Consider the following 72,089-nt stretch of genomic DNA (forward strand, 5'->3'; position numbering starts at 1 on the left):
CCGCTCCAAATGTGACCAAGTGAGGTCCAGGATAATGACACACTGCGCATGCGCAGCTCCGTGTGAGCGCGTTGTACCTTACAGTGCAGGTGATAGAGGGCATTCCAAATCTCGAGGAATGATGGGTATAACCGCGGCCATCTTAAAGCGGACAGTGGTGCTGATTATACATTTGTTCTGATAATATAGAGATAAATGTATATGAATTAACGGAAAAGCGGAGTCCCACACATTGTAATAATTATAGCGGAGTCCCATGCATAGTAACAAATAGAGCCGGAACAACTGCCGCAGTTAGATATTAACTCCGTGATACCCCAAAAATGTTCTGATCCAAGGAATATTTTCTGTGACGAACTGTCTTGATCACATTCTCATAGATATTCCAGAGCAAATATTTTACATCGGCTGGTACAGGGAATTCCTGGGTCATTCATTACAGAATGCAGTTATTACCAGTAAGGCCTTCAGATATTGCCATTTCCAATTACCATTAAGAAGATGAATTTGAAATCATTTCAGAGCTTTATTCCATTTGGACTGTAGATTTTCCCAGTGATTTGAACACCACTACAGTGGGCAGTTAAAAATCAACCACTTTGCTGTGGCTGTGGAGAGACCTGGAGGTCATTGTGAGATTGGAATGGCAGGTTTCCTTTCTGAAAGGAAGTCAGAAGTGCTGAGTGTGAACGTGGATTTCAGACAGCAGGGAGAGAGCTTGACCAAGGGTTTAGATAGTCCTATTCGTCTGGAGTTCTTCACTAATCTGGTTATCCTGCAGTTTGAACAACATTTCAACTTCTGTTGTGCACAGGAGTTTCTGGAAATAAACATCAGTGTAAATTGGGCCATCGTGAATCTGGCCAAGGAAGCTCGAAAATTAAATCCGATTGCACATGAGAAGGAAAGCCAACATTACTGTGAGGAATATAGGAAGAACTGAAGCTGTTTTGTGAAGTGACAAGGTATTGATCAATGTAATTTCTGTAGTTTCAGGGAACCACTGAGAGCACTACTTCATACCAATTGAAGAAGCCGTTGAGGGGGAATCTAAGATGGTGGGCGATCTGAGAAGATCACACTGCAGAGCTTCGTACCGCAGCAGGAGCAGGACGGTCCTTTAACCCACCCAAACCAGGTCATCAGGATTTCTTGGAGCATTGGAAAGATTGTGGAGCCCCAAGAAACATTTAAAAATTGACTTACCTGTATTTTCAGCTGTCCAGCAATGCCTAAAAAGGGAGGAGGAGCATCTGAGGCCGAGTCTGCAGTTCAGCCTGCAGCAGCCTCGGAGCCGATTACTCTCCAGGACCTGGTGAACCAGCTCTCAAAATCTCGCGAGATGCTGGGGAAACAGATTGAAGAGAAGCTGGCTCCAGTCTCCCTCACATGCTGCAGAAGCATGAGCAGCAGCTGGGAGACCTGGAGAAAAGGATGGATGCGGTGGAGCACAGGGTCACAGTGGTGGAAGCTGATGCCAGCTCATTCAAGGAAAAGACCCAAGCCCTGAAGGTGAAGGTTCGTAATTTGTGTGACAAGTGGATGATCTTGAAAACAGGGTAAGGAGAAAAATCATTTGGATCATCGGTCTGCCTGAGGGTAAGGAAGGTGAGTGGCCTGTGGAATTTGTTGAAGATTGGCTTCTGAAATTCCTTGACTTGGAGACTGGCATGAGAGGATTGAAGATAGAGAGGGCTCACCGGGTCGCAGCACGGATGTCGGGTCTGGGTCAACGCCCTCGTCCTTTCCTGGTGCGGTTCCATCATTATTGGGATAAGGAGAGAGTCATGGAGGCTTCCAGACTCCAGGGGAAGGATCCAAAGGCCCTAATTTATGACGGGTCTAAGATCATGTTTTTTCAGGACTTTTCAGCGATGATGATCCAGAAATGAAAATCATATGATGGTGTCAAGAGAAGATTGAAGGAGTTTGGGATTCAGTACTCCCTGAGATATCCGGCAGGGCTTCGCATCACCTTAGATGGATCCATGCATCTCTTTGACACATCGGAGAAGGCAAGAGACTTTGTGGATAAACAAACCTAATTTAAACAATTGTAGCATGTATAAATATTGTTGCTTGGGTATGCGTTTATCATTCTGTAAAAGAAATGGAGGAAATCCGTTTGGAGCTTTGTTTTTCCCCTTTTTCTTTCCTCTATTGATGATAATTTGGTTCAAACTATGTCTGGTGGTGGTTAAGATGTATATTTTAAATTTCTAAGTTAGGACATACCAAAGGATGGGTGGGGTATTTATTCCCCTTTTTTTTGTAAAATAATTTTTTTTTGTTCATATTGATATACTATAGCTTGTGCTAGAGGACATCACTTTTTAGCTTGTGCTTGTGATGCGGCTCTAGCTGGGAGAAGTGAAGGTGGTTGAGATGGTTAGATGCCTATTTATGGGCAGTTCGGGATGGGTAGTTGCCCCCTTCAGGCAGGGGGTAAGTTCCCCTACTCAGCGCTATTGGCACTCTATATGTTGGTTTGTTTTCTGGTTTTGTTGTTTTTTTATTTTTAATAATCTTGTATGTTTGTTAAATGTAGTGGTTTTAATTTATGTAGTTTTTATATTTGGCGGACCATATGACATGAAGGCTCAGCAATTTGTGGTTTGGGTTCCTCCTCTCTGGAATTTAAATGTAATTGCAGAAGATTATGGCTAATGATTTGATTAAATGGTGTACCTGGAATATCAAGGGAAGTCACTCACCAATTAAGAGGAAGAAGGTACTCTTGAGTCTTAGAAAGGAGAAGGTGGATATTGCTTTGTTACAGGAGACACATTTGGATGACAAGGAGCATCTGAAATTACAGCAGAATGACCGAGTTTATTTTTCATCAATTAATACCAGAAGTAGGGGAGTGGCTATATTGGTTAAGAAATATCTCTCATTTAAATTGTTGGAATGTGTTAAAGACACATACGGGAGGTTTGTAATTCTTAAAGCCTTGATAAATGGGGAAGAATATGGCATTTTAAATGTTTACTGACCCCCAGCTCATCCTCTTAAATTCTTGGTCGATGCTTTTTCTAAACTGACAAGTCTCAATTCTCGGCACATCATTATAGGGGGAGATTTTAACTGCCTTATGGACCCCACAGTAGCCAGGTTGCCTAAAGGTTCCTTGACACCCTCTGCACAAACTAAACAGTTCTTGGGTTTGTGTGGGGAATTAGGGTTGGTGGACGTCTAGAGGTGTCTCCACACTACAGGTAGGGATTTCACGTTTTTCTCCAATCCGCATAGATGTCACACGAGGATTGATTTTTTTTCTGACCCCTGCGGTAACCCTGGATCTGGTGGCAGGGATTGGTGATTTCTTTAGATGCAGAGAAGGCATTTGACCGAGTTGAGTGGCTGTACCTTTTCTATACTCTTGACCAGTTTGGTCTGGGCAAAGTTTTTATAAGATGGGTAAAGGTTCTCTACAGTGTACCCCTCGCTGCTGTCATTACCAACGGGGTACGATCAAGCAATTTTAATATTTCTGGGGGCAGCCGGCAGGGCTGTCCCCTTTCACCATTACTTTTTACGTTGGTGATTGAACCGTTGGCAGAGGCCATTCGTGGGGATCTCAATATATCAGCTCCAGAAGTGGGGTCAAAATTACATAAGATCTCGCTGTATGCAGATGATGTTCTAATTTTCTTGACAAATCCAGCAGTCTCATTGCCTTGCCTGATACAATGCATTCACGCGTTTGGCGCTTTTTCAGAGTATAAGATTAATTTTGCTAAATCAGAGGCAATGCCTATGGGTGGTCTTACAAAAGAGTTGGCTCTTGAGAGTGACTATAGATTCCCATTTAGGTGGTCACAGGGGGGTTTTGCATATTTGGGCACATTCATTACTCCAGTTCTGGATTGGCTGTTCAAAGCCAATTTTACTCAATTATTTGAAAAAAATTAAACAAGATCTCCAAAGATGGGAGGCACTTCCAGTCTCATTGTTGGGTCGCATAGCGCTTATTAAGATGAATATTCTCCCTCGTTTGCTATACCTTATACGGATGCTCCCCCTGATTTTCAATAAACAAACACTCAGGAGACTGAACGGTTGGTTCAGCTCCTTTATCTAGCACCATAAACAGCCCCTCATTAAATTAGCCAAACTGCAGTTGCCTCACAGATTGGGGGGAGTAGACCTTTCGGACATTAAAATTTACCAATTAAGCTCGCTTTTGACCTACGGGAGTGATTGGGTTTGTGGGGACCCTCTTTCAATATGGCTAGATATCGAAGTCTCCCAGGCAAGGTGCCCCCTTACCAGTTTGCTGTTTTTGGACAAGGTGAGGACAGTTAGGGAATATTGCCATAACCCAATAGTCATCAATACTGTTAAAGCATGGAGGGCAATTCTGCAGAGGGAAGGTAATATTGGTAAAACATCTTTGTTTACACCTTTAGTGGGTATGCTGGGTTTTCAACTGGGTATGATAGATTCAGAATTTAAACGTTGGGCAGCTAGGGGTAATCTTGCATGGGTGATTTATTTGAGGGAGATGTAATGATGTCCTTCGATCAATTAGTACAGAAGTACAAGTTACCTAATACAAGAGACCTCTTTCATTTTTTTCAAGTTAGGGATTTTATTCAAAACAAAACCACACTTTTGACTGATCCCTACAAATCTGACATAGAAAGAGGGGTACTAAGGGCTAAGAGTACACTCCCTGTCAGTACTCTATATCACCAATTGGGGGGTGCCACCTCAGATGAGTCTGATCGACTCTGCAAGATGTGGGAAAGAGAGCTGGGTGTTGAAGTTTCTTCAGAGGCATGGGAGGATATTTGGGAGAATGCAAGGAAGATATCAATTTGCAATAGGACCCATGCTTTACAGTTGAAAATTCTCCACAGGGTCCACTGAACCCCAGACCGTTTGTCAAAATTTAAACCAGGGGTATCTTCAGTATGTCCCAAGTGCAAATCTGTACGGGTACTCTTACCCATTGTCTTTGGTCTTGTGACAGGCTTCAAACATATTGGAGCGCTGTGGTGGGTGCAGTGGAGAGGATTTTAGGTGTAGGGGTGGAGAAGGATCCTATTTCGCTCCTTTTGGGCCTACCTATTGTATTTCCTGCAGACTCACATAAGGCAAAACTTTTCAATATTCTTACATTCTGTGCAAGGAAGAATATCTTGCTGGGTTGGATATCAGAAAACCCCCCAGGCCTGTCGGGTTGGCGGAAGATTGTTATGGAGCATATTCCCCTGGATTTTCTCACCAATATGGTACACCACAAAACTGAGAATTTTTACAAGACATGGCAACCCTTTTTGAAATACCTGGACACAGATTTATCTGCCACACTAACAAGGACTTTTATATAGCCGTAATGATTGTGTTTCATGAGTCCAATATCCAGGGAGGAGGAACTGTGAATGTATGAGTGTTTCGTTTGGCTGGACTGAGTTATTACTATTTATTTGTTTGTTGTTAGGTATTTATTTATTTAGTTAAATAGCTAGTTTAGTTTTTTTTTAAATTTTATACTTCTCTATATATGTTTATACATTTGTATAGGAGAGTGGGCTGGGGAATTTTTTTATTAATTGGGTTTAGTTTTGTACTATTTTTATACTGTTTTGAATTGCATTGTTTTGCATTTGTTGTAATATTTAAAAATCTATTTTTTCTTAATAAAAATATATTATAAAAAATAAAAAAAGAAGCCATTGAAATCTGCAAAGTAAACGAAAACAAATTACATCTCCTGATTATTTCATCACATTTTCACAGTCAGGAATTCCAAATATGTGACTGTTCTTTCTCTGTAATTGGGTCAAAATCCGGAAATTCTTCCCTGACTGGAAGTGGGCTATAATGGTTCTGGAAGGAAACTCTCAGGATATTATGATTTAGCCATAAATACTTGTCAAACCAGTGACACAAATATGCTCTTAATGATGAAAAAAAGACAAAGATCATGCACCAAATCCATCTTCTAAAAAGCTATCAGCTCAAACTGCCAGATCCCAAAACTTCACCAGTACAGGAGCAGTTGCTTTCATTGCTCAGGCATTTGAGTGCAGGAAATGGGACGGCTTGGTGAACTTGTGCATGATGTTGGTGAGGCCTCTGCTGGAGTACAATCGTCCTGCTATAGGATGGTTATTATTACATTGGAGAGGTTTTAGTCAAGATTTACCAAGATGTTATCAGAAATGGAGGCTTTAAGTTATAATAATAGACTGGATAGGCTGGAACGTTTCTCAGTGGCGTGTAGGAGGTTGAGAGGTGACCTTTTCGAGGTTTATAAAATCATGAGGGGCATCGATGAGTGGAGTAGCCATGGTCTTTCCTATTACGTGTTTTTATACTTCAGCCAATTGACTGTGATACAAAATGGAATGCTCGAAACCGGAAATAAAAATAGAAATCGCTGGACAAACTCAGCAGGTCTGGCAGCATCTGTGGAAAGAAAGCAGAGTTAACATTTCAGGTTCAATGACCCTTCTTCAGAACTCTATGGTTATGACTTTCACAATTCAGCTCCAAGCTGCAGCTGAGGTAACAGTGAAAGCTCCAATTCCATATCCTGGAATCTCAGCCTGTTCTTGTTCCACCAGCTACTGCTAAATGTAAGAAGGATTTGCAAGTTGTTTCTCAAGCTTCTTGGACGAGATATGAGCACAATTTCCTTAGCTATCAATTCCGCAAGTGCGACTTGATTCAGGGACAGGGACATTTCCAATGGACCACAAAGTCTCCACTTCCCCTGGATAGTTCCAGTGAGTCAGTTTCCATTTCAACAATTTAATCCCAAATGAAAAATTATTGGTGCGACATAACATCCTCTGGCGGTGAGCGGTACTGCGGGGAACAGGGAGCTCGGGGATTTCTGAACCGCGATGTTATAGATAGTACAGGACCGCCACCGTCTGGAAGTAAGTGGTACTGCAGCCAAATATAATTCAGGGACAATCACAGCGAGTACTGTAGGCGGTTCGGCCCCAAAACTAAAATGCTGCGTATGCTAGACATCGGTGATAAAAATCATAGAAAGGTTGCAAATCTTCTGCGGACTAGACAGCATCTTTGGAGACCGAAGCAGACCTACCGGTAATATTTTGAGTCCGTTGTGAATCTTCCGGGTGAGTTCAGGAAGTTCTGAACAATCACCTGATGAAGGAGCGGCGCTTCGAAAGCTAGTGCTTCCAATTAAACCTGTTGGACTATAACCTGGTGTGAAGCCAAATGTCGAAAACCGGTCATCGCCGGGGAAATCACATGTGCTGTCCATCGCAACCACCAGATGGCGATGAGGTCCATGGAAAATATCAACAAACATTGACAGACTGATCCAGAAACAGAACATCAGTGAAATCGTGAAAAAAATCCTGAGATCGCCTTTGAGGTAATAAATGAATTTAAATACATAATGGATTAACAAAGCAAGCAGAGAAGGGCGCGGATTGGAGTGGGGAAAAGGGGTTTTGAAATCCGAAACAGAAGCAGAAATTGCTGGAAAAGCTCACAGGTTCTGCAGTGTCTGTTCTGAGGAAGGGTCACTGGACCCAAACTGTAAACTCAGATTCCTCTCCACAGATGCTACCAGAGCTGCTGAATAATTCCACAGTTCTTGTTTTTGTTTCTGATCTACATCATCCGCAGTTCTCTCGGAGTTCAAAATCCATGTCTTCTGATTAAATGGCATGAGGATTCTTGGTTGAAATGAAACTGGTGGTGACCAGAATTGTACACTGTATTCTAAATGCGGCCAATGGTTATCACTTTCTCTCTCGTATTCTTGAGATTTCCTTTCACATTTCTCTGGTGAAAACAGACACAAGCATTCTCTGTGTCTGCCAGTTCCTCGTTGCTGATAATCAATTCACCAGACAGTCACACGCAGACACACACAGACACACACACACAGACACACACACCCATACACACACACGCGAAGACACACACACACAGACACACGCAGACACACGCAGACACACACACACGCAGACACACAGACACACACACGCACACACACAGACACACAGCAACACACACACACACGCACGCACACAAGGACACACACAGCAACACACACACGCACACACACACCCATACACACACATACACAGACACACACACACACCCATACACACACACACACAGACACACACACGCAGACACATGAACACACAGACACACACACGCAGACACACGAACACACAGACACATGAACACACAGACACACACACACGCAGACACACACACAGACACACACACGCAGACACACACACAGACACACATGCACGCACACACACAGACACACACGCACGCACATACACACAGGCACACACACAGACACACACACACACACACACACACCCATACACACACACACACGCAGACACACACACAGACACAGAGACACACACACATACACGCAGACACACACACACAGACACATACACATGCAGACACACACACACAGCAACACACAGACACACACACACAGACCCACACGCACACACAGACACAAACAGCAACACACAGACACACACACACACACGCAGACACACACACACACCCATACACACACACAGACACACATGCGCACACACACACGCACACACACACCCATACACACACATACACAGACACACACACACACCCATACACACACACACGCAGACACACACACACGCAGACACATGAACACACAGACACACACACGCAGACACACGAACACACAGACACATGAACACACAGACACACACATGCAGACACACACAGACACACACACGCAGACACACACACAGACACACATGCACGCACACACACAGACACACACGCACGCACATACACACAGGCACACACACAGACACACACACACCCATACATACACACACACGCAGACACACACACAGACACAGAGACACACACACATACACGCAGACACACACACACAGACACATATACATGCAGACACACACACACAGCAACACACAGACACACACACACACAGACCCACACGCACACACAGACACAAACAGCAACACACAGACACACACACACACACGCAGACACACACACACACCCATACACACACACAGACACACATGCGCACATACACGCGCACACAGACACGCACACACGCACACACACCCATACACACACACACCCACACACAGACACACACACACGCACACACACAGACACACACATACACACGCAGACACACACACACAGACACACACACATGCAGATACACACTCACAGACACACACACGCAGACGCACACAGGCACACACATACACACACACGCAGACACACACACACACACACGCATGCACACACACACACACACACACCCATACACACACGCAGACACGCACACAGACACAGAGACACACACACACGCCCATACACACACACGCAGAGACACACACGCAGACACACACACACAGACACACACATACACACACACGCAGACATGCACACACACACCCATACACACACACGCAGACACACACGCACACACGCAGACACACACACACACAGACACACACACACACGCGCAGACACACACACACACAGACACACATGCGCACACACACGCGCACACAGACACACACACACGCACACACACCCATACACACACACATGCACACACACAGATACACACAGCAACACACAGACACACACGCACACACACACACACAGCAACACACAGACACACACGCACACACACAGCAACACACAGACACAGACACACGCACACAGACAGACACACACAGCAACACACACACACACAGACACACACGCACAGACACACAGCAACACACAGACACACACACACAGACACACGCACACAGGTACACACAGCAACACACAGACACACACACACAGCAACACACACACACACCCATACACACACATGCAGACACACACACACACGCAGACACACACGCAGACACACACACAGACACACACGCACACACACACAGACACACACGCGCACACACACACAGACACACACAGCAACACACAGACACACACACACCCATACACACACACAGACACACACGCGCACACACACACACAGACACACACAGCAACACACAGACACACACACAGACACGCACACACACACAGACACACACAGCAACACACAGACACACACACACAGAGATACACACACACACACGCAGACACACGGACACACACGCACACACAGACACACAGCAACACACAGACACACACAGACACATGCACACACACATGACACACACAGCAATACACAGACACACACACAGACACACATAGCAACACACACACACGCACACAGACACATGCAGACACACACACACAGACACACACGCACACACACAGACACACACGCACACACACACGCAGATTTAAAAGGGACATGACTGACCCACTGTGATAAAAAAAAACTTCAAAAGGAAACTTGAATCTTAGTAAAATGGCGTTTCTAGGATTAATGACACAGTCCAGTGCCCCTGTGCCCACAAGCCACTGAAGGCCTGAAGTGTACCCAAGGACCACATCTCCAATCTCCAGGGACCCCCTGGGCACTGAACCAGCCGAGGAAGAGGTTCAGACAGTCAGGACAAACACCCCCCTGCAAGGAGAATGGGGACCTCCCCTCCCCCATCCAGTGACCCAGTGTGTGGGATCTTCCCCTTCCCCCCACAGAGAGGGTCTTTATTTGAAAGATGGGATAAATCCCTCATCCTCCTGGATTGTTACTCTCTGGGAACAGATTTTCAGAGGCTCTGTGTTCAGATACGGACTGAAGTAAGGATAGAGTTTCTCAGTGAATGTCCCAGTGAAAGTGTAGATATGGCTCTTGTTCTCTGAGTTATAAAAGGACACCTTCCCTCCCTCATAATCCAGACAGACTCGGACCTTCCTCGGACTCACACTCAGCTCTAACCATTTCCATGGTTTCTCACCAGCCCAGTATTTATTCCCCTCTCTCAGCACCAGTGCCCAATACCCATTACCTGGATTCAGGAAGATTTGCCCCTTCCTGTTGATGGACTCCTTGGCCACACCCATATCCCACGCAGTCTTATTCCCCACCTCCACCTCCCAGGAATGTTTCCCTGATGTGAATCCCTCTGATCCCAGGACACTGACACAGTAATCAAATCTCTCCGGATTGTCGGGAAGCTGCTGCCGATTCCTGGTGTATCTCATGGTGCTCAGGTCCTCAGACAGGAGAAGGGCAGGATGGGCTGTATTAGGGTCCAAGGTGACTGGAGCTGGGAACAGAGGGACAACAATAAAATGTTAGTCACACTCACTGTAACTCTCACAGCCGCTTAGTGACTGGGAACATCAGCAACGATCCAGGATTAGAAATTCATCCCCAGGGAAGGAGTTAAACAGCACTTGGGATAGACCCTGCAATGAGGCTGAGGAAACCCCGTTACACAGAGAGGGTGGGACAGAGAGAGAGAAAGACAGTGTGTCACAGAGAGAGAGAGGAGAGGGGAGACAGAGAGAGGCAGTGTGTCACAAAGAGAGAAAGGGAGAGGGAGAGGGAGAGAGATGAGATGCTGTGAGGGAGAGAGAGAAAGAGGGAGAGAGGGAGAAACAGTGTGTGTGACAGAGAGAAAGAGGGAGAGAGGGAGAAACAGTGTGTGAGACAGAGAGCGAGTGAGAGAGGATGTGTGTGACAGAGAGAGGGGAACTATGTCTGGGCTAAATACGGAGAAGGAGAGAGACGGTGAATTTGACAGAGAGATGCCGAGTGTGACAGAAACAGAGATGGAAAGAAATGGTATCTCTGACAGGGGGAGAGAGAGAGAGAGAGAGACGGTGAGTGTGACAGAGAGAGAGAAAGAGACAGTCAGTGTGGCAGAGAGACACACACACTGTGTGGTTTCAGGGAGAGGTGTGTGTGATGTAAACAGAGACAGTGAGTGTGATAGAATGAGAGAGTAAGTTGGCGAGAGTATCAGAGAGAGAAACAGATGGTTTGTGTGATAGAGAGAGAGGCACAGCAGTTGTGACAGACAGAGAGAGAGGCAGAGAGTGTGACAGAGAGCGATAGAGAGAGGGATGGTGAGTGATAGAATGAGCAGGACTTTTCCACTTAATGGTAAGGTCCTGGGGAGTGTTGCTGAACAAAGAGACCTTGGAGTGCAGGTTCATAGCTCCTTGAAAGTAGAGTTGCAGGTAGATAGGATAGTGAAGGAGGTATTTGGTATGCTTTCCTTTATCGGTCAGAGCACTGAGTATCAGAGTTGGGAGGTCATATTGTGGCTGTTCAGGACATTGGTTAAGCCACTTTTAGAATATTATGTACAATTCTGGTCTCACCCCTATCGGAAGGATGTTGGGAAACTTGAATGGATGCAGAAAAGGTTTACAAGGATGTTGCCAGGTCGGAGGATTTGAGCTATAGGGAGAGGCTGAGTAGGCTGGGGCTATTATCTCTGGAGCATCAGAGGCTGATGGTGACTTTATACAGGTTTATAAAATCATGAGGGGCATGGATAGGGTTAAAGAGATAAAGTCTTTTCCCTGGGATGGGGAACCTGAGGGGCAAACCTTTTAGAACATAGAACATAGAACATAGAACAATACAGCACAGAACAGGCCCTTCGGCCCACGATGTTGTGCCGAACTTCTAACCTAGATTAAGTACCCATCCATGTACCTATCCAAATGCCGCTTAAAGGTCGCCAATGATTCCGACTCTACCACTCCCACGGGCAGCGCATTCCATGCCCCCACCACTCTCTGGGTAAAGAACCCACCCCTGACATCTCCCCTATACCTTCCACCCTTCACCTTAAATTTATGTCCCCTTGTAACACTCTATTGTACCCGGGGAAGTTTCTGACTGTCTACTCTATCTATTCCTCTGATTATCTTATAAACCTCTATCAAGTCACCCCTCATCCTTCGCCGTTCCAACGAGAAAAGGCTGAGAACTCTCAACCTATCCTCGTACGACTTCCTCTCCATTCCAGGCAACATCCTGGTAAATCTTCTCTGCACCCTCTCCAAAGCTTCCACATCTTTCCTAAAGTGAGGCGACCAGAAGATTAGATTTTTTTTAGATTACTTACAGTGTGGAAACAGGCCCTTCGGCCCAACAAGTCCACACCGACTCGCCGAAGCGCAACCCACCCATACCCCTACATTTACCCCTTTTAACCTAACACTCGGGCAATTTAGCATGGCCAATTCACCTAACCCGCACATCTTTATGACTGTGGGAGGAAACCAGAGCACCCGGAGGAAACCCACGCAGACACGGGGAGAATGTGCAAACTCCACACAGTCAGTCGCCTGAGTCGGGAATTGAACCCGGGTCTCTGGCGCTGTGAGGCAGCAGTGAGGCAGAACTGCACACAGTACTCCAACTGTGGCCTAACCAAAGTCCTGTACAGCTGCAACATCACTTCACGACTCTTGAATTCAATCCCTCTGCTAATGAACGATAATACTCCATAGGCCTTCTTACAAACTCTATCCACCTGAGTGGCAACCTTCAAAGATCTATGTACATAGACCCCAAGATCCCTCTGTTCCTCCACCTGACTAAGAACCCTACCATTAACCCTGTATTCCGCATTCTTATTTGTTCTTCCAAAATGGACAACCTCACACTTGGCAGGGTTGAACTCCATCTGCCACTCCTCAGCCCAGCTCTGCATCATATCTAAGTCCCTCTGCAGCCGACAACAGCCCTCCTCACTGTCCACAACTCCACCTATCTTCGTATCATCTGCAAATTTACTGACCCACCCTTCGACTCCCTCATCTAAGTCATTAATAAAAATTACAAACAGCAGAGGACCCAGAACTGATCCCTGCGGAACTCCACTTGTAACTGGGCTCCAGGCTGAATATTTACCATCTACCACCACTCTCTGCCTTCGACCGGTTAGCCAGTTTTCTATCCAATTGGCCAAATTTCCCTCTATCCCATGCCTCCTGACTTTCCGCATAAGCCTACCATGGGGAACCTTATCAAATGCCTTACTAAAATCCATGTACACTACATCCACTGCTCTACCCTCATCCACATGCTTGGTCACCTCCTCGAAGAATTCAATAAGACTTGTAAGGCAAGACCTACCCTTCACAAATCCGTGCTGGCTGTCCCTAATCAAGCAGTGTCTTTCCAGATACTCATAAATCCTATCCCTCAGTACCCTTTCCATTACTTTGCCTACTACAGAAGTAAGACTAACAGGCCTGTAATTCCCGGGGTTATCCCTATTCCCTTTTTTGAACAGGGGCACAACATTCGCTACTCTCCAGTCCCCTGGTACCACCCCCGTTGCCAGTGAAGACGAGAAGATCATTGCCAACGGTACTGCAATTTCCTCTCTTGCTTCCCACATAATCCTAGGATATATCCCGTCAGGCCCGGGGGACTTGTCTATCCTCAAGTTGTTCAAAATGTCCAACACATCTTCCTTTCATGCAGAAGGTGTTGTGTGTAAGGAATGAGCTGCCAGAGGAAGTGGTGGAGGCTGGTACAATTACAACATTTAAAAGGCAGATGGATGGGTATATGGTTAGGAAGGTTTTCAAGGGATATGGGCCAAGTGCTGGTAAATGGGACTAGATGAGGTGAGGATAACTGGTCGGCATGGATGAGTTGGACCGAAGGGTCTGTTTCTGTGCTGTACCTCTCTATGATTCTATGAGTGAGCGAGTGAGAGAGAGAGAGAGAGATGGTCCATTTGACAGAGAGAAAGGAAGAGAGAGACGGTGTCTGTGACAGAGTGAGAGACAATGACTGTGATAGAGTGAGAGTGAGAAAGAGAGACAGACAGAGCGAGACAGTGTGTGTCATAGAGAGAGTGAGTGAGAGAGAGAGAGAGAGAGAGAGATGATATGTGTGATAGAGAGAGAGAGATGTATATGTGTGACAGAGATAGACAGTGAATGCTGTGGTTCTGTTCGCTGAGCTGAAAGTTTTTGTTGCAAACGTTTCGTCCCCTGGCTAGGCGACATCATCAGTGCTTGGGAGCCTCCTGCGAAGCGCTTCTTTGATGTTTCCTCCGGTGTTTATAGTGGTCTGTCCCTGCCACTTCCGGTTGTCAGTTTCAGCTGTCCGCTGTAGTGGTTGGTATATTGGGTCCAGGTCGATGTGTTTGTTGATGGAGTTTGTGGATGAATGCCATGCCTCTAGGAATTCCCTGGCTGTTCTCTGTCTGGCTTGCCCTATGATAGTAGTGTTGTCCCAGTCGAATTCATGTTGCTTGTCATCTGCGTGTGTGGCTACTAAGGATAGCTGGTCGTGTCGTTTCGTGGCTAGTTGATGTTCATGTATGCGGATTGTTAGCTGTCTTCCTGTTTGTCCTATATGGTGTTTAGTGCAGTCCTTGCATGGTATTTTGTACACTACATTCGTCTTGCTCATGTTGGGTATCGGGTCCTTCGTTCTGGTGAGTTGTTGTCTGAGCGTGGCTGTTGGTTTGTGTGCCGTTATGAGTCCTAGGGGTCGCAGTAGTCTGGCTGTCAGTTCCGAGATGCTCCTGATGTATGGTAGTGTGGCTAGTCCTTTTGGTTGTGGTATGTCCTCGTTCCGTGGTTTTTCTCTTAGGCATCTGTTGATGAAGTTGCGCGGGTATCCGTTTTTGGCGAATACCTTGTATATATGTCGATGACACGTTTGTAATCATTAAAAACACGGAAATAGAAAAAACACACCGGATCATCAACGCCACACTCACAGGAATCCGATTCACGAGAGAAGAAGAAAAGGATAGCCAACTCCCATTCCTAGACGAGATGGTACAGAGAACACCAAACGGAGAATTCACTACAAGGGTATACAGGAAAGCCACACACACAGACCAAGTCCTAAACTATGAAAGTAACCACCACAACACACACAAACGAAGCTGCATCAGGACACTATTCAAAAGGGCCACAACACACTGCAGTACACCAGGACTCCAAAAAGAAGAAGAGGAACAAGGTATTCGCCAAAAACAGATACCCGCGCAACTTCATCAGCAGATGCCTAAGAGAAAGACCACGAAACAAGGACATACCACAACCAAAAGGACTAGCCACACTACCATACATCAGGAGCATCTCGGAACTGACTGCCAGACTACTGCGACCCCTAGGACTCATAACGGCACACAAACCAACAGCCACGCTCAGACAACAACTCACCAGAACGAAGGACCCGATACCCAACATGAGCAAGACGAATGTAGTGTACAAAATACCATGCAAGGACTGCACTAAACACTATATAGGACAAACAGGAAGACAGCTAACGATCCGCATACATGAACATCAACTAGCCATGAAACGACACGACCAGCTATCCTTAGTAGCCACACACGCAGACAACAAGCAACATGAATTCGACTGGGACAACACTACTATCATCGGGCAAGCCAGACAGAGAACAGCCAGGGAATTCCTAGAGGCATGGCATTCATCCACAAACTCCATCAACAAACACATCGACCTGGACTCAATATACCAACCACTACAGCGGACAGCTGGAACTGACAACCGGAAGCGGCAGGGACAGACCACTATAAACACCGGAGGAAACATCAAAGAAGCGCTTCACAGGAGGCTCCCAAGCACTGATGATGTCGCCTAGCCAGGGGACGAAACGTTTGCAACAAAAACTTCCAGCTCGGCGAACAGAACCACAACAACGAGCACCCGAGCTACAAATCTTCACACAAACTTTGAACACTTATAGACAGTGAATGACAAAGTGACAGCGAGGGAGACAGTGAGTGCGACAAAAAGACGTGGTGTGTATGACAAAGAGACAGACGGAGAGAGGGAAAGCGAGGGAGACAATGATTATGACAGAGGGACAGAGATACAGGGAGAGAGACACGGTGATTGTGACAGAGAGAGTGAGAGAGGATGAGTATGTGACAGAGAGAGAGTAGGAGAGAGAGGGAGAGTGATGGTGAGTGTGACAGTGTCACAAAGTTGGTGTGTAAAAATAGTAAAATTGTAAATGAATTGAAAAGCAGAGTGTGGTCCCTTTCGGAGGAAAAGTGCTCTTTAAGCTTGGAGTTCAGCAGAGAAGGAGGTCTGTGTGCAGCTGTGGGAGACAGACTGCTCTAAAACGGAAACATGTTACTTTTGGCTTTGTTCACGGACACCTGAGGTTTGCTGCTGTTTTGACGACAAGTCGAATGTGACCAATTAATTTAAACCAAACCCTCTGCCATTCAAAATCCACTGAATTAAAAAACTGATGGTGTTTACAGCCTGAAACCAATCACGTTGTGAGAATTTGGTGCATCATCAGGAATATTGAAGGCAGGGTTTTGTGAAAATTGAGAGAAGCCAAATGCCATAGAGAGACAAACCTGACTTTGACACAATATGATGAAGCTCTCTAACAAGGACCCATCAAATGCACCATTTCCAGCTCCAAATCCTCACCGAAGACTCATCAAAAGAAAGGTGTTTGTGATGTGAGGTCAGCAGAAGGAAGATCGGAGACAGCGGGGAAGACATAGACTGTGTAATGTTGAGAGACTAAGTTTAATTTATTGCTCTTATTAACTGGATTTATAAGTGGGAACTGTGTTATTGAAACAGCATTCATTCCAGTAGAATTTAATTCAATTAGGGAATAGTTAGTAATTCTGTTAATTTGTTCATTGCTGGTGTTAGAGCAATACATTGTCAGTGTGTGTGACAGAGAGAGAGAGATGGTGCATGGACAGAGAGACAGCGAGAGAGAAAGTGACAGTGCGTGTGTCAATAGAGAGGATGTGTGTGACATAGAGAGAAAGAGACTGTGTGACAGAGAGAGAGATGGTGCATGTGACTGAGACAGAGAGAGAGAGAGAGAGGTAGGGAGAGAGAGAGTGAGAGAGAGAAACATTGTGTATTTCACATAAAACAGATATAAAGAGATGGTGTGTGTGACTGAGAGGGAGAGAGAGGGAGAGATGGTGTGTGTAACTGAGAGGAAGAGAGATGGCGTGTGTGACAGAGAGAGAGGGAGAGATGGTGTGTGTGATAGATAGAGACTTAGTCTGTGTGACTGAGAGACATAGACAGAGGGTCACAGCAAGTGTGACATAGAGAGAGAGGATGTGTGTTGAAAGAGAGTGAGAGAGAAGGTTTGTGTGACAGAGAGAGAGAAAGCAAGAGAGACGGTGTATCTGACAGAGACGATGAGAGAGAGAGAGAAAGGGACGTTGTGTGTGTCACAGAGATAGAGAGAGAGAGGGTGATGGCAAGTGTGACAGAGAGAGGTTGTGTATTACAGAGAGAAAGAGAGTGAGATGGTGTGTGTGAAAGAGGATGAAAAAAGAGAAAGAGACAGTTTATGTGACAGAGAGAGAGAGAACAAGATGGTGTGCATAACAGTGATGGTGTGTGTGTCAGAGAGGAAGAGAGAGAGAGATAGTGCATGTGACAGGGAGAGAGAGAGAGAGATGGTGTGTGTGACAGAGAGAAATAGAGAGTCAGAGATGGCAAGTATGATGAAAAGAGAGAGGTTATGTGTAACAGAGAGAGAGTGAGATGGTGTGTGTGATAGAAGGTGAGAGAGTGAGGTGATGTGAGTGACAGAGGGTGAGAGAGTGAGGCGGTGTGTGTGACAGAGGGTGAGAGAGTAAGGCAATGTGTGTGACAGAGGGTGAGAGAGAGGCGGTGTGACTGACAGAGGGTGAGAGAGTGAGATGGTGTGTGTGACGGAGGGTGAGAGAGTGAGGTGGTGTGTGTGACAGAGGGTGAGAGAGTGAGGTGGTGTGTGTGACAGAGTGAGGTGGTGTACGTGAGATGGACGGTGAGAAAGTGAGGTGGTGTGTGTCACACAGGGTGAGAGAGTGAGGCCGTGTGTGAGTGACAGAGGTGAGAGAGTGAAGTGGTGTATGTGATAGAGGGTGAGAGGGTGAGGCGGTGTGTGACAGAGGGTGAGGGAGAGAAAGTGACCGTTTGTGGGACAGAGGCAGGACAGATACTGTATGTGGCAGCGAGAGAGAGAGAGAGAGAGATTTTGAGTGTGATAGAGACAGAAATAGAGAGAGAGAGAGAGAGAGAGACAGAGTTGTGACAGAGAGATAGAGAGATGGTGTGTAACACAGAGAGAAAGAGAGAGAGGAAGATTGCAAGTATGACAGCAAGAGTGAAGTTATGAATGACAGGGAGCGAGAGAGTGAGTCATTCTGTGTGACAGAGGGTGAGACAGTTTCTTCATGAAGAGAGAGGGACAGTGGATGTGACAGACAGTGAGTGTGACAGAAGGAGAGCGAGATTGTGTGTGTGACATAGAGAAAGAGAGAGACTGTGTCTGTGACAGCGACGAAGAGAGATTGGTGCGTGTGAAAGAGAGTGACAGTGAGTGTGACAGAAAGAGAAGGATGGAGACAGCAAGTGTGACAGAGGGAGGGAGAGGGGTGATGTTTTTGACAGAGAGAGAGAGGATGTGTATGACAAAGAGAATGAGAGGCAAGATGTGACAAAGCAAGAGATAGAGAGATGGAGAGTGTGGCAGAGAGAGGGAGTGGGAGAGACAGGGAGGGAGATAGTGAGTGTGATAGAGAGAGACAGGGTGTGTGTGATATAGAGAGAGCTTAAGGAGTGTGTCAGAGTGAGAGAGACATAGAGACACGGCGAGTCTGACAGAGAGAGAAAGAGAGAGAGAGTGTATGACGGAGAGAGAGAGAGATGGTTTTTGAGAGAGAGAGAGACAGTGAGCGTGACAGAGAGAGATAGAGTGTGTGAGACGGTGTGTGATAGCGAGAGAGAGATGGATGCGTGTGAAAGGGAGAGACAGTGAGTATGACAGAGAGAGGGTAAGAGATAGCAAGTGTGATAATAGAGAGAGAGAGATAAGTGGTGTGTCTGACAGTGGGCAGAGTGAGAGAGAGAGAGAGAGACTGTTTGCATGACAGTGAGAGATAGGGAGACAGTGAATGTGACAGAGAGAAGGAGTGGGAGAGGGAGGGAGAGACATGGTGTGCACAATAGAGGTGGTGTATGTGACAGAGAGAGAGGGATGGTGTGTGTGACTGAGAGAGAGAGGGAGAGACAGTGTGTGTGACACAGAGAAAGAGTGAGAGTGAGATGGCAAGTGTGACTGAGAGAGAGGGATGGTGTGTATGACAGAGAGAGAGAGACAGTGACAGTCTGTGAGACTGAGAGGGAGAGAGATGGTGCATGTGACAGAGACAGAGACAGCAAGTGACGGTGCGTGCGACAGAGATACAGACAGACAGAAAGAGAAGATGTTTGTGTGACATAGAGAGAGAGCGAGAGACTGGGTGTGTCAGAGAGAGAGATAGGAGAGAGGTGATGGCAAGTGCGACAGAGAGACAGGGGTTGTGTATTACAGAGAGAGAGAGAGAGAGTGACGCAGTGTGTGTGAAAGGCAGTGAAGGAGAGAAAGAGATAGTTTATGTGACAGAGAGCGAGAGGGGCAGAGGGATGATGTGTTTGATAGTGGGAGAGACAATGAGTGTGACAGAGTGAGAGAGAGAGAGGAAGACAGTGAATGTGAAACAGAGAGAGAGATGATGTGTGTGATAGAGAGATGGTGTGTGTGACAGAGAGAGAGAGTGACAGTACATCTGACAGGGAGAGACAGTGCTTATCATAGAGAGAGAGAGAGAGAGAGAGAGACAAAGAGAGAGACAGACAGACAGACAGACATGGTCAGAAGGTCACACAATACCAGGTTATTGTCCAACAGGTTTATTTTGAATCAGAAGCTTTCAGAGTGCTGCCCCGTGACGAGGTGCAGACTAAGACGGTGTGTGTGACAGAGAGAGGGACTTGCAGACTGGCCCAGCTCTGGGAGCTGTCCACCCCAACAAGGCCTTTTATCTGGAAGCTGCAGCCACTGACATCAGTTTAAGGGAAGTCCTTCAGTTGGAAACAAACAGTCACTTGTGACCTTTAGTCTCTGACCATGGGCGGCATGGTGGCACAGTGGTTAGCACTGCTGCCTCACAGCGCCGGAGACCCGGCTTCAATTCCCGCCTCAGGTGACTGACTGTGTGGAGTTTGCACATTCTCCCCGTGTCTGCGTGGGTTTCCTCCGGGTGCTCCGGTTTCCTCCCACAGTCACAAAGATGTGCAGGTCAGGTGAATTGGCCATGCTAACTTCCCCGTAGTGTTAGGTAAGGGGTAAATGTAGAGGTATGGGTGCGTTGCGCTTCGGCGGGTCGGTGTGGACTTATTAGGCCGAAGGGCCTGTTTCCACACTGTAATGTAATCTAATCTAATCACAATCCGATCTGACTGCTGTTAGACAGAATAATCAAAGAAGGAACAGGATCTTATGTTGGAGTTTTGTGGAAGATGGATAAAGATAAACAGAATGTTGGGTCAATGATCCACAAAGGGAGGTTGAAGAAGCAATGTCCCTTCGCAATACTAGGAGTGTCCAGCAGGTGGAGCAGGTCACTGTGACTCTGTGATCAGTCAATTCTGTATTTTCAGAGAAAACTGATTGAAGTGAAATCTTATCAGTTACAAAGACAATTAAACATTTATTTGTGAATACACAGCTCTCTTCTACTCATAAATATGAGAGTTGTTGAAGAGCTGGTTTCAGTAAGCTCACACCCACCTGTATTAATCACTGTCAGCATCTTTTTCCACACTCTGTACTGCAGGGAGCCAATGTACTTGTCCACATTTATTAAAGGGTAAACCTTCTGTGGCTCTGGGAGAGTTAGCTTCACTCTGAAACAGGAGACAAAGGTCAGTGTTGGGTCATTCCAGGGTGGAAGAGGGATATGTTAGAAATAAAAATCAAATCAAGGATGTAAGCTTTACCTTTGCTTTGTATCCAGAAATTTCTGTGGAACAAAACCATTTTTACAGTTAGTGTTTCGAGAATATTTTATGACAAAAAGTAAATTTCCAGACTGGATTCCCCAAAACATGAACATTTTAAATTCAGGAAGTTATTAGGCAGTGTCTTCCTGTCCTCCCTAGACTGAGTTACTCCACAATATTACAAATTACTGGATCTTATTGCACAGAACAACTCACAGAGATACAACCGAATTGGAATATCTTCATGGATGTAAAATTGCTGGGATTAGTTTATTGTTTACAGAGTCACTTTAATGTTTACTTCCCTGTTATAATGTGTGTGTGTCCTGAAGACAAATGTTTCTGGGAATCTACACCAGGATTGTCCCATAGAATTCACTGACCCTCATGGAAAGAGGGTGAAGCTGCACTTTTAGTTTTATGTTCAGCACCAGGACTCATCAGACAGTCTCCGAATCTTTGTCTGCAGTCAGGTCACTCTGTGTAACCTGAAACCCTGAAGCATACAGACTGAAATATAATGTCAGGGACACTCACTGTGAGTCACTCTGAGCTCAATGACCAACCAGCTGAATGGCAACTCCATTGTCAGAGGGACTAGGTTTCAGCTGAGCTGTTAAACTGAGGTTCCACACTCTCTCCCCATTGAATAGTGTCACTACATACTGAGGTTCTACCTGTCCCCGGTGTTGGGAAGGATGGGCCTGGCCTCGCTGCTGTGGAATGCTCCAAGTAGTTGGACTGTTCCCCATCACCGTCCTTCACGGAGACATTTACAAAGAGAAACACCTTTCACCACAATCCATCAGGAAGTGGTCAGCACGTAGCATCCTTGATACCCTGAGGGAAAAGGAGAGGCTGGATCCTGTCGGGGTGAGAGAGGGCACTACCTGTGAGATCCTTCATGTACACCCGGTCAGTCTGTGTCACCACACGCTGCCCTCGAAGTGGCTGCAGGGAGTAGAGACTGTCACACATCTCCTTCTGGAAAGGGCCTTTGTAAAGGAAGGCTGGAGGAAGATGCAGTGGTTTGTGTCGAGGTCCATCCAGAGCAGCTCCCTGATGCGGGACTCTGTGCTCTATGGTCTGTTCCCCGAGGGACACACCGAGACAAACAGTGACTGTGCCTGGAGGACCATCAACGCAATGAAAGATGCTCTTTGGTCCTCCCAAAACTTGTTGGTCTTCCAAACAGAGTTGACCTTGACTGACTGTTGCAGACTGGGACATTCCAAGGCCCAGGACTACGTGCTGAGGGTCACATTAAACCTTGGGGCAGCTGCCGCCCAGGCACAGTGGGGAAAGACCACTGTCTGAGGGCTTTCTATTGAAGTGATTCCGTTCAGTTATCAGTCCTTCCTGGTGCCTCAAATGTATGTAAATCTAGTCTTGGACAAGTCACAACTGCCTTTGGTTTGTTTGGTGGATAGAGTCAAGCTCCAATGTTTGTTGTTTCTCCATATGTGACTGTACAGAACCAAACTGCTTTACTGCCTGTGTATATAAAGATAGCTTTATGAATAAAGTATATTTTTTGAATTAAAATAACAGGTGAACTGAGTAGATCCCAAGAGGAACACTGGAGCTCTCCCTGTGTCCTGGTCAACATTTATCCCTCAGCCCACACTGGTACCACAGACGGTGGTGTTGCCATAGTCTTACCAGACCATAGGGCTGCTCTCTCATTGGGGAGAGATGACTGGTGGTGATTACCCTGCGGGCCACCATACCTCAGACAAGGGGAGAGGTTGGGAAGGAGGGTCCTCCATGGTCACCTCAGACAGTGATGGGAATTGAACCCTTGCTGTTGGTATCACACTGCTTCACAAACCGCCCCCTTCAGCATTTCAATGCACAACAGAGAATTACCAACATTAAGTTCTCAGGGGCTCACTGAACACAGTGGAAATTACAGAAAATCATATTGATTCTGATATAAATGGTTGTCATGTGGGGACACACCCCTCCCATTGTCTGAACATTTCACTATTTAACTGCTGAGAGAAAGCTCGATCTGTCTGTGTATCTGACCCTGTGGAGAGTTCTCTCTCCTGGACAGAATCATTCCTGTTCCAGCCAGGGACACTGTAAACACGTTCCAGCCTGACTGGACAATGCACTGTAGGTCCCAGTGTCTGATCAGCAGCTGGACTGGAAATGTACCCTCAGGGGAGAATGGTCTGACCATCCTGAGGGTTTCTCACTCTTTATGAAGCTGATTTTCCTCATGGTTTCAGCTCATTACAATGTTCCCCTGTAATATTTCCCTGTAGTGGACACACTCCAGATTGTGTCATTTCCATGTTGAAGACAGCAGTTAGTGCTCTTGGGTGTGAGACAGAGAAAACCCAATGTCCCAGGTCATTGGCGTGCTGTTACTCAGTGAGGTTTATACTCTACATTTTAAGGACAGAATCTGCAATTCATCATCGCAATCTCAAAGAAAAGAGGCAAAGGGAAGGAAAATAAATACTTACTGTTAAAAATGTGATGCTGTCCTGTTCCCTCAGCTCTTGTTCAATATCCTGAACAGTGAGTGAAAGGGATGAGATTTCCTCTGTTATCTTTGCAATCCTCTCCTTCATCTCCTGACTGCGTTTCTCTTTTTCCAGTTTCAGATCTTCCAACACAATCCTCTCTTCCTCACGGAGTAACTGGTGAAGTTTTTCAAATTCAATTTTAATTTGTTTCTCTGTTTTTACGCCTTGGTCCTTTGGGAAATAATAATCAGATTGAACAAAAACAAATGAAGAGTTTTAAAATACTGTTCAGCCTGAGCAGTCATAGAGTCATAAAGATGTAGAGCACAGAAACAGACCCTTCAGTAAGACCCATCCATGCTGACCAGATATGCAAAATTAATCTCGTCCCGTTTGCCAGCACTTGGCCCATATCCCTCCAAACCCTTCTGATTCATACACCCATCCCAATGTCATTTAAATGTTATTCTTGTACCAGCCTCCACCACTTCCTCTGGCAGTTCATTCCATACATGCACCACCCTCTTCACAGGTCCCTTTAAAATCTTTCTCATCTCACCTTAAACCTCTAGCCTGCAGTTTTAGCCTTCACGACCCTAGAGAAAAGACCTGGGCTATTTATTCAATCTCTGCCCCTCATGATTTTATAAACTTCTATAAGGTCATGCCTCAGCCTCCAATGCTCCAGGGAAAACAGCCCCAGCCTATTCAGCCTCTCCCTATAACTCAGTTCCCCAACAGGGAGACCAGAATTGAATTCCAGCAGTATTCCAGAAGTGGTATAACTAATTTTCTGTACAGTCACAACATGATCCCCTAACTCCTGTACCCAATGCACTGTTCATGTCCGACTCATATCAGTAAATTATTAAATCTTTCCCAATCTGGTCAAATCTGTGATGTGTAGAAACATCTTCTCTGGATGCACATTTTCAAATCCTACTAGAATTTTAAAAAATTCAAACAGGTTAGCCTCAGTCTTCTCTTTTCCAAAGAAATGACTCTCAACCTGTTCAATCATTCCAAAAAAGTGCTAAATTCTGATAGAACATAGAACATTACAGCGCAGTACAGACCCTTCGGCTGTCGATATTGCACTGACCTGTGAAACCAATCTGAAGCCCATCTAACCTATACTACTCCATTTTCATCCATATGTGTATCCAATTTAAATGTCCTTAAAGTTGGCGAGTCTACTACAGCTGTCGGCAGTCCATTCCATGCCCCAACTATTCTCTGAGTAAAGAAACAACCTCTGAAATCTGTCCTATATTTATCACCCCTCACTTTAAAGCTCCGTCTCCTTGTGCTCGCCATCACCATCTGAGGAAAAAGGCTCTCACCGTCCAGCCTATCTAACCCTCTGATTATCTTACATGTCTCAGTTAAGTCACCTCTCAACCTTCTTCTCCCTCCTGAAAATATCCAGGTTAGTTCATGCACTATCTATTTATAATATGGAGACTGGAATTCCGCACAGTGCAATTCTGAATGGTTACAATTCTGTACAAAATATAGAACAAAGTAAGATCATAACTACCTGAATGTGGGACAGTGTTTTCTCATAATCACTTTTGACACTTTCACATTCCTTCTTCTTCTCCTGAATTGGATTCAGGGAGGTTTCCAGTTCCTCCTGAACAAAACCATCAATTGATTAGCATGTTTTCAGAAATACAATCCCCAAAAATGAAACATCATCAAATTGAAATTCATAGTGGGCATAGCTTTAGGATGATTGGGGGAATGATTAAATCAAGTCAGAGAAAAACATTCAGTCAATTAGTGACATTTGTCTGGAATTTGCGGCCTAGTTTGATTGTGGAGGCATGAGAGATGTTGTAACCTGCAAGGTAAGGGCCTGGAAGATGGGATCAGTATGGGTGGCTAGTGTTAAATTTGTATTTACACTGATTCAGAAATGACCAGCTGAATAGCCTCTTCCTGCAATAACTTTCTCTGGTTTTATCAAATGAAGGCCATAAAAGTACAAATGTTGCTTCATGGTGTTCAGTATAACAAACAGAGACAGAGAAGTCGCCAATGAAATTCATTCTGGAGAAGTGTTAGGTGATGCATTTGGAGAGAATACACAATGACTGGTCAGATACTGAGAGGTGTAGAGGCACAGAAGGACTTTGAAGAACATGTCCACTGATTCCTGAAGGTAGCAACACAGCAAGGTAAGGTTATTAAAGAGACAGATGGAGGACTGATGGCTCTTTATCTGCCAGCACAGATACAATAGGCTGAGCAGACACATTGGAGCAGGGGTAGGCCATTCAGCCCCTCAGGCTGGGCTGTGCCATTCTAGATCAGGGCTGATCATCTACATCAGTGCCTTTTCCTGCACTATCCCCATATCCCCTTGATCCCATCACTATCTAGAAATTGCTGGATCTCTGTCTTGAACATACTCAGTGACTGACCTGGCACAGGTCTCTGGGTTCAAGAATTCTCAAACTTCACCACCATATGAATAGTCTCCCTCTGTGCTGTAAATATTTATGTTTCTATGGTTGTTGATGGTGTCTTCTGTCCCTGGTTCATGGGTTTCTGCTTAATTTCGTTCCCATATGTCCCTCGTCTGCCTGACACCACGCTCCCCGCACTAACAGCTCTGCTCACAACTCGGTCACAGCAGGAGCCACCCAGGAGGACAGCGGGACTCCAGCCTGGGAGTAGTCACTGTCACAACAGACGTCTCCAATGGGTTATGGAGCAGTAAAGGGAGGCAGCAGGTCCAGGGCTAATAGCCTGTCCAAGTGAGGCAGCCAGGCTGGTTAAAAGCACAGATGTGGTCTGAGACAGACAGGAGGGGGTTAACACAATAGGGGTGTGAAATGAAAAGGGCCAGATAATGGTGGGAAGGGGGAAAGGCAGGGACAGGGAAGAAAACTTAAAGGATGTGGTTGGAAGATGCAGAAAGGAGAGTGAAAGTGATGGGGACATGGGGGGAGGGGCAAGGAAGGGTGGGAGTTACATGTTCAGAGTGAGGCACTGTATGTGACAATGAGGGTGTTGGTGAGGGTGAGGGAGTAGGGGAGTTGGACAAGGGGCAGTGTCAGGGTTAGGCTGGAGTAGGGAGCTGGATGGGTCTGGGCTCGGAGGTCAATGAAAATTTTGAAATAGACACAGTGACCGGGGGGAGAGGAGCATAGCAGAGGGTGGGGAACAGAGGAAAGGATCAGATCATCAAGTATTGTTGGGGAAGTTAGAGGGGGAGGATTCATGTTGAAGGATTACAGTGAGAATTGAAGATTCACCATCTTCTCAGTACCTTCAAGATAATGTCCTTCACAGAGAATGCATGGGGCGAAGGGGAGAGGCCTGAGCCCTGGAGACTCAGTTAATGTACAGCTACAATATCCCAAACTGACTGTAAACTGGACATTGTGTCAGCAATAAGTTATGGACTGAAGGCTCACATGAAGTGCTCACTAAACATTGCCATGAGATGCACTGTCAGAACCCTGAACTCCCAGCCAAGTCACTCGATACAGTGAGCTCCCTTTGAGGGGTAACTCCCATGCAGCAGCTTTGGGTGGATGGAGGGAGGGAGGAGGAGGCTTGACAGTGCTTGCATATGAAGCCATGCAGGAGCCTACACTGCTCTGGGACTCTGAATAAGGAGGAGATGGAGATGGATCCCTTATACATGTTACTCTTTCCAAGGTTACAGGGCTGGGTCACTGGGACAGTGAGAGTCAGAGTGAGCTACGTGCCACATACATGGAATGCACTCTCATGGTCAAGGTTACAACCTCCTTTCACATGGCAGAGTGAGGAAGAGGAGAAGCAGTCATGGGGTGTGCAGGATGGGCCGCTCCGTGTTGAGGAGGGGGGAGGGCGGGCTCTCACTCACCATGTGAGCAGCCTGAGAATGTCCCAAAGGTTAGGGTGCTGAGGTCAACTGTCCTGAGGAGACTGCACTGTCAGCCATGGAGACCAGCTTCTTCCTGCTTCCCCCATCCGTCTGTCTGATCTGGGACCAGGAAACTGTTCTCACCTGGTACATGGCACTTGGCCTATCTGCCTATTGATATCATGTGTGATATCTGAAGGGTTGTTTCTTAGTAAATGTCATAAACCTATCTTGGTGAGTTCTGAACCACTTCCTTTGGATAATTGGAGTCTCCTGAATGTTAAACCTTCCACATCCTTGTTTTAAAACCTCTTCCTGGCCTTGTCTTCCCCATTTCTCTGGAATCTCCTTCAGCCTCACAATCTCGTCAAATTCTGAGCATTCCCGATTTTCATCACTCCCCACATTGGTGGCCACACCTTTAGCATCTAGGACCTGAGCTTCTGGAATGTTCTCCCAAAATCTCTTTGTCTCTCTGTCTGTCTCTCTCTCTCTCTCTCTCTCTCTCTGTCTCAGGAGGATAAACCTCTCCCTGTTTGACCAAGTTCTGTCCATGGCCCTCATGTCACCTGATGTGGTTTGGTGTCTAAGTTCACTTCATAACATTCCCGATATGGGCCTTTGCAAGTTTTATGACCTTAAAGCACTGATTAGATATATGTTTTCATTGTTGTTCTCAAGTGAACAATTTCATCTAACTGCGAAGTAATTGAAGGATAATTAGTGAAAGATGATCAAACCCGAATCTCTGAATGTTCCCTGTTCAGGATTCCATTCTCTGTTTTCATCACCTCCTCTAATCCAATTCTGGCCTCTTGAACACCCCCATTTTAATCACTCCCCCATCGGTGTCGCCACCGTTCGCATTCCAGGCCCTGAGCTTCTCGAATTTAAATGTCTCCCTCTCCTTTTCTCTCGTTCTCTCTCAGGAAGATAAACCTCTCCTCTTTGACCAAGCTTCTGATCATTGTTCTAACATCACTTGATGTGACTTAGTGTCTAATGTAATTTGAGAACACTCCTGTGAAAAGCCGTAGGATGTTTTATTAGATTAAAAGCACGGAACTGGATAATTATAAGTTTTTTTTGTCATTGTAAACAGGAAGTTTAGATTAAAGGGAATCTGCCACACTCTGTGATTTATTGGAAGGAAAAACGTTCGCTAATTATTTGAATAATAACCGGTGTGAGACATGCAAACCTGAGTCTTTGAATGATCCCTGCAGGATTCTGTATTGTAATTTACCCGGTGTCCCCTCACCTTAAACTCTTCAGCAGCTTCTTCCACTGGCAGCACCTCGTGGTTTTGATGACTTTTTGAAGACTGGCAAACAAGACAGATGAATTGATTATCAGTTTTACAGAATAATTTCAGTTTCTCCTTGTGTCGGCTGCATTCCTGCTGCATTTCACCACCTCCACCGCTTTTCACAAATGTCTCCACGATGTTGGAGAGAGTGCGGTTGGGTCTCACGGTCCTGGAGGAAGTCTCCTTTCCACAGACAGGACAGCAGGCAGTGTCAGCTTTCTCCCAGTACTGGGTCACACAGGATTGACAGAAGCTGTGATCACAGTCGAGTAAGACAGGATCTTTATACAGATCATGGCAAACAGCACAGGAAAGATCAGCTTCCATCGTGAAGGATTAATCTCTGTGCTTTGTGCTCAAAGTGAAATGGTGATCAGTGTTCAGTGAAATACTTTTAGTTTCCTTTCCTGATCCCAGCAGCAACATTATAAACAGATTCCAGAAAAAGGCAGGGCAAGGTAGGAAGATAAACAGAAAAGATAAATAAGATTTGTTCATTAATTTTTAACTAGAGAATCAGTCTGCTTTGCTGGTCTGACTTTGTTTCTGGTCTGTAACTATCATTGGAATGCTGCTGCCAGGATACTTTGCTCACAGGGACAGGCACCCAGCTCGCGGATTGGACCAGGCTCCCTCAGGGCTGTTTCCCAGCTCTCTCAGTGCACACTCACTCTGCACCTCCCTGGATGCTCACAGCATCCCAGCCTCTCCCTGCCCTTTTAGCACTCTGTCCCCCTCGGTTCCACTTTAAAGCTCCCAGTCCTACTGCCTTTCCTTACAGTCTGGTGCAGGCACAGAGCCAGGCAGCTTGTCAGCAGGAGTCAGTCAAGGGGCTGGACATCTTGCTGTGCGGCACAGTGCAGCATCAATCTCCCACCGAGAGCACGGCCCATCTGCCGGGACAGCAGACAGACTGCATGTGCCTCAGGCAATTGGCCACATCCTCAAGTTCAAGGGGCGTGGTCCTCAGTCGAGTCCAGTGAGGCTGCTGTCAACCAGGTTGTCCCAGTGCAGTCAGTCATGGACAGTATCCAATCACAGTCCAGGGACTGGGCCATGGTCAGTCAGCCACTTGGAGCTGTCATGGTCAGGGGTCAGACTCAGTGGAGCCTGAGGAGTGGGCCATGGTCAATCCTGCACACAGGGGGAATGGCAATTGGGGAGCGGGAGGTCCTTATCATGGAGTCCTGTGAGTGAATGGAGCTGGAGGGATAAATGCTGGGAATTGTAGGCTGCACCCTGGGATGCAGATGGGACACGGACGTTGTTTGGGGGTGGGGGGGTGGTGGGGTGGTGGTTGATGATATGCCAAGTGTGGGATATAGGTAAAGTAGTGTTACTTCTGCAATTGTAATTACTTATGCAAGGTAAGTGAACTCACACCAGTGTTTCATTGTTTCAATCAAGAGCTGAGTCAATAAGAATGAAAACTATGTGAAGAAATATATAATTGTTTTTGTATTAGCTAAAATGTGCATACAAGAATGAAACATGCCTGAAACAATGGTAGATGTTACAGACAAATAGATAAGGTGCTGTGAGGATGTAGGTTAAGCCAGATATGCTTGTACAAACAGTAGCTATAAGCATCTGTTTCCCATTTCTGAAAAAATAAAGTAAACAAACCACAATTAAAATGTCCTAAGGATCAATATGGTTGAGGAATGGGAGGAAATGTCACAAGTGGGGGAAACATGGCAGTGAAGGAGGATATACCTAACAATGGACCACAGCAGGATGTAGTGAAATGGCCAAGTAAAACTTGTACTTTGTTATGCACAAGGCCGGGTAAGGCAGGAGATAAACAATAGTAATGGACACCGGGTTTGGAGTAGTGAATCCTATATAAGATAGGTACTTGCTAAACTCTGTGTGCCCTATTCCAGGCACCACGCTTGCAAGCGTATAATAAACATACTGATTGCTTCAGATCTTGTCTCGGACTGAAATTATTGAAGTGAGTGAGCTTCGTTTCTCACACCAAGGCAGGAGTTGGTCAGGCATGGGAGGCCCTGGGATGCTGTGGGAGGGGGTTGATGATCAGTCACTGCCAACATGGCCTCAATGGGGTAGGGGAGGGTGCAAAGGGGCACAGAGCTGATTCCTTCTCCACCTGAACTGTCAGGATAATGGAAGACTCTCTGAGATACAATGATGGTTTGTGTGGGTGATGTGGGTCTGGGGGAGAAGGGTACCAGGCTCATGCAGCTGCTGCCTCTCTTCAGTCTGACCAGGGGAACACTCCTCGAAATAAGGTCCCATGTGAAAGTGGCAAGATGTGTCATTCCATAGCCCTCCTTGTCAGACACAACATTGTCTCACTCGATAGAGGAACATGTTCAGCCGCAATTTCTCTGAGATGGGACTGTAGACTGTTCCCATTGCCAAGAACCTCTTCTGTTCCTATGTTCCTGACACAGGGTCATTGCCAGTGTGACCGATGGAGCCAGCTACAGCCGGTATCATTCCTGCAGTTGCTGACATATAACAACGAGGCAGGGAGTTACAGGAGGGACAGATGCACCAGGAAACCCTGGGCCAGCAGCAACCTACAGCAGAAGCTGAACAGTCTCCACCAGATGAAGAGGTCACTGTTGAAGGGCTCCTCGGGGTATATCACAGACTGAGGAGGGCCAGAGTCTTGATCCTCAATGCCATCTCCTCCAGATGAGTGAGGCACAGTATCAGAGCTGGATGGGGATGTCCCGGGACTATACCCAGCAGCTGGACTGAGACCTGGGACCTCCCAGGAACCATCATGGTAACATCATGGCTAGTCATGTGACTGGCCCCATCCAGGGATCCACAGGGTCTTGTGTGGGGTTAGATTTCAACCTACTGCGAATCCTCTTACAAGGATGCCTTCCTTGAAGAAGCTCTCTGCCTCTCTCTATAAAGATTTCAGTGAGTCCCTCTCTCACTGCACACCCCAGGTCATCTCCTCTGCACAGAAGCTCTTCAGCCACATTCTGAAGCAGACTCGTTACCACAGCCATATCTCCTTTCTCAGCACCTGCCTACGGAACCGACTGATCCCCCATGGACTCCAGATCACCTTCCGACCAACACAATTTGGACCCAACCAGGACTACCAGTACCTGCAACAAATCCGCAGCCTCCAGCAACGGACCTCCCTCCGGATCCTCCACTCCACGCTTGCAGCCATGCGCCGGTACCTACACTCCCTGCAGCTCGACCTACCCCAGCTCAGGACAACTCTCTCACAGACCTGTAAAGGACCTCTACTGTTCTTCATTTACAGAAGAATCCATAGACTGAACAAACAGTTCTTTCTAGCCATATCAGAAATTAAAGGCAGTAAGTACCAAAAACTTTCATGTACTTACCCCCAAACTCCGGATTCCTCAACTGTTCCAGAACCTTCCATCGGCCTCCAGTCCGGCGCCATTACACACGCGGCCGCCACAGCGCCCGCGGCAATAGCCGCAGACGCCGCAGACGATGACGTCACTTCCGCCCCCACCGACCTCGCAACGTTCATGATCGCGGCCCAAACAACCGCCTCCGGGATCGCCGCACAGACAACCTGCTCTGCGATCGTCATGAAGACAATCGCCAACAGATTGGAAACCTCCGCGAGTATGGGGAAAAACTCTGTCTCCGTGGTCGCCGCAGCTACTTCCGCCCCCAGTGACGTCAGCGACCTGCATTCGGACATCGCCGCATGTGTCTCCGCCCCCCCGCCGCGTTCCGTCACCACGCCTAACCCCGCCCCCCGGCCGCGTTCCGTCACCACGCCTAACCCCGCCCCCCGGCCGAGTTCCGTCACCGCGCCTAACCCCGCCCACCGGCCGAGTCCGTCACCGCGCCTAACCCCGCCCCCCGGCCCAGTTCCGTCACCGCGCCTAACCCCGCCCCCCGGCCGCATCCGTCACCGCGCCTAACCCCGCCCCCCCGCCGACCTCTGTCCCCGCCCCCAGGCCTAACCCCGCCCCCACATCCATCTCCAGTCCCACACCAGGTCCTTGCTCCCCGGCCTGCCGTGTGTTCACCATCCCTCCAGACTTGCCCCTCTCTGAGGATGAGAGGTCAGTCCTCAGGAGGGGTCTCACCTTCGTTCCCACACGTTCTCGGGTCAATGAATTCAATACATGGAGTGACATTGAACGATTCTTCCGCCGCCTTCGCCTCCGTGCCTTCTTTTTCAATCAAGACCCTCACCCACCCTCTGACGACCCCTTCTCCCACCTCAAACACACCCCGTCCACCTGGACACCCCGTGCTGGCCTCCTACCTGCCCTCGACCTCTTTATTGCAAACTGCCGCCGCGATATTAACCGCTACCTGAACTCCCACACCCCTCCCACCCACTCCAACCTCTCACCCTCGGAACGCACAGCCCTCCACTCCCTCCGTTCCAACCCCAACCTCACCATCAAACCAGCTGACAAGGGAGGCGCAGTAGTAGTTTGGCGCACCGACCTCTACACCGCTGAGGCCAAACGCCAGCTCGCAGATACCTCCTCCTACTGCCCCCTTGACCATGACCCCAGCCCCCACCACCAAACCATCATCTCCCAGACCATCCATAACCTCATCACCTCAGGGGACCTCCCATCCACCGCCTCCAACCTCATAGTACCACAACCCCGAACCGCCCGTTTCTACCTCCTGCCCAAAATCCACAAACCTGACTGCCCCGGACGACCCATCGTCTCAGCCTGCTCCTGCCCCACCGAACTCATCTCCTCCTACCTCGACACGGTCCTGTCCCCATTAGTCCAAGAACTCCCCACCTACGTCCGTGACACCACCCACGCCCTCCACCTCCTCCAGGATTTCCGCTTCCCCGGTCCCCAACGCCTCATCTTCACCATGGACATCCAGTCCCTGTACACCTCCATCCCCCATCACGAAGGACTCAAAGCACTCCGCTTCTTCCTTTCCCGCCGTACCACCCAGTACCCTTCCACCGACACCCTCCTTCGACTGACTGAACTGGTCCTCACCCTGAACAACTTTTCTTTCCAATCCTCCCACTTTCTCCAAACAAAAGGAGTAGCCATGGGCACCCGCATGGGCCCCAGCTATGCCTGCCTCTTCGTAGGGTATGTGGAACAATCCATCTTCCGCAACTACACTGGCCCCACCCCCCATCTTTTCCTCCGCTACATTGATGACTGTATCGGCGCTACCTCGTGCTCCCACGAGGAGGTTGAACAGTTCATCCACTACACTAACACCTTCCACCCCGACCTCAAATTCACCTGGACAGTCTCGGACTCCTCCCTCCCCTTCCTAGACCTTTCTGTTTCTATCTCAGACGACCGAATCAACACGGACATCTACTACAAACCGACCGACTCCCACAGCTACCTGGACTACACCTCCTCCCACCCCGCCCCCTGTAAAAACGCTATCCCATTCTCCCAATTCCTTCGTCTCCGCCGCATCTGCTCCCAGGAGGACCAGTTCAAAATACGCACAACACAGACGGCCTCCTTCTTCAAGGACCGCAATTTCCCCCCCGACGTGATCGACGATGCCCTCCACCGCATCTCCTCCACTTCCCGCTCCTCCGCCCTTGAGCCCCGCCCCTCCAACCGCCACCAGGACAGAACCCCACTGGTCCTCACCTACCACCCCACCAATCTCCATGTACAGCGCATCATCCGCCGTCACTTCCGCCACCTCCAAACGGACCCCACCACCAAGGATATATTTCCCTCCCCTCCTCTATCAGCTTTCCGTAGAGACCACTCCCTCCGCGACTCCCTTGTCAGATCCATACCCCCCACCAACCCAACCTCCACTCCCGGCACCTTCCCTTGCAACCGCAGGAGGTGCAACACTTGCGCCCACACCTCCCCCCTCACTTCTCTCCAAGGCCCCAAAGGAAACTTCCATATCCGCCACAGATTCACCTGCACCTCCACCCACATTATCTACTGCATCCGCTGCAGCCGGTGTGGCCTCCTCTATATTGGGGAGACAGGCCGCCTACTTGCGGAGCGATTCAGAGAGCACCTCTGGGCCACCCGGACGAACCAACCCAATCACCCTGTAGCACAGCATTTCAACTCCCCCTCCCACTCCACCGAGGATATGCAGGTCATTGGACTCATCCACCGCCAAACCACAACAACGCGACGGTCGGAGGAGGAGCGTTTTATCTTCCGACTGGGAACCCTCCAACCACAGGGGATGAACTTGGACTTCACCAGTTTCTTCATCCCCCCTCCCCCCACCTTGTCTCAGCCGAATCCCTCCAGCCCGGCACCGCCTTCCTGACCTGCAGTCTTCTTCTTGACCTCTCCGCCTCCACCCTACTCCGACCTATCACCCTCACCTTGACCTCTTTCCACCTATCACATTTCCAACGCCCCTCCTCCAAGTCCCTCCTCCCTACCTTTTATCTTCTCCTGCTGAACACTCTCTGCTCATTCCTGAAGAAGGGCATGTGCCCGAAACGTCGAATCTTCTGTTCCCTAGATGCTGCCTGACCTGCTGTGCTGTTCCAGCAATAAAATTTCAGCTTGTGTGGGGTTTCCCAATTGTCCACCCACAAAAGTCTCAAACAGATTACACCACTTCACCTCCTTTCCCCGTGACAAGGTCAGTGCTGCAGCCTGAGCAGGAGGGTTCAACAACACAGCTGGCATTGCCCAAGTGTGGGCACCATCAACTGCACACACCTCAAACTGAGACGGCTGTATCACAACACTGCAGAGTTCATCAATAGGAGAGGTTCCTTTCCATCAATGAATTTAACATATTAAAATATTCATAAATAATCAGTGATATACTTAATTGATTCCCAAAGTGACCAATAATGATTGTGGCTTCCAGTGGGGGAACCTGTAAGCTGTGAGTACGGGCCATTGAGGTGTGTGGCCTGATGCTGAAACAGTGATTGGGAGGGGGATACGCAGTTGGTGCCAGGCAGCTTTAACCACGTCACCTCTGTGCTGTGGGAAGCTCTGGGTTATAGCTGCTGTGCCATGACATAGACAGTGAAGAGGAACTCTCAACTGTCACATCCATCATGCATTCTGACAAGGAGAGCCAGGGAATGACACATCTGGGGACTTTGTGGATCACAAAATGGCATCCTTTTGGGGGTCACTTTGGGGGTCTCAAGATGGTACTGCCGACAGTGATGCCAGTGTATCCCGGGACACAACGGCAATGACCAGTTCTTCCGGCCACAGTGAGTGTCAGAGCCCAGTTTACACCAGACAAGTGCAGTGCCCCATGGGCAGGGCAGGGAGTTAATGAGGCACATTTGGGACAGTAGTGTGAGAAAACCTGCTGGAGCTCACAGAGAGAGAATCCCTCCAAGAAAACCCACTGAGAATAACACTTTGCCAAAATATGATGAGATTTAGCCTTTGTGTGTAACCTTGGTGTCCTTGTTTAAGGAAAATTTAAATGTGTTAGAAACAGTACAGAGGGTTTACTGGATTGAAACCTGGAATGAGTGAGTTTTGAGAATAGGTCAGACAGACGGAGCTCGTTTCCACTCGAGATAGGAAGAGTGAAGATTGAATTAGTTGAAGCATATCAGACTCTGAATGATCTTGACAAGGTGAAGGTGACAAGGACGTTTCCCCTTCTCGGCCAACCAGAACCAGAGGGCACTGCATTAACATTAGGGCTCACCCTCTGAGGACAGAGATGAAGGGGATGTTTTTGTCTTAGGGTTCTATACTTCAGAACTCTCTGCCTCAGAATGCTGTGGAGGTGGGGTTATTAAATATCTCAAAGACAGAGGTGGATAGATTCTTGTTAAATAGGGATTCAAGGCTGGTTGGGGACGATGGGAAGGTGACATTAAAACACAAACAGATCAGCCATGATCTTATTAAATGGTGGAGCAGGCTCAAGAGGCACAAGGTGCACAAATCTTCATTCAAATTTCCACCACCAGGAAGAAAAGAAACACACGCCTGTGACAAACAGTGCCCTTCACATCAAAGGGCAATGCTGTGTGATCAAACAGTGAAGGGCACAGTGTTTTCTTTTTTTTTATTTATTTTCCTCTTTTAACCCCCACACTACCACCTAAGTGCGGTAGTGCTTATTTTTTCCCCCAGCACCCATGCAGGTGTAAGACACAGTTCATGAATCTTTATTCAAATTCCACCACCAGGAAGATAGGAAAACACCCGGGTGGCCAGTGACAAACACTGCCCTTCACATCAAAGGGCAGTGCTGTGTGATCAAAAACAGTGAAGGGGAGGGTAGGGACTAAATCAAAATAGAATTGGAGGGAGAAATGATGCACTCCACTCCCTGCGGCGCCCACCTCTCCCTGAACAACTCCAGGGTGTTGGTCGACACCGCGTGCTCCTTCTCCAAGGACACCCGGGCTCTAACATAACCGCGGAAGAGGGGCAGGCAGTCGGCCCTAACGACCCCCTCCACGGCCCGCTGCCTGGACCTGTTAATGGCCAGTTTGGCCAGGCCCAGGAGCAGACCCACGAGGAGATCTTCAGACCTGCCCTCCCTCCTCCGTACCGGGTGCCCAAAGATCAGGAGCGTGGGACTGAAGTGCAGCCAAAAACAGAGGAGAAGGTTTTTCAGGAAATCAAAAAGGGAGTGCAAACGCCCACACCCAATATATACATGGTCCACGGACTCCACAGCGCCACAGAACAAGCAGTTGGGCTGGGAGTCCGTGAACCACCGCAATCTGCGGTTGCAGGGGACTGCTGCGTGCAGCACCCTCCACCCCAGATCCCCGAGAGAAAGGGGGAGGACTCCCGCGTAGAGAGCCCTCCACTGGGGATCCCCACCGCCCGGTGGCAAATGGGCACGCCAAGGCGTGTCCGGACGGTGGATGAGGGAGAAGAGGTGGATGGTGTGCAGCAGCAGTCTGTACAGGGCTCTTCTTTTTATTTCCCTAAACGAAACAAAATTAAAATTTCGGAGGCGGCTCAGGTTGTGGGGCACAGGCTCCCGCGGATGTACGGGACCTTGGGGCCAATGTGAAATTCCGTCCGGGCACAGTGTTTTCTTTTTTTTTCTCCTGTTTATTTATTTTTTTATTTTTTTATCTTTTTTTATTTATTTTTTTTTATTTTATCCCCAGCACCCATGGTGTGTGTGTGCAGGTGTGAGACACAGTGGAAGACACAAAGTGCACGAATCTTTATTCACCAGGAAGATAGGAAAACACCCGGGTGGCCAGTGACAAACACTGCCCTTCACATCAAAGGGCAGTGCTGTGTGATCAAAACAGTGAAGGGGAGGGTAGGGACTAAATCAAAATAGAATTGGAGGGAGAAATGATGCACTCCACTCCCTGCGGCGCCCACCTCTCCCTGAACAACTCCAGGGTGTTGGTCGACACCGCGTGCTCCTTCTCCAAGGACACCCGGGCTCTAACATAACCGCGGAAGAGGGGCAGGCAGTCGGCCCTAACGACCCCCTCCACGGCCCGCTGCCTGGACCTGTTGATGGCCAGTTTGGCCAGGCCCAGGAGCAGACCCACGAGGAGATCTTCAGACCTGCCCTCCTTCCTCCGTACCGGGTGCCCAAAGATCAGGAGCGTGGGACTGAAGTGCAGCCAAAAACAGAGGAGAAGGTTTTTCAGGAAATCAAAAAGGGAGTGCAAATGCCCACACCCAATATACACGTGGTCCACGGACTCCACAGCGCCACAGAACAAGCAGTTGGGCTGGGAGTCCGTGAACCATCGCAATCTGCGGTTGCAGGGGACTGCTGCGTGCAGCACCCTCCACCCCAGATCCCCGAGAGAAAGGGGGAGGACTCCCGCGTAGAGAGCCCTCCACTGGGGATCCCCACTGCCCGGTGGCAAATGGGCACGCCAAGGCGTGTCCGGACGGTGGATGAGGGAGAAGAGGTGGATGGTGTGCAGCAGCAGTCTGTACAGGGCTCTTCTTTCTATTTCCTTAACCAAAACAAAATTAAAATTTCGGAGGCGGCTCAGGTTGTGGGGCACAGGCTCCCGCGGATGTACGGGACCTTGGGGCCAATGTGAAATTCCGTCCGGGCACAGTGTTTTCTTTTTTTTTTGTCTTTTTCTTTTTTTTTCCTCTTTTGTCTTTTTTTTACTTTTTTTTTAATTTTATCCCCCACACTACCACCTAAGTGCGGTAGTGCTTATTTTATCCCCAGCACCCATGGTGTGTGTGTGCAGGTGTGAGACACAGTGAAAGACACAAAGTGCACCAATCTTTTATTCAATTTCCACCACCAGGAAGATAGGAAAACACCCGGGTGGCCAGTGACAAGCACTGCCCTTCGCATCAAAGGGCAGTGCTGTGTGATCAAAACAGTGAAGGGGAGGGTAGGGACTAAATCAAAATAGAGTTGGAGGGAGAAATGATGCACTCCACTCCCTGCGGCGCCCACCTCTCCCTGAACAACTCCAGGGTGTTGGTGGACACCGCGTGCTCCTTCTCCAAGGACACCCGGGCTCTGACGTAACCGCGGAAGAGGGGCAGGCAGTCGGCCCTAACGACCCCCTCCACGGCCCGCTGCCTGGACCTGTTGATGGCCAGTTTGGCCAGGCCCAGGAGCAGACCCACGAGGAGATCTTCAGACCTGCCCTCCTTCCTCCGTACCGGGTGCCCAAAGATCAGGAGCGTGGGACTGAAGTGCAGCCAAAAACAGAGGAGAAGGTTTTTCAGGAAATCAAAAAGGGAGTGCAAACGCCCACACCCAATATATACATGGTCCACGGACTCCACAGCGCCACAGAACAAGCAGTTGGGCTGGGAGTCCGTGAACCACCGCAATCTGCGGTTGCAGGGGACTGCTGCGTGCAGCACCCTCCACCCCAGATCCCTGAGAGAAAGGGGGAGGACTCCCGCGTAGAGAGCCCTCCACTGGGGATCCCCACCGCCCGGTGGCAAATGGGCACGCCAAGGCGTGTCCGGACGGTGGATGAGGGAGAAGAGGTGGATGGTGTGCAGCAGCAGTCTGTACAGGGCTCTTCTTTCTATTTCCTTAAACAAAACAAAATTAAAATTTCGGAGGCGGCTCAGGTTGTGGGGCACAGGCTCCCGCGGATGTACGGGACCTTGGGGCCAATGTGAAATTCCGTCCGGGCACAGTGTTTTCTTTTTTTTTTTTTCTTTTTTTTTTTTGAACTGTGTTTATTTTTTTTATTTATTTTTTTTCTCTTTTTTTTTCCTATTTATTTATTTTTTTTTCTTTTAACCCCCACACTACCACCTAAGTGCGGTAGTGCTTATTTTTTCCCCAGCACCCATGGTGTGTGTGTGCAGGTGTGAGACACAGTGAAAGACACAAAGTGCACCAATCTTTTATTCAATTTCCACCACCAGGAAGATAGGAAAACACCCGGGTGGCCAGTGACAAGCACTGCCCTTCGCATCAAAGGGCAGTGCTGTGTGATCAAAACAGTGAAGGGGAGGGTAGGGACTAAATCAAAATAGAGTTGGAGGGAGAAATGATGCACTCCACTCCCTGCGGCGCCCACCTCTCCCTGAACAACTCCAGGGTGTTGGTGGACACCGCGTGCTCCTTCTCCAAGGACACCCGGGCTCTGACGTAACCGCGGAAGAGGGGCAGGCAGTCGGCCCTAACGACCCCCTCCACGGCCCGCTGCCTGGACCTGTTGATGGCCAGTTTGGCCAGGCCCAGGAGCAGAACCACGAGGAGATCTTCAGACCTGCCCTCCTTCCTCCGTACCGGGTGCCCAAAGATCAGGAGCGTGGGACTGAAGTGCAGCCAAAAACAGAGGAGAAGGTTTTTCAGGAAATCAAAAAGGGAGTGCAAATGCCCACACCCAATATATACATGGTCCACGGACTCCACAGCGCCACAGAACAAGCAGTTGGGCTGGGAGTCCGTGAACCACCGCAATCTGCGGTTGCAGGGGACTGCTGCGTGCAGCACCCTCCACCCCAGATCCCCGAGAGAAAGGGGGAGGACTCCCGCGTAGAGAGCCCTCCACTGGGGATCCCCACCGCCCGGTGGCAAATGGGCACGCCAAGGCGTGTCCGGACGGTGGATGAGGGAGAAGAGGTGGATGGTGTGCAGCAGCAGTCTGTACAGGGCTCTTCTTTCTATTTCCTTAAACAAAACAAAATTAAAATTTCGGAGGCGGCTCAGGTTGTGGGGCACAGGCTCCCGCGGATGTACGGGACCTTGGGGCCAATGTGAAATTCCGTCCGGGCACAGTGTTTTCTTTTTTTTTTTTTTTTTTTTTCTCTTTTTTTTTGTCTGCGGTAATCTCCTGTTTTTTTTTTTTTTCTTTTAACCCCCACACTACCACCTAAGTGCGGTAGTGCTTATTTTTTTCCCCAGCACCCATGGTGTGTGTGTGCAGGTGTGAGACACAGTGAAAGACACAAAGTGCACCAATCTTTTATTCAATTTCCACCACCAGGAAGATAGGAAAACACCCGGGTGGCCAGTGACAAACACTGCCCTTCGCATCAAAGGGCAGTGCTGTGTGATCAAAACAGTGAAGGGGAGGGTAGGGACTAAATCAAAATAGAGTTGGAGGGAGAAATGATGCACTCCACTCCCTGCGGCGCCCACCTCTCCCTGAACAACTCCAGGGTGTTGGTGGACACCGCGTGCTCCTTCTCCAAGGACACCCGGGCTCTGACGTAACCGCGGAAGAGGGGCAGGCAGTCGGCCCTAACGACCCCCTCCACGGCCCGCTGCCTGGACCTGTTGATGGCCAGTTTGGCCAGGCCCAGGAGCAGAACCACGAGGAGATCTTCAGACCTGCCCTCCTTCCTCCGTACCGGGTGCCCAAAGATCAGGAGCGTGGGACTGAAGTGCAGCCAAAAACAGAGGAGAAGGTTTTTCAGGAAATCAAAAAGGGAGTGCAAACGCCCACACCCAATATATACATGGTCCACGGACTCCACAGCGCCACAGAACAAGCAGTTGGGCTGGGAGTCCGTGAACCACCGCAATCTGCGGTTGCAGGGGACTGCTGCGTGCAGCACCCTCCACCCCAGATCCCCGAGAGAAAGGGGGAGGACTCCCGCGTAGAGAGCCCTCCACTGGGGATCCCCACCGCCCGGTGGCAAATGGGCACGCCAAGGCGTGTCCGGACGGTGGATGAGGGAGAAGAGGTGGATGGTGTGCAGCAGCAGTCTGTACAGGGCTCTTCTTTCTATTTCCTTAAACAAAACAAAATTAAAATTTCGGAGGTGGCTCAGGTTGTGGGGCACAGGCTCCCGCGGATGTACGGGACCTTGGGGCCAATGTGAAATTCCGTCCGGGCACAGTGTTTTCTTTTTTTTTTTTTCTTTTTTTTTTGAACTGTGTTTATTTTTTTTATTTATTTTTTTTCTCTTTTTTTTTCCTATTTATTTATTTTTTTTTCTTTTAACCCCCACACTACCACCTAAGTGCGGTAGTGCTTATTTTTTCCCCAGCACCCATGGTGTGTGTGTGCAGGTGTGAGACACAGTGAAAGACACAAAGTGCACCAATCTTTTATTCAATTTCCACCACCAGGAAGATAGGAAAACACCCGGGTGGCCAGTGACAAGCACTGCCCTTCGCATCAAAGGGCAGTGCTGTGTGATCAAAACAGTGAAGGGGAGGGTAGGGACTAAATCAAAATAGAGTTGGAGGGAGAAATGATGCACTCCACTCCCTGCGGCGCCCACCTCTCCCTGAACAACTCCAGGGTGTTGGTGGACACCGCGTGCTCCTTCTCCAAGGACACCCGGGCTCTGACGTAACCGCGGAAGAGGGGCAGGCAGTCGGCCCTAACGACCCCCTCCACGGCCCGCTGCCTGGACCTGTTGATGGCCAGTTTGGCCAGGCCCAGGAGCAGAACCACGAGGAGATCTTCAGACCTGCCCTCCTTCCTCCGTACCGGGTGCCCAAAGATCAGGAGCGTGGGACTGAAGTGCAGCCAAAAACAGAGGAGAAGGTTTTTCAGGAAATCAAAAAGGGAGTGCAAATGCCCACACCCAATATATACATGGTCCACGGACTCCACAGCGCCACAGAACAAGCAGTTGGGCTGGGAGTCCGTGAACCACCGCAATCTGCGGTTGCAGGGGACTGCTGCGTGCAGCACCCTCCACCCCAGATCCCCGAGAGAAAGGGGGAGGACTCCCACGTAGAGAGCCCTCCACTGGGGATCCCCACCGCCCGGTGGCAAATGGGCACGCCAAGGCGTGTCCGGACGGTGGATGAGGGAGAAGAGGTGGATGGTGTGCAGCAGCAGTCTGTACAGGGCTCTTCTTTCTATTTCCTTAAACAAAACAAAATTAAAATTTCGGAGGCGGCTCAGGTTGTGGGGCACAGGCTCCCGCGGATGTACGGGACCTTGGGGCCAATGTGAAATTCCGTCCGGGCACAGTGTTCTCTTTTTTTTTTTTTTTTCTCTTTTTTTTTTTGTCTGCGGTAATCTCCTGTTTTTTTTTTTTTCTTTTAACCCCCACACTACCACCTAAGTGCGGTAGTGCTTATTTTTTTCCCCAGCACCCATGGTGTGTGTGTGCAGGTGTGAGACACAGTGAAAGACACAAAGTGCACCAATCTTTTATTCAATTTCCACCACCAGGAAGATAGGAAAACACCCGGGTGGCCAGTGACAAACACTGCCCTTCGCATCAAAGGGCAGTGCTGTGTGATCAAAACAGTGAAGGGGAGGGTAGGGACTAAATCAAAATAGAGTTGGAGGGAGAAATGATGCACTCCACTCCCTGCGGCGCCCACCTCTCCCTGAACAACTCCAGGGTGTTGGTGGACACCGCGTGCTCCTTCTCCAAGGACACCCGGGCTCTGACGTAACCGCGGAAGAGGGGCAGGCAGTCGGCCCTAACGACCCCCTCCACGGCCCGCTGCCTGGACCTGTTGATGGCCAGTTTGGCCAGGCCCAGGAGCAGAACCACGAGGAGATCTTCAGACCTGCCCTCCTTCCTCCGTACCGGGTGCCCAAAGATCAGGAGCGTGGGACTGAAGTGCAGCCAAAAACAGAGGAGAAGGTTTTTCAGGAAATCAAAAAGGGAGTGCAAACGCCCACACCCAATATATACATGGTCCACGGACTCCACAGCGCCACAGAACAAGCAGTTGGGCTGGGAGTCCGTGAACCACCGCAATCTGCGGTTGCAGGGGACTGCTGCGTGCAGCACCCTCCACCCCAGATCCCCGAGAGAAAGGGGGAGGACTCCCGCGTAGAGAGCCCTCCACTGGGGATCCCCACCGCCCGGTGGCAAATGGGCACGCCAAGGCGTGTCCGGACGGTGGATGAGGGAGAAGAGGTGGATGGTGTGCAGCAGCAGTCTGTACAGGGCTCTTCTTTCTATTTCCTTAAACAAAACAAAATTAAAATTTCGGAGGCGGCTCAGGTTGTGGGGCACAGGCTCCCGCGGATGTACGGGACCTTGGGGCCAATGTGAAATTCCGTCCGGGCACAGTGTTTTCTTTTTTTTTTTTTTTTCTTTTTTCTTTTCCTTTTTTATTTAACCCCCACACTACCACCTAAGTGCGGTAGTTCTCCTGTTTATATATTTTTTTTTCTTTTTTTTAAAATTTAACCCCCACACTACCACCTAAGTGCGGTAGTGCTTATTTTATCCCCAGCACCCATGGTGTGTGTGTGCAGGTGGGAGACACAGTGAAAGACACAAAGTGCACCAATCTTTATTCAATTTCCACCACCAGGAAGAGAGGAAAACACCCGGGTGGCCAGTGACACGCACTGCCCTTCACATCAAAGGGCAGTGCTGTGTGATCAAAACAGTGAGGGGGAGGGTAGGGACTAAATCAAAATAGAGTTGGAGGGAGAAATGATGCACTCCACTCCCTGCGGCGCCCACCTCTCCCTGAACAACTCCAGGGTGTTGGTCGACACCGCGTGCTCCTTCTCCAAGGACACCCGGGCTCTAACGTAACCGCGGAAGAGGGGCAGGCAGTCGGCCCTAACGACCCCCTCCACGGCCCGCTGCCTGGACCTGTTGATGGCCAGTTTGGCCAGGCCCAGGAGCAGAACCACGAGGAGATCTTCAGACCTGCCCTCCTTCCTCCGTACCGGGTGCCCAAAGATCAGGAGCGTGGCACTGAAGTGCAGCCAAAAACAGAGGAGAAGGTTTTTCAGGAAATCAAAAAGGGAGTGCAAACGCCCACACCCAATATATACATGGTCCACGGACTCCACAGCGCCACAGAACAAGCAGTTGGGCTGGGAGTCCGTGAACCACCGCAATCTGCGGTTGCAGGGGACTGCTGCGTGCAGCACCCTCCACCCCAGATCCCCGAGAGAAAGGGGGAGGACTCCCGCGTAGAGAGCCCTCCACTGGGGATCCCCACCGCCCGGTGGCAAATGGGCACGCCAAGGCGTGTCCGGACGGTGGATGAGGGAGAAGAGGTGGATGGTGTGCAGCAGCAGTCTGTACAGGGCTCTTCTTTCTATTTCCTTAAACAAAACAAAATTAAAATTTCGGAGGCGGCTCAGGTTGTGGGGCACAGGCTCCCGCGGATGTACGGGACCTTGGGGCCAATGTGAAATTCCGTCCGGGCACAGTGTTTTCTTAAAGATAAATCCTAATTATTCAAGTTGTTGGAGATCGTTGAAGAGGTGACATGTGCTTTAATTAAAGAGGGATGATGGATCAAGCATATTTAGCTTTAGAAGATATTTGGTAAGGGGCCTCGTCAAAGTTATTGCAGGTAATTACCTGGTGTAGAGGGTTTATATACGCATTGATCAAAGATTAACTCATGATCAGAAAGCAGGGTGTAGGCATAAATAGGCCTTTTTTCTGCTGGCAATGTATAAGAAGTGGTGGGCAACAGGGATCAGGGTTTGGATGTCAACTGTTTGCAATTAATATAATTAATTAGATGAAAAGACAAGAGATGTGGTTACTAATTACACAAAATTAGATCAGAAAGTAAGTTGTGAAGAGGACACAGGAGGCTGCAAACTAATGCAGACAGGTTAAAGTGAGTGGCTCTGGCCAAACTGACCATAAACAGGTCCAAACAGCGGGCCATGGAGGGGTCGTTAGAGCCGACTACCTGCCCTCTTCCGCGGTTACTCTGCCCGGTGTCTGTGGAAAAGGAGCACGCGGTGTCCACCGACACCCTGGAGTTGTTTAGAGAGAGGTGGGCGCCGCAGGAGTGGAATGTATTATTTCCACCTCCAACTCTATTTTGATTTGATTCCTGCTCTTCCCTTCACTGTTTGATCACACAGCATTGCCATTTGATGTGAAGGACACTGCTTGTCACTGGCCACTCGGGTGTTTCCTTTCTTCCTGGTGGTGGAAATTTGAATGAAGATTTGTGCACCTTGTGTCTCTCACTGTGTCTCACACCTGTACACACGCAACATGGGTGCTGGGGGAAAAATAAGCACTACCGCAGTTAGGCAGGAGTGTGGGCGTAAAAAATACAAAGTGAGTGGCTAAAGATCTAGTGAATGGAATTTCCATTGTTAAAATATTTTCATGGGATGTGGCATAACGAGTGAGTCCTGTATTTTCATTCTCTCCCCAATTGCCCAGACAGCGGTTAAGAATCAACCACATTGCTGTGATCTGGTGTTACATGTAAGCCAAACCATGTAAAGACAGCAGATCTCCAAATTAATCAGATGGGCTTTAACAGCAATCCACAATGCTTTCATGGTCACCAGAAGACGGGCTTTATCTAAGACCAGATGTTTTTTTAAAAAAAATATGAAAATCCACGAGCTGTCATGGCAGGATTCAAAGCTATGTCCCGAAACATTGGCTGGGGGTTCTTGATTACAAGTCCAGTGACTTTTCCATGATACCACTGTTCCTCTATTGGAAAAACAAGCATATGATCTAAATGATAAGAGATTGCAGAGCTCTGGGATGCAAAGGGAATTGTGTAGCCTTGTGCATGAGTCTGTTGATTACTGTGACTCAAGTTGGGGAGTGCCACCGACCATCCTTTATCACTCTGTTCCATAGGTCACAAAATCAATGTAATTGTGAAACCAATTCCCAATATGTTGCTCAAATGCTCTGTTCATGTTAGATTTAACATAAAAAGTTCAATCAACCAGGTTATTTTAACAAATAGAAAATTATTGATTTATTATAAAACGAATGTATTCCACAGAGATACATTTAACAAAATCTAACTGTTGCTACATGATTCAAATAAAAGCATTTTTCCACAATCCTTCCAAACTCAAATGCTCAGAGATATTTAGTTGAAGCCTGTGTAACAAAGTACAACAAGCAATTAGGAAATCGAATGGAATATTATCATTCACTGTGAGAGGAAATGAATAAAAAATTGGGGGTGTTATGCTTCAGTTCCTCTAAGATCCAGTCGGGATGTGACCAGGTGGATGCTGAAAGGATGTTTCTTCTTGTTGGGGAATCAAGAATGAGGGGTGATAGTTTAAAAATAAGGGGTTTATCATTTAAAACAGAGACAAGAAAACATTGTTTTTTTTTCCTCTCAGAAGATTGAAATTTTGGATTTCCTTCTCTCAGAAGCCAGAGGCTGCAGAATCTTTAAATATTTTTAGGTCAGAGGTAGATGGGTTCTTGATATCAGGGTTATACAGAAATGTAGCATTAAGGTCAAAATCTGACTAGCCAGCATCACATTGAATGGCAGAGAAGGCTTTCAGGACTCTCGTTCCTTTTTTCTGTGTGTTTATTTGTGAAGTCTTTACCACAGAAGGCTGTAGAGGCTTCGCATTCAGCATACTCAAGGCCGAGACAATCAGATTCAGCACCGCTGAATGTCTCCACCCGATTGTGTTGACAATACTTCCAGAGGAGTCAACTTCAACAGAAAGGACTATCCATGCTTTTACCGAATGTAACTAACATGGACTGTCTCATCAAACATACTTCATATAATCAACAGTGAAGTTTACAAACTACTCAATAATTTTAATACTGTAATCATGGATCTGATTCTGGTGTGCTGTGTATATCCTCACAGCAGGATCCTGAGCTCTCTGAAAGTGACGAATGCTGGTTTTGCAGGAAGTGGTCAGTGACTGAGCACACTGCAGCTGCCTATCAACCGAGTTCACTCAGACTCTGGGTGAGTTAATGCTGTGGTGAGTCTGTTGTGGTGACATTCGGTGGCCCTTCACCCGCATTGGCACCAGATGAGGATGCCATGCTTCCGTTAGAGCCAATCTGGAATATGAGGTTCAGTTCTGGGCACAGTTCATCAGGAAGGAAGGGTTGTGGGGCAAAGTCATCAGCATGGTCCAAGGAAGCAGAGTTAAATTATGAGGATAAAGTGCATAAACATGGCTTAATATTGGAGGGCTGATCTAATCGATGTGGTTTAACTGTTCAAAGAATTCACTCAGATGAATACAGAGAGAATGACTTCATTGGTGGAGTGGGAAGGGGTCCAGCATGGGGGAGTGTGGTGGTGGTAAACTTCAATTAGCACTAAACCATTTGGGAGAGAGATCAAGAAGCTGTTTTTCAGAGAGAGCAGGAGAGATCTGGGGTGGGGATGGTGGATGAGTTGAAAGTTTCAAGGATGACACCGACAGTTGTTTTGGGGGGGATTTGTGAGATGGTAGGTAAATGGGATTAAGGCACAGTTCAGTCATGATCTGACAAACAGACTGGAGGAGCTGAATAACCTCAGCCCTTTATTATATTTTTAATTTTCCAACACTCAGTTGGTGTGGTTAAGGGAATGTGAATTTTAATGTTATTGAAGTCCATAATGTAAATACGACAAATGTAACTGAACCTCATAAAACCAAATGATGCCCTTTGAACATTGAACTGCTTTGTGCTTTGACCTGGTTGGGGTTGGGATGATTGTCTGCATGCTCATTGGTTGTGCTCCTTGGACCATTCTCTCACTTCTTTCCAACATGTGGTTAGATAGTGAGAGGGTGGGAGGGGAGAACTGTGCAGATCTGTCCCCCAAACATGGGAACTTCTGGTTAGGAAAAACCATTACCTTGAGGTGTAAAGTGGTTTCAAGATAAACCCCTGTGCCCCCCAGCATACTCCTACCAAATGTTCAGGCTATCAAAAACAAAATGGAAAATGGACAACTCAGATCTAGACTTACCATCCAGAGGAAACTGAGAGACTGTTGTGTTCACTGTTTCACAGAAACTTGGGTCACCCCTGCCATTCTCAACTTCGCCCTCCAATCCATACATCTCATGGACCACACCGTGTCCTCGGCTGAGGTGAAGGGTGGTGGGGTTTGCTTCCTGATCAACATCTCCTGGTGCTCAGACATAGCAACCCTAGCAGGCCATTGCTTCCCAGACCAAGAATACCTTACAGTACTTTGCTGTCACTCCTACTACTGTGAGAGTTTATCTCCGCCATCCTGACAGCAGTTTACATGCCACCCCATGTGGAGGCGAAGAATGCCTTAGATGTGATTTAAACCACCACAAAATTCCCTGAGGCCTTACTCATTGTGGCCAGTGACTTCAACAAGGGCAGCTTTAACAGGGTGCTGCCCAACCACCACCAATACATCTGTCCCACTAGAAGACCAAACATCCTGGACCACTGCTACACCACCTTCAAAGATGCCTATCCCTGCCCAAACTTCAGAAAATCGGATCACAGTGCTGTGCTTGTCCTCACGGCTTACAAGGAGAAGCTGAAATGGGAGGATCCCTCACAAAAATAAGATGCTGGTCCGAGGCTGTAGAAGACCATCCCGAGGATTGCTTGGAATCAGCAGACTGGACCATATTCAAATACTCAGCGGAAAATCTGAATGAGCATGCCCTGTTACAGACTTGTGAGCAAATGTGTGGAGGACTGTGTTCCAAAGAAGTCAAACCAAGTGTTCCTGAACTGGAAACCTTGAATGAACCAGGAAAACCACTCCCTACTGACAACCAAACATGCAACATTCAAGTCAGACGACACAGACCTATACAAGAGATCCAGGTATGACCTGCGTAAAGCCACCAGAGATGTCAAGAGGCAGTGCCAGACCAAGTAGAGGCCCAAACCTGACAAACAGACTTCCGCTACCTGTGGCAAAGCCTACACAACATCATGGGATACAAAGTGAAGCAGAGCAAGACAGCAGTCAAAGTCACATCCCTCCCTGAGCACTCAGTGCTTTCTCTGCTTGGTTTGAGCAGAATGCTAGTGGTGCAGTGACGCCTGCTCCACCAGCCCCGGACACACGTGTTCCCTCGGTCACTGCTGAAGATGTCAGATCGGTCTTCCTGGGAGCCAACCCAAAGAAGGTAACAGGCCCAGACAGAGTCCCCAGTCGAGCACTCAGATTCTGTGCAGACCAACTGGAGAAGGTATTCACCGACATCCTCAACCTCTCCCTCCAACAAGCTGAAGTCTCCACCCGCTTCAAGATGACCACTAACATCCCAGAATCTGTGAAAGCACATGCTATGTGCTTTAATGATTACCATCCAATGACTCTGACCTCAATAATCATGAAGTGCTTCGAGAGGCTGGTCATGGCCCACATCAACTCCAGTCTCTTGGCCTGCCTCAATCGCCTACAATTTGCTTCCAGATTTAACAGGTCCATAGTGGACGACATTTCCCTCACCTCGCATTTATCCCTGGAACATCTGGACACAAGGACACCTACATCAGACTCCTGCTCATTGACTACATCTATGCCTTCAAAACCATTATCCCCTCCAGAATGATCTCAAAACTCTGGGACCTTGGTCTCGATTCTGCTCTCTACAACTGGATCATCAGCTTTCTGACCCACAGACCGCAATCAGTGAAGATAGACAACTGCACCAGCTCTACAATAACAGTCAACACTACAGTCCCCCAAGGATCCATCCCTAGCCCCCTACTGTACTCCCTGTACACCCATAACTGTGCTGCAAAATTTCAAACAAATACCATCTCCAAGTTTGCTGCCGATACCACCGTGGTAGGACAGATATCTAACAACAATGAGTCAATGCAAAAAGGAGATAGAGAACTTGGTGATGTGGTGAAATGGGAACAACCTCTCTCTCAACGTTGGCAAAAGTAAAGCAGTATCATTGACTTCAGGCTGAAAGGACTAGAACACTCCCCCATCTACATTAATGCAGCTGAGGTTCAGAGGGTGGACAACATTAGGTTCCAAGAGTGATAATAACCAACAATCTGTCCTGGATTTCCCACATGGATGAGATGGTCAAGAAGGCACAATAATGTCTTTTCTTCCTCAGGCAGCTCAGGAAATTCAGCATAAGGCCCCTCACCAACTTCGACAGACGCCCAATTCGATTAGATTAGATTACTTACAGTGTGGAAACAGGCCCTTCAGCCCAACAAATCCACACCAACCCGCCGAAGCGCAACTCACCCAGACCCATTCCCCTACATTTACCCCTTCATCTAACACTACGGGCACTTTAGCATGGCCAATTCATCTAACCTGCACATTTTTTGGATTGTGGGAGGAAACCGGAGCACCCGGAGGAAACCTTCACAGACACAGAGAATGTGCAAACTCCACACAGAGAGTCGCCTGAGGCGGGAATTGAACCCAGGTCTCTGGCGCTGTGAGGCAGCATTGCTAAGCACTGTGCCACCGTGCCACCCACTAAATTGAAAGCATACTGTCCAGGTGCACAAAGGCCTGGTACAGCAACTGCTCTACACAGGATCATAAGTAACTGCAGAAGGTGATGTGCACAGCCCAGACCATCACAGAAGTCAACCTTCCATCCATGGACTCCATTTACTCGGCTCGCTGCTGCAGAAAGGCTGCCAACATCATCGAAGAGCCATCGGAACCCGGTAATGGTCTCCTACAACCTCTTCATCAGGCAGAAGATACAGAAGCCTGAACATACGCACCAACAGGTTCAGGAGCAGCTTTTTCCCAGCTGTTATTAGACTGATGAATGGATTCTCCAACTTCAAATTAATGCTATTTGTGATAACGTTGATCTTGCCTAGCACATGCCCTGTGCAATGTAACTTGTATGCCTCTGCCTATGTTTTATTTTTACCCTATGCTCTGTATGTTCTTCCGCACTATGGTTTGCCTGTACTGCTCATAAACAAAGCTTTTCCCTGTACTTTGGCACATGACAATAATTAAATCCAACCAAATCAAACAGGTAGATTTAGCATCGTTATCCATTTAGAATAATTGCCCAAAAACCTTGACAAGTCACTTTACACATCACAATCATGAATTTTACCGTGTAAATAGTGCCTTTGGTATGGCCATTTGATTGAAGGTAGTGAGGAAGGGAAGTAGTATGTATTGAACAGGAGGTGATGGTCTAGTGATATTATCATGAGACTATTTCTCCAGAAAATGAGCTAATGCTCTGGGGACAAAGGTTTGAAACCCGATGGATTTTGAATTCAATTGTTGTCTGGTTCCTCTTTAAACAAGTTGGACCACTCCGACCAGAATATTATGAATGAATTTGCCCAGGTGTCCCACAATACTGCAGTGGTCAGATCCATGAAAACACAAGCTGGTCCCAACTTCATTCCGAACAAAGTGACAATAACCGTTAATACTGAACATACTACCTCTAATTCTATATGGCCCCTTAAAGTTATTACACTCCCTGAGTCTCCTGTATATTTATTTTCACAGTTGTTCTCTCTTTGGCTGTCTCTGGATCTGTAAAGCTGCTTTCTTCCTCTCCCTCTCCCTCTGGATGGGCCAGCCGGTCTCTGTCCCTTGCCATGCTGGTCCCCTTGGAAGGCCTCACAAGATTCAAAGAAAGCAGTCTCCAGGTGAACCCTGTTTTTATACCTTTTACATGGTTTTCTGGAGTCCTCTTCTTTTTCTGTCCAATCAGGGAGAGCCACTTAATAGTTTGAAACAGAAGGAATCACTTGTTTCTGTTTGTTTCTTTGTGTAGCAGGACCCAGTGCCTTTCTGATAGGGCCCCTATGTTTGGTGGGTAACTTGTTGGGGGTATGTCTTTCCAGGATAACTGTTGTCTTTTGTTAATGTCATTAGTACTTGACTGCTGTGTTTGCACTGTTTCTAGTGTGTGGGTTTTGTGATTTTTCTTGGTCAATGTACCCAGCATCCCTTGCTGTTTGGCCAAGCTCACAATCTATCAGTTTTTAGCAGCCAGGAAGGTTTTACCTCTCTCCCCTTTTGAATGGAAAAAGGTTTATGTGAATGAAGTTCAAACCTAATTGTAACAGTTGGTTACGTTTGTTATTGGGGAGCCTATGTGTTCATGTGAAAGCTATTGTCCACATTGGTCAAGCCCACCATATAATTATATGAACAAAAGAGGAAAACTCTCAACGCGATAATCCATACAGTATCATGGTGCTTGGTAACTTTCAGTAATCAGAATAAATAGAAGTGACAGTAGTGATAAGCCTGAGGGTTCATCCACCTTAAAGCTGTTGTGTGCGTGTACAGTATGATCCAGAGTGAATGCAGTGATCTCTTGGGATATCTGTCTTTCCAAGCCTACGATCATAACCACCAGTATCCTGAGGTACATCAAGGTGAGTGCAGGAAGAAATACTGTGGTAAGGAACTCACTTCATGTCTCTCCAAAGCCTGTCCATTATCTACAGGGCAAACGTCAGCAGGGTGACAGAATAGTCCCCACTTGCCTGGATGGTTGCAGTTCCAAAATCACTCAAGAAGCTTTTGACACATTTCAGGACAAAGCAGCCCACTTGAATGGCACCACATTCACTCCTTCAACCACCAATGCTCAGTAGCAGCAGTGTGTTCTAACTACAAGATGGACCGCAGAAATTCACCAACGCTACTGAGACAGCACTTTCCAAACACACGACCACTTCCAACGGGAAGGACAAGGGCAGCAGATACATTGGAAAAACCATCTCCCCTGCATGTTCCCCTCCAAGCCACTTGCCATCCTGACTTGGAAATATATCAGCCCCTCCTTTAGTATCGTTGGGTCAAAATCCTGGAATTCCCTCCCTAAGGGACATTGTGGGTCTACCCATAGCACATGGACTGCAGCAGTTCAAGAAGGCGACTCACCCCCACCTTTTCAAGGAGAATTCGGGATGGGCAATTAATGCTGGAGTGCAAGGTGGGTGAGCTCTACTCGATCCATAACCATCTATTCCCAGTCAATTCATACATCTGTTAATGCCTCTTCAATATTGTAATTGTATCCACCTCCACCACCTTCCCTGGCAGTGCATTCCAGGCACTTACCACCCTCTGTGTAAAAACTTTGCCTGTCAGATTTCCTTTCAATTTACCCCGTTTTACCTTAAATCTATTGTTAGATTCTTTTCCCTGAGGTTCTTACACACTTGCTACAACTACAACACACCAACTTCTGTAAACAAACAACCAAATTTATTAAGCACACTACATTACAAGCAGGTGCGACATACCTCTGACCAGAAAGCATTCCTGAATGGAAGAGATTGAATTGATAATTTAATTTGACAATAGCAGGGGAGTAATAGCAAATGACTGTCTGAATAAAGTACAAATTACAATGGATAGTCATCCACATTCTTTCATCGTTGTCATCCCCATCCAAAGACAGTGCAGTTTAACCCTTTAATATGACATGAATGTCCAGAGAGATAGTACAATTTAATCTTTTTAACATTACATTCCTCCCTTTTATCATTCCATGATAACCACTTGGATGACACAAAAATTACTAGTCCGAGCAGTAAATAAAATTTTTAGGATCCTCTCCATGGAGAAATCTGAATTCTTGGCTAAGGGCAGTTAAATACTTAACAAAACTGACGTGACTTCCATCCTTCTGGAGATGCTTCAGACGGAGGATACCAGCAGCATTCGAGCGTGCAGCAGCTGCAGCTGCAGCAGCAGGCTCAGTGAACATAGCATTCTGTGCTGCTTCTGCTCCAGCTCTGCTGTTAAATGGAACAAAGCCAACTGGCTATTGTGTTGTTAGCTTAATCAGTGAACCTTCATATCCCTTAAATGATCAAAGGGCAAGGTAAAGCTCACGTGGTTTAGTGTCCATAGGAAGGCCACTGACAAAATGCGTACCGACCTCCTCTTCACTCTTGTCAGCTTCTTCATAAAACATAGAACATAGAAGAATACAGCGCAGTACAGGCCGTTTGGCCCTCGATGTTGTGCCGATCCAAGCCCACCTAACCTACACTAGCCCACTATCCTCCATATGCCTATCCAATGCCCGTTTAAATGCCCATAAAGAGGGAGAGTCCACCACTGCTACTGGCAGGGCATTCCATGAACTCACGACTCGCTGAGTAAAGAATCTACCCCTAACATCTGTCCTATACCTACCACCCCTTAATTTAAAGCTATGCCCCCTCGTAATAGCTGACTCCATATGTGGAAAAAGATTCTCATGGTCAACCCTATCTAAACCCCTAATCATCTTGTACACCCCTATCAAGTCACCCCTAAACCTTCTTTTCTCCAATGAAAACAACCCCAAGTGCCTCAGCCTTTCCTCATACGATCTTCCTACCATACCAGGCAACATCCTGGTAAACCTCCTCTGCACCCGTTCCAGTGCCTCCACATCCTTCCTATAGTATGGCGACCAAAACTGCACACAATACTCCAGATGCGGCTGCACCAGAGTCTTATACAACTGCAACATGTTCACTTTTCATCTTCATGACTGGGGAGCTGATTGAATCTGTTGGAGCAGGCTGTGGAGGGACTGGTGGTGGTCGAAGACATGCTTTACCTGTGAATGGAGAAACCTGAGAAATGATGTTAGCTGCTGAAAGTATCTCTGTATTTCCTCTCTCATTCCTTCCTTGCCAAGGTGGTTTTCAGTATGAAGACAGTCACACACTTAACCACACTAAATTGTGTCTGCATATTTCCACGTTCTTTGAATTCTTGAAGTCTGTTACTCTGTTCACTACTTATGACATTGTCAAGTTTTATACTATCCATCAACTTTTAAATTGTACAACCTCAACAATTCATTCAATTATAAACAACAATCAATGGCCCAAAAATCAAACCCCATTCAGGTTATTCAAAAATTATTTTCCTTGGACAAATTGAGACTAGGCTAATGTGAAAGCTGTCAGGAAAAGTATTTCAAAAGTCTGGGACAGTAAGAAAACCACATAATGCTTCCTGTGCTTTAACAATTGAAGAGACAGTATCAGTTCAGATTTAAATCTCAAATATTTGTGGGAAACAAATGCAGAATATTTGAAAATACGTTCTCCAAATGAAACTTCCCAAATAAAACAGTTGGAATTACAGTGGCGACTTTGGCAGAGATCAACATTTTTTGAATTTGTAATATGAAGGGAACCAATGACATCTTAACAATAATTAACAGATGTGAAACAACTCAGCCTCAAGTTCTAATATTCTCTTAAATCTGAACAAAGCATCTAACTCAAAATGCACTCTTCTGTTTGTGAACACTCTGCATTAAAAACACAGCAGCAAAGATACTTTAGTACAAGACTGTCATCTGGCTAAAGCATGACCTCTGACCCAATCATTTTTTTTAAACAGGCACTGTAGAATTTCAAACAACTCAGGGGCTGAAGGCACTCAATCAATTTGTTTTACAGTTACAAGTTTGACCAGTTTTAAAGAGGACATAATGTTGAACAATTTCATTGTAAAAACAAAAGCTGCTCCATTACATAATCCACAAAACACATTGAACTGAGATCCTGATTCAAACAAGGCAGAACAGTTACTTAAGAATTTTCGGAACCAGTATTTTAACAAATCAAACTATTTAAATATCTAACACTCTCAGCATGGCACAATTTACATAGAAACTTCTTTTTCCAACCCAAGTGTGAGGACAACCTTAAATTCAGTGTTTCTTGTTTATTTTTTCACATCCGCTCGCTGAAATTGCACTTAGAAAAGGAGAAAGCCCTTGCAGTGAACCACATGGTGCCACAGTCCAAGCCACTCCCTTCCCCCCAAACAAAGACTTGCAGAGTCGAGTTCACAGCACAGAAACTTGGACAAAGCTTCCCCAGCAGTCAACGCACTTTACTGTTGGGAGCCATGTGGAGAGGCTCCACTTTCAACCCCTTTACCCGGCGACTCCATAAGGTCAGAAGATACTGCTGATTTCACAGGTTTTGAGGAAGTATTTGTCTTCCGTCCATATATAATTTTTCAACATTTGATCATCAGATATCCTTGAAACCACAGTAAACAGGATTTGATGTTAGACTCTATATGCAGTCAATTCAGCTGTTTGCAACCAAAAATCCCAAAACAGCAGCCAGCTTTACTATCTATGACTGAACCCAATAAAATAATGCTATCCAAATGGATACCTCTTAAAATGAAAGGATCCCTTGCAACCTGTGATTGTCAGCAGATTTTCACCAAATCTTGTAAAAGCGACGGGAAAGATTCTCCCAGTGAAAGTCTGGATATAAGTGTAAAGATGGGACATGTTATCCACTTTGTAAAATAACATCTGTGCAGGTGAAATGACACCAGGAGTACTGTGTGCAATTTTGGTTTCTTTATCAAAGAAAAGATGTACTTGAACCCCCTGTACAGCAGCAAAGTCTCACTGGACTGGTTCCTGGAATGTCATACAAAGATAGATTGGTTAACCTGGACCTGCATTCACTGGGGTTAAGAAGAATGAGAGGGGATCTCATTGAAACATAAAATTGTGGCAGTGCTGAACAGTTAGGATGGGGACAATGATGCATCCCCTTGCTGGGTGTTGAGAACAAGGGGTCATGGTCTCAGGGTACAGGGCACACCATTTCAAACAGAGTGGGAGAATATTTTATTTGCTCAAAGGGTATTGAACCTCTGCCATAAAAGGCTGTCGAGACCAAAAGACAATGTTATGTGTAAGAAAAGAAATATATTTCTTCTTGAAATTATTATCCTGATATTAGAGAAAGGAAATCTCAAGTTTAAGATAGATCAAAAACACCAGAGCACAAGCAGAGGTGCACGGAAAACAACCCAATGAAGCTGTACAGTGTCATAAGTCTGTTTCAGATCCTGATCTTGATGACTGCCCTCCGAGACCTAAAGCTCCCCAACGAGATCCGCCTGGTGAAGACCCCACGTCAGCGGCCACCATCCCAGGGTCTGCTGAATCACCGATAACATATCGTACCCGCAACCAATTGAAGCAAGAAGCCCAAAAGGAGGACAGCCACTCCAAGACAGAAAGGCATCCAGGGCCTGTTCGCGATCGCCCCATGACGGACGATGAGTCAGACAGTGAGGATACTGGCGTACAATCACCTAACCAGGTGGTTCTGCAAGCACCAATGGTTCAAGTTGCAGGTCCAGAAGAGTACCCAGTGTTGGTCCACTGGCCATGGACCATGAAAGATTTGGAAAGTGCCTATTGGCAGTTGCCTGTCCCTCACAAGGTTGGAGGTAATACGTTCGCCAAAGAAGTAACAAAGTTCTGTAGAGAGTTCCATCCCACGTCACATGAGATGAGACGTCTCCTGAGACAAAAAGTGGGTGCCAATGTCACCAAAATCAAGTATATATGGCCAGCCGCAAGCATCCATGCCAGAGTAGCCAACCAGCAAGTGGAGCAGAATGGAACCGTACCACCTGTAGGGAGGCATTCCCAGTGTGAATGGACATGACCAAAATTGCAATGTGTAAACAACAAGAAGGTGAGACATTGTCCCAGTACCTTACGCACCTCACTGAAGTCCATAATGCCTGAACTAATACCACCCAAGGACATAACGATGGCAGAGATTCCACCGTATGAGGCATAACTGAGGAACAGGTTCATCAATGGAACGAAGGACGAAACAGCAAGAATGGTAAAAGACACATGTGTTACCTGGGACACGGGAAAGCTGAATTTGATAGAACAACACGCGATACGTGCTGAAAAATCACTGGCCCAAGAGAAGGATAAGCGGAAACTGAAGATGGAACAGCAAGCACATAGAGCTCAGCTTACTCTGATGCAGATGGTCGCCCAGCCGTTGGAGGGAGGTGCAGCAGAAAAAGGAAGAGGAAGAGGGGCTGGCAGAGGTAGATCTGGCAGGTGCTTTGTTTGCGGAGCAATGGACCACTGGGCGAGACAGTGCCCACACAGACAGCTTCAATCAGCCCTGGAGGCTGGACAGCAGGATCATTGGTGGGGAAAAGCTGAGGTTGAGGTGGGCAGCCCACAAGGTATAGGTAAGCCTCTTTCCTTTATGCTTGGCAATGAAGACTTGCTTATGCTAACCTCTGCTACTAACCTTAACGGCACTGAAACATGTCCCACCCCCAAATTGAGTGCTGAGATTGAGAAGTGTGGACTATATGTTCAGTATAACAATGATGTGTATAAGTCAATGCCTACCTCTATGTTATACGTGGAAGGTAAACCAGTTATCTTTTTGGTAGATACAGGGGCAACATATTCAGTCCTTAATCAAACCAGTTTAGAGAGTCGACACAAATAAAGATGAGTGGAAGGTTCCTGCACTCAATGGGTGCATCAGGAGTTGTGATACAAGAGAAATTTACTGCGCCCCTATTGTGCGAAACCAGCAATGGGGAAATATTCCAATTCTGATTTTTGTTATCGGAATTCTGTCCTTTAAATCTGATGGCTCGGGATCTCATAGTGAGACTGGGGTTGGATTTGCTCAGTATACCGATTGGCTTGCAGTTAATACAAAAAGAAGATTTATCCGTGCAGGCTGTAAAATACGACCCACAACCCCTGATGTATGTCTATGAGTGGCGATTAAGCCAGAGAGCGATAAGTTCAGTGAGCGATTCACTCGCCCTGGAAGCGAGTAACCATGTTAATCCTATTAACACCAATTTTGTTGCTGGAGTCATGCTGCACTGCTCAGCACACATACACCACGATGGCCCTGATGAATCATATGAGAAGGATTGGTTCAGGAGATTGGTTAAACCAGATCAGTTGTTATTGTGCGAATTTTATTGGAATAATCACAGATGTGCAGTCAGTGTGAACTTATCTAAAGTCTCTGTGACGGGAAGTAGATCCTATCTTTTTGATGTGCAAGGCTCTTTTACTCACGTGTCACTGGTGAAGGCGTCCAGTGTCAGGTGGCAGGATTTGGGACCAGGGGTACTAAAGACACAAAAAACAAAAGATTGGATCTTCAGGGACGATGTGGGTATCTGGTTCAATGCAGATATGCGGACATATAAGAAGAAACTAAATTGGCTAACTCAGGCAGATAGGACAGTCCAGATAACCCCTGCTAGCCCTGAAGAGCCTAGGAGAATAGACTGGTGTTTTCCTAAGATAGAGGTCTCGGATTAAAGATTAAAAACGGCCCCTACTGAGTTGTGGGCAAAAGGCAAACATGATGTGGGGCTCATACGAGGCTGTGAACCCACAAGAATAATCCTGAAGTCTAAGTATCATCCTTGCAGAACACAATACCCATTAAAACCCAAGGCTATAGAAGGAATTACTCCAGTTTTTGAATCCCTCCTCAAGGCTGACGTGATAATCCCCTGTGAAAACTCGCCGGTGAGAACCCCCATTTTTCCAGTCAAAAAGGCAAACATTCCCGGTGAACAGGAAGTTTATTCAAGACTTGCAGGCAGTCGATAACACTGTTGTCCCACGCGTCCCAAATGTTCCCAATCCCTCTCCTATATTGGTTCAAATTCCACCAGAATGGTTCTCTGATGTGGATTTAGCAAACGCCTTCTTTAGTGTACCGGTACACCCAGATAGTCAATTCTGGTTCACTTTTTTATTCAAAGGGGAATCGTATACCTTAACTTTGTCAAGGTTACTGTGAGTTCCCCACCATATATAATGAAGATCTATGCAGGAGTCTGGAGACTCTTGTTTTAACCTCGGGGTCAGTGCTTCTGAAGTATGTAGATGATTGCTTAATAGCAGCACAACTACACCAACACTGGGGATTCCGAATCCAAACAAGCCTTTTGTACAAATGGTAGATGAGAATTGCGGCTGCATGACATCTGTGCTGTTGCAAGATCATGGGAGAAAATTGAGGCTGGTAGCTTATGCTTCGGCAAAACTAGACCCTGCAGCGGCAGGATTGCCTAAATGCCTGTGAGCTGTTGCTGCAGCTGAAAAGGCTGTTGTAGCATCCATGGTGAATTAACTCTACTGGTCCCACATGCAGTATCCTGGAATTTGCAGCCCCAGACCGGACTTGTAGGATTTACCACTTCAGAATCCAGATATGGAGTTTTTTGTGGTTGGGTCAGCATTCAGGAGCAAGGAGGCAGGCCAGAAGTATGTTGGTATTATGTAGTAACTACCCACGAGGTACTCAAAACGGGATCACTCCCTTCTCATCTGTCAGCACAAGCAGCGGAGCTGATTGCCTTAACTGAGGCATGTAAATTGGCTAAGGGAAGGACACTGAATATTTACACCAATAGCAGATACGCATTTGGGGTTGTACATGATTTTGGAACCCTGTGGAAACACAGGGGCTTCTTGACCTCCACCGGAAAGCCCACCACACACCGTGGCCTGATGTCTGACCTCCTGGAAGTGGTCCTATTGCCTAAATCAATCGCTGTGTGTAAAATAACGATTCCGTTTCTCAAGGCAATGCAAAGGCGGACGCAGCGGCAAGGACGGCAGCCCAGCAGCCACAAAGTGATCAATTTGACATGTGTATGACAAAAATTTGTACCCCAACAGCAGACATATGGGAGTTACAGTCACAGGCCACGCCAGAGGAGAAGCATGAGTGGACAAGGGCAGAGTGCAGGATGAGGGAAGGGGTGTGGTGTGGCCCCAATGGTAAACGCTGTCTACCGCGATCGTTATTCCCACTCTATGCCAAACTGACACAAGGTAAAACCATGTGTCAAAAGGGGGGAATGTACGACAGTATTTCGGCACACTGCTACACTAAGGGATTCACTCATTACTCCCAGAAATATAGTGAACGATGTGTGATCTGTGGCACTAATAATGTGGGAAGGGGAATACAGATGAGTCAGGTAGCACACCCCCAACCCCAAAGACGTTTTGAACATTTACAGATGGATTTTATTGAACTAACACCCGGCAAAGGGAAAAGGTATTGTCTGGTAATAGTTGATATGTTTTCCAAATGGGTTGAAGCGTTCCCCACATCTAAACAGGATGCCTGTGCAGTAGCCAAGGCTCTGCTACCTGAAATAATTCCGAGATGGGGCATGCCTGAAAGGCTTAGTAGCGACAATGGGACACTATTTGTCAATAATGCCCTCCAGCAGATCAGTGATTATTTGGGAATAAACATGAGACAACACTGTGCCTACCACCCAGTGAGTGGTGGGGCAGTAGAAAGAGGGAATGTTATCCTAAAAAATAAATTGACAAAATGTTGTGAGGAATTAGGGGTGTCAGGGACAAAGGCACTTCCAATTGTGTAAAAACAAGGGCTGCAGATGCTGGAAACCAGAGTCTAGATTAGAGTGGTGCTGGAAAAGCACAGCAGGTCAGGCTGCATCCGAGGAGCAGGAAAATCGACGTTTCGGGCAAAAGTCCTTCATCAGGAATTCCTGCCATTCCTGATGAAGGGCTTTTGCCCGAAACGTCGATTTTCCTGCTCCTCGGATGCTGCCTGACCTGCTGTGCTTTTCCAGCACCACTCTAATCTTGACCCCACATCCAATTGTGCTAATGTATATGAGATCCAGAAGGAGAGGAAGGGGCAATCTTAGCCCATTTGGGATTTTGTTTGGTAGGCTGCCCAGCATAGGAATTGGCCCAAGATCCAAGGTAAGACAGATAACAGACCACTGTGAGGATGAGATGTTGTGCTACTGTATAAAACTCTCTACACTTTTGTCTCAAATACAGAATCAAGTGAAGGCAGCACTACCCCAAGCAGCAGAAGTGAGGCTGCACGATCCAAAACCTGGAGACTGGATAGTGGTGAAAGACCTCAGGAGGAAAAGCTGGAAGGTGAAAAGGTGGTTGGGGCCATTTCAAGTGGTCCTTACAACACAGACAGCTGTTAAGATCACCGAAAGAGCCACATGGATACACGCAAATGTGTAGCTGGACTTGATGAGACATCGGATGACACTGGAATTTGGATTTATATACATAGGGATTGTAAAGTTGCCAGGTGCCTCATATAAATATCTAGCTGCCCCAGTTCACACTATTAGCAAGCACCCTGGCAGGACGATTCGTAAGGGCAGGGGTGTCTGGGATACAACAACAGATGGTAATCTTAACTGAGAGTGCAAAGGGGACCTTTACATGTGACCCATGGCCATTTAGTAACAAGAACAACTGTAAATGGGATAATAAATATTTATGCAGAGATCCTTGTGGTCCCAGTGACTGGCACTTAGTAGTAGCACTCCGGCTACAGGGACACCTGACATGGGAAATAGATATTCTATGATCAAGGTAGGAGGTGCCAGGGCACGGGTGATAATATCCAGGACTCAGAAGAGCACTGACGGAGTCTGCTGGTGGAATAGATAGATCCTTCTCCAGCATCTATAGGCAGGTGAATATAGTGGTACAGTCGCCCCCTTGAGATGCAGTGCAGAAGGTCCTACAGAAGATAGTAGCACTCAGGCACGGCAACCAACTAAACCAGATCATGGACCTAACCCCAAGCAGGGCAGAGGGCATTAATGTCATGCCCAAACCTGAAGGGAGTCGGCTGGGTCTCGAGAGCGAGTCTAACTCAGTAGTGGAATTGGCCCTGCAGGAGATAAATGGTGTAAATGCGATGCCAGTAGGTTGGGAGGTGCAAAGGGCCATCTCTAGATGTGAACGGAACAGAGCATGTGCTTTGGCCCGAATACAACACCGGAGATTAGATTACCCTTGTTGGATATGTTTGCACACAGCCCAACGGTGGACTGCCGAACCAATCACAGAGAGCCTGGTGAGAAATGCTAGCTGCCTGCTTCCGTGGGTGGCGACTACTCTGACCCTGATAAGGGGAGCAATTAGGGAAAATCTCACGCCACCACCCGAACTCAAGGCTAACTGCTGTCCCAAGGCTGACACACTTCCAACCACAGCCTTCCATATAGTGGAAGGCAGGGAGAAATGTGTATTTGCACAAATCAGGGGAGACTCCATTTGGGGATCTCCCAGTGTACTATGACGCTGTACTTGAACAATGACTCTGGCTTAGCAACCTACGTGAATGGTACGATCATCAACATTTTGTGTTCCTTTATCAATAATCAGACCATGATGGCGAGTATAATATGGGCCTGTGCAGAGAGAGAGTACCACCAACTCCCCCTGGGATGGAAGGGGTGCTGCTACCCCATGATACTGTCCACTTGCACAACAGTGTTTGTACCAAAGGCCAGTAACGCAAACCCGAAGGGACATCCCACGGCATTGGAATGGGTACACACTTGCAGATCCCTGGACTACACCACAAGCGAACATTGGGTGGTCTATTCTCTTGGGAGCAGGGACAATGCTGGCAATAAACAAGATTAATGGCCTCACATATTACTGTTAGCAAATGAGACGGAGGAGGGTCTACCACTCAATAACACTGAATTAACGGCAGTAAGGGAAGCAGTGATATAAAATTGACTAGTACCAGACATACAGACAGCTGAGAGAGGGGGTGTCTGCAAAATGTTAGGTACCTCATGCTGTTTCAATATTCTTGATGAGTCCCAAAATATCACGAGTGTAATAAATCATATGAAGGCAGCGATACAACTGCCTCCCCCAGCAGATGACTCCTGGTTCCGATGGCACACCTCCCTTTGGGGAGGATGGGAGTATTGGATCCTACACATTCTACTAGTTGTAGGATTGGTCTTACTCATAGTGCTTTGTATAGGATCCTGCTTGTGTGCCTATCTATGCCGTTTGCTTATGAGTGCAGTGGGATACCAAATGGTAAAACGATCAGTGACTCCACAGCAGGAAATTCCGATTGCGTGGACTCCAACCTACCATGATGTTGACAAATGTGATGTGTGAAAATCGGCTGTGTACAGGGCACACCAGAGGAAGTGACGATACCACCACAAAGCTGTGCTATAGTACATGGTGTCTGAGGAAAGGCCTGGTGCTCCCTAAGCAATTTGATGTATAGCTATCTAGCTCTGGACTTTTTTTTGTTGTTTTTGTCATTGTTGTCATAAAATGACAAAAAGGGGGAAATGTAATGGAAAATTAACAAAATTAACACTTATTGTGAAATCTGAAAAAGAATACTTTGCTAAATCTAATACTTTGCTAAATCTTGTAGGTAGACAGCCTAACTTTGCTGAATTTTGCAGGCAGACAGCCTGGCCTTGCAAAGTCTTGCAAGCACTCGATTCAGCAGAGTCAGGGAAAACACAAGGGCAGTAAGCAATTATATCAACAGCAAAGGAATGAGAAAAACAACTCCATATGTGGAAAGGAGCTTGAATGTTCCCAGCTCTTGTTCTTGAATGGTGTGATGAAGCTAAGCGAAGGATCGTATAAAGAGAATATGTGAAAGCTATTCAGGGCCCCTTACATGAGGCATTTTGCAAATGTATTGGGTCCTCTGCAGAGGTTAAAATAAACTTTTCCTTTGCTCTTGCTAGCATTTGAGTTGAGTCGATTTAATTTGCACGACAGTGCTATAACAGACTGTTACGTGCTTAGGTCATTTTGATACTTTTTTGAGGGGACAGTGGCCTGTGTGAAGACTTTGTATGGCTTTGTGTATTGTTGTTGATTTCGATGAGATTTGGGGCATTTTGTTTTTGCATCCCTACTCTCCAGTGTATTGTAAATGTTGATATGTATTGTATTTTGTGTAACTTAGAATAAAAAGACAGATAGCACAGTGGCTCAATGCTCCAGTTTCCTCCCACAGTCCAAAGATGTGCAGGTAAGTTGAACTGGCCTTGCTAAATTGCCCATAGTGTTTGGGGATGATAGGTTAAATGCGATAGTCAGGGGTAAATATAGGGTAGGAGAAGGGAAGAGATGGGTTACTCTTCAGAGGGTCCGTGTGGACTTAAAGTCAAAGAGTCATGGAGATGTACAACACCGAAACAGACCCTTTGGTCCAACTTGTTCATGCTGATCAGATATCGCAACCCAATTTAGTCCCACCTGTCAGCACCAAGCCCATATACGTCCAAACCCTTCCTATTCATATACACATCCAGATGCCTTTTAAATGTTGCAACTGTACTAGCCTCCACCCACTTCCTCTCATAACTCATTCCAAATATGTACCACCCTCTGCTTGAAAAGGTTGCCCTTAGGTCTCTTTTATATCTGTACCCTCTCACCCTAAACCTATGCCTTCTAGTTCTGGACTCCCTGACCCCAGGGAAAAGACTTTGTCTATTTATCCTATCCATGCCCCTCATGATTTTATAAACTTCTGAAAGGCCAACCCTCAGCTTCTGATGCTTCAGAGAAAATAGCCTCAGACTATTCAACCTCTCCCTACAGCTCAAATCCTCCAACCCTGGCAACATCCCTGTAAATCTTTTCTGAACCATTTCAAGTTTCACAACATCCTTCTGATAGGAAGGAGACCAGAATTGCATGAAATAGTCCAAAAGTGGCCTAACCAACGCCCCATACAGCCGCAACATAACCTCCTAACTCCTGTACTTAATACTCTGACCAATAAAGGAAAGCATACCAAACGCCTTCTTCACTATCCTATCTACCTGTGACTCCTACTTTCAAGAAGTTATGAACCTACACTCCAAGGTCTCTTTGTTCTGAAGGGCCTGTTCCCACGCTGTCGGAATTCTATTCTATAACAAGAGTGTCACACATCCTGTTCACTCTGAGAGCTGGCTCTGAGAGAGCTGGTCAATGTCAAGGTCTTCCCATGTGACTAGGGGACAGAATACACACCTCAGTAGAGCTATTTCACCCACATTCCCTGTGCAACATTTCTATCTCATACCTGCTGCAGTGCTTCAGCGAAGCTCAGTGTAAACTGAAGAAATAGCATGTCACCTTCCGCTTGGGGACATTACAGCCTCAGGCCCCTATTGAGTTCAATAATTTTTTAGAGCCTGAACCCTTCCTTCCATGTCCTTTACCAACTTCCAGAGCCCAGGCTCTACTATGTCAGCCAGTCCACTTTCACCCACTCACTGTCCCATTATCAGCTTTTCTTCTTCCCTAGCTTGCTGTCAAACATCCTTTTGTCTGCTAAACTTTTTTTCTCTCTCTCATTAGGAAGTTGAAGGAGTGTACTGTACCTTTATGTGAGAGTAAATGCTGTTCTGAACTGAGAGATTGCAAGCACCTGTGTATATAACTAACTAGCAGTCTCAGAGTGGAAAATTGAAAATATGTGACATTTGGCTATGAAATGGATACCTGAGTTTTTATTGCTGTTTTGACAACAATTCAAAATAAACCAATCAGTTTAAATTATGCCACAGGATACTAAAGCCCAATAGAGTTTGAATTTATTGTTTGCCAACATCGAACCAATAAGACGATTCATTGGAGATATAAAAGTGTAGACAGTTTGAATATTGGAGAGAAAGCAACTGCCATCAAGAGAGAAACCCAAGAAATTAGGAAACACTCTTTATCAAAGATACCCTTTTCATATGAAACATATTTGCAGTAAAAAGAAGTCAACACAAGGAGAAATTCAGCTGGAAGAAGACAGACACCGAAGACAACAGCGGTTGTGTGATTTTGAAATTGAGTTGATGTAATTTTCATCAGTATTAAAACATATGGTGCTGGAAAAGCACAGCAGGTCAGGCAGCATCCAAGCAGCAGGAGAGATGGTGTTTCAGGCATAATGCCCAAAACGTCGACTCTCCTGCTCCTTGGATGCTGCCTGACCTGTTGTGCTTTTCCAGCACCACTCTTTTTGAGTCTGATCTCCAGCATCCGTAGTCCTCACCTTCTCCTAATTTTAATAAGTGTCTTATTGGAACAGCATATTGTTATAGAGTTGGAGGCAGATAATAAACAGTTAAGAGAAAGGGGGGCTTAGAGTTGTGAATAGTTATATTTAATGTTCACTTTTAGAGCTAAAAAATAAATTGATGTTATTTTCTTTAAATAGTGGAATTTTGGAGTTCTTTGTCACTCATATGTTAACAGACTATGAAACGAGCTGAGCTTTTCTGTGTGTTTGGTCTAATTAACAGAGGGTTTCACTGCTGTGTTGTAACACTCTCTCTATTTCTGGGCTCTGTCTGTACCTATCCGCTCACTCCCCCACCCTTTGTTATCAGTATAAGTACCACCATTTCCCGGCTGCTATCAATTCTGAAGAAGGGTGACTGGACTTAAAAGGTTATCTCTGCTTCTCTCTCCAGTTGCTGCCTGACCTGCTGAGATTGTTTTCTTCCTCAGCAGTATCAATTTTTTGATTCAGATCTCCAGCATCTGCAGTTCTTTCTTTTATTTTATCTTTGGAACTATCCCAGGGAAGTTGGGGATCTTATGGAGTCCTGCCCTTGATTCACGTAGCACTTGTGGAATTGATGGTCCCTTGATATGGAATTAGTCACCATCTGATCCCCACTTGAATTCTCTTTTCTCAGCGACCTGCACAGGTCTGTTCAGATTATTTGTTGTCCATGGTGTATTTCTTACTTTGGTCTCTCCCAAGACTGAACCCATTACTTGTGACTGATACCAATTATATTATTACACCAATCACATCAATACCACTGTTTCACCCTAACCCATACCTGTCACCCCTGACACTCTTGTGCGGACTTTGGTCCTTTGATTCCCAAGAGCCTGGGATGAGACAGAGTCAAATTCCATGTCAAGAAAACAGTACACAAACAGTGACTTTTCCAACTTCTGTCTCTGTGTCCTTTAGATCCTATTCAGGACGACATGCGAAAGGCCAAGTGGACAGTGTTAAATGACACCAAGCAATCCGAGTCCAAGATATAAATGGTTTATTCATATGAATGTAGGGAGCAGCTCAATAGCCCTCCACTGAATTACAAGTAATCATGGCTTTTATATACAATGTACAGTCACACAAAGGGGTACATTAGTAGATTTGCCGATGACACAAAGGTTGTAGATGCTGTTGATGGTATGGAGGGCTGTTGCAGGTTGCAGCGCAACATTGACAAGATTCAGGGCTGAGAAATAGCAGATGGAGATCAAACGGGATAAATGCAAAGTGATTCATTTTGGAAGGTCGAACTTGAACGCTGAATATAGTGTTAAAGATAGGATTCTTGGCAGTGTGGAGGGACAACATTCATATCCATAGATCCCTCAAAGTTGCCACCCAAGTGGATAGCGTTGTTAAGAAAACATATGATGCTTTGGCTTTCAGTAGCAGGGGGGTTGAGTTTAAGAGCTGCAAGGTTTTGCTGCAGCTCCACAAAATCCTGGTGAGACCACACTTGGAACATTGTGTCCAGTTCTGGTCGCACTATTATAGGAAAGTTACAGAGACATTGGAGAGGGTGCAAAGAAGGTTTACCAGTATGCTGCCTGAACTGGAGGGCTTGCGTTATGAAAAGAGGTTGACTGAGGTCAGACTTTTCTCTCTGGAGAGAAGGAGGAAGAGAGGTGACCTGATCAAGGTGTACAAGGTAATGGGAGGCATGGATACAGTCGATAGCCAGAGACTTTTCCCCAGGAGGATTGACTGCCATGAGGGGTCATGGTTTTAAGATGTTCGGAGAAAGGTATAGGGGAGATGTCAGAGGTAGGTTCTTTATGCAGAGAGTTGTGAACGCATGGAATGTGTTGCCAGTGGTGGTGGTGGTGGAAGCAGAGTCATTAGGGTCATTTAAACGCCTGCTGGACATGAACATGGACAGCAGTGAATTGAGGGGTGCATAGGTTAGGTTATTTTATTTTAGATTAGGATTAATCCTTGGCACAACATTGTGGGCCAAAGGCCCTGTTGTGTGCTATACATTTCTATGTTCTATTTTCTATGTTCTACAACACATAGTTGCACATCTCTTCCAGAAGGTTAATTTATCTGTCACTAAAAATCTCCTTTGAATCCTCCCACTTCCTACAGACCAGAGGGTTGGCTGTGGGTACCCTCATGAGTCTTAGCAATGCCTGCCTCTTAGTAGGATACACAGAATAGTCTCTCTTCCACAGCAACACCTGCAGCATCTGCCACATTTTCTTCTGTTACATCGATGATGTATCGGCGCTGCCTCATGCTCCCACAAGGAGGTCGAACAATTCATCAAATAGACTGACACCTTCCACTCTGATCTCAAATTTACCTGAACAATCTTTGATCCTACCTCCCCTTCCTAGACCTCTCCGTCTCCAACGACCAACTCAAAACTGACATCTACTTCAAACCCACTGACTCTCATTGCTACCTTGGCTAAACTTCCTCCCAGCTACCCCCCTCCTTCCCCCAGTAAAAATGTGATCCCTTACTCCCACTTCCTTCAACTCTGCTGTATCTGATCTCAGCAGTAATAATTCCAGTCTAGGACAGCACACCTCCTCCTACTTCATGAACTGTAAATTCCCCTCCCCTCAATGACGCCCTCAATCGCATCTGCTCCATTTTCTGCATTTCGGCCCTCGAACCCTTCCCTCCCATCCCCAAGGAAGATAGAATCCCCCGATCCTCATATTGCACCCCACCAATCTCCAAATCCAGTGCATCATCTTCTGCCATTTTCACCACTTACATTCCCTCCTCACTCCTATCTGCGTTCCGTAAGGACTATTCTCTCTGTCACTGCCTTGTTAGGTCCACACTCCCCATCAAACCCCACTCCACACCTGGCACCTTACCCTGCCATTGCAAGATGTGCAAAGCCTGTGCCACACCTTCCCCCTCACCTCCATCCAAGGCCCCAAAGGATCATTCCAAATCTGGCAGAGATTTACTTGCACATCCTCGAACCTCGCTTATGAAATCTGTTGCTCTCTACATCGGAGAGACCGAGCGTAAACTTGCGGAATGATTCACGGAACGCTTCTGGTCCGTAAGCACCAACCAACCCCACCTTCTGGTGGCCATCCATTTCACCTCCCTCCGTCCACTGCCCCCATGGCATGGCATTCTGGGCCTTTTCCACCGTCTAAACAAGGCCACCTGCAAACTGGAGGAGGAACACCTCATCTTCCACCTTGGGAGCCTAGAACCACGTGGTCTCAACATTGAATTCACCATTTCCAAATCTCCCCCCCCACCCCACCCCCCACTCATTGCATATCCAACCATCCGACTCAACACCTCTGTCTTGACCTGACCTACCTGTTCGTTTTCCTTTCTACCTAACCGCTCCACCCTTCCCACTGACCTATCACCCACTGACCTATCACAATTACCTCCTACCTATACCCCCATCGCTATCCCATCTACCTTTCCCCTAGCCCCAACCCCCAATGTATTTTTCAGCCCCCTTCCCCCTCCCCACACCTGATGAAGGGTCCTGCCCAAATTGTTGACTCTCCTGCTCCTCAGATGCTGCCTGACCTGCTGTGCTTATCCAGAACCACACTCTAGCTACATGTCACATGTTCTGACTTCTCACTGAATATTTAAACCTGGCTGTTCAAGATCCCAAACAACTTTAAAAATATAACCTTGCTACAGTGAGTGGGATTCACTTTTTCAAAACTAAAAATATGCTCCTTGAAAGCAGAAGAAAGAAAACATAATTTTCTCATAACACTACGTTATTGCTTAAGTGTCTAAGATTCTGCTTAGCAATACTAAAATTATGAATGGTATGTATATTCATATAACTGAGATGACATAATAATTGGCAGAAATCATCTTCCTGACATTATTCAATGACATTACTCTGTGCAAAGTGATAGTTATACTTCTTTTTCTGATAAGATAAAAACAGAGAAAATACATCATATCCCTGATTTTGTCTCTGAGACATTGACAAGAATATTTGTATATTAATAAGCATTTATGTGAAGCTAGTCCCTGTGTAA

The 72,089-nt window shown here is 47.0% G+C and overlaps 2 protein-coding genes across 2 annotated transcripts in view; both read right to left on the minus strand.

The window, feature by feature from the left end:
* Positions 1 to 4,545: 4,545 nt before the first annotated feature.
* On the minus strand, positions 4,546 to 29,761 carry LOC148140013 (zinc-binding protein A33-like). The gene is made up of 6 exons (XM_087979192.1): positions 29,360 to 29,761; positions 25,774 to 25,869; positions 24,231 to 24,464; positions 21,751 to 21,773; positions 21,542 to 21,657; positions 4,546 to 11,246 (listed from the first exon to the last, which is right to left on the minus strand). Exons 1-6 carry the CDS (start codon positions 29,732 to 29,734, stop codon positions 10,684 to 10,686), a joined length of 1,407 nt encoding a protein of 468 aa, XP_087835318.1. The 5' UTR covers positions 29,735 to 29,761; the 3' UTR covers positions 4,546 to 10,683.
* A 41,844-nt stretch (positions 29,762 to 71,605) lies between these two features.
* Positions 71,606 to 72,089, minus strand: part of LOC122541486 (zinc-binding protein A33-like) — an 11,409-nt gene continuing 10,925 nt past the window's right edge. Inside the window, exon 6 of the mRNA XM_087978688.1 lies at positions 71,606 to 72,089. This exon is cut by the window's right edge and continues 1,242 nt beyond it. The gene's annotated coding sequence lies outside the window, so the exon portion shown is untranslated.

This window comes from Chiloscyllium plagiosum, unplaced genomic scaffold (assembly GCF_037043375.1).
Source record: "Chiloscyllium plagiosum isolate Xiang-an unplaced genomic scaffold, Cpla_swu_hap1 HiC_scaffold_35, whole genome shotgun sequence".
Classification (NCBI taxonomy): domain Eukaryota; kingdom Metazoa; phylum Chordata; class Chondrichthyes; order Orectolobiformes; family Hemiscylliidae; genus Chiloscyllium; species Chiloscyllium plagiosum.

Bases quoted from the DNA above. Each gene is read 5' to 3' on its own strand.
- LOC148140013 (XM_087979192.1), bottom strand. From the start codon at position 29,734: ATGGAAGCTGATCTTTCCTGTGCTGTTTGCCATGATCTGTATAAAGAT. The intron at 25,870-29,359 runs GTGAGGGGACAC...GGTTTTGTTCAG, and splicing joins AAGCTGCTGAAGAGTTTAAG to GAGGAACTGGAAACCTCCCT. The intron at 11,247-21,541 runs GTGGGTGTGAGC...CTCTGTTCCCAG, and splicing joins GCTGACAGTGATTAATACAG to CTCCAGTCACCTTGGACCCT.